General features: G+C 40.9%; 1 protein-coding gene across 1 annotated transcript; it reads right to left on the bottom strand.

The window, feature by feature from the left end:
- Window positions 1-15961: 15961 nt before the first annotated feature.
- tll (nuclear receptor subfamily 2 group E member tailless) lies at window positions 15962-54652 on the bottom strand. The gene is made up of 8 exons (XM_068225924.1): window positions 54587-54652; window positions 54302-54374; window positions 49481-49562; window positions 48206-48360; window positions 31174-31385; window positions 27739-27870; window positions 25108-25327; window positions 15962-16260 (listed from the first exon to the last, which is right to left on the bottom strand). Exons 1-8 carry the CDS (start codon window positions 54650-54652, stop codon window positions 15962-15964), a joined length of 1239 nt encoding a protein of 412 aa, XP_068082025.1.
- Between the last annotated feature and the right edge of the window lie 17437 nt (window positions 54653-72089).

The raw sequence follows: 72089 nt of genomic DNA on the forward strand, positions 1-72089 counted from the left end.
TGAAAATGGGAAACCACGGAAAACCATCTTCAGTGCTGCCGACAGTGGGGCTCGAACCCACTATCTTCCGAATACTGGATACTGCCCGCACTTAAGCGACTGCAGCTATCGAGCTCGGTAACGCAGTAGAGCAGCCCACCTCGATAATATCTTCAAAAATGTTATATTTAGCCTGATTCAACCGATCATACAAGGCAAATTGGAAAGGAAACGTGAACTTGGGCGGATTTGGTTGTCCTGGACGTGGAACTTCGATACTGGCTGAGCATGCACGATACGGCAATCTCGTAGGGAAACACGAAATAGCCCATGTTGGTCTTCACCATTTTGTAGGAGACTGTACTGGAATAATAATAATAATAATAATAATAATAATAATAATAATAATAATAATAATAATAATAATAATAATAATAATAATAATAATAATAATAATAATAATAATAATAATAATAATAATAAACACAGTACATGGAATCCAAGAACTCAAACTTGGCGCCACTCGTGACCCAATATGGCAGCATCACACAAGTAAAACAGTTTCAGTACTTAGGTGAAGTTATCGGGAGCGCTGGCAACGAAAGTGAAACCAACAAAAACCACGCTGAATAATTACGCAAAGCCTATATAATCGCTTGGAACGTTCACAACAAGAAATCACTTTCCAAAACCAAACCAAACCAAACCCCATGGCCCAACAGCCCTGGAAGGGTCTTGGCCTACCAAGCGACCGCTGCTCAGCCCGAAGGCCTGCAGATTACGAGGTGTCGTGTAGGCAACACGACGAATCCTCTCGTCCGTTATTCTTGGCTCTCGAGACCGAGGCCGCTGTCTCACCGTCAGATAGCTCCTCAATTGTAATCACGTAGGCTGAGTAGACCTCGAATCAGCCCTCAGATCCAGGTAAAAATCCCTGGCCTAGCCGGGAATCGAACCCGGGACCTCCGGGTAAGAGGGCAGGCACGCTACCGCTACACCACGGGGCCGGCTAGAAATCACTTTCCACCAAGGCCAAACTCCGACACTACGACACTGTTGTTCTCCCAGAGACACTCTACGCAATTGAAACATCATCATTAAACATCAACATTAGAGACATTGAGAAAATGGAACGGCAGATATTGAGGAAAATATTCAGACCCAACTTTGAACATGCCATTTGGATGCGATAAAACTCGGAGGAACTCTATTCATTGACTGACGCATTCACTTTGCTTGCACGGAAAAGACGTATAAAATTCTACGGGCATTTAGCACGAATGGATGACTCACGATTGACCAAGAAAATCTTTTTCATTACGAATGGAACACGACGAACCAAAGTGCGCTGGCTGGTAGACACCCAAAAAGGTCTCGCAGAAGTCGAATTTGACCCAGTGAAAACCACAAGGACTTCATATAGACAAAAGATCAACACCAACAAGTTTGCGCCCAAGAAACCGACGGCAAGAAATTTGAAAATCAAAAACGCGTGGACACAAGAAAGGAGACAGACCCACAATGAAAGAATGCTAGTTGCTTTACGTCGCACCGACACAGATAGGTCTTATGGCGACGATGGGACAGGGAAGGGCTAGGAGTGGGAAGGAAGCGGCCGTGGCCTTAATTAAGGTACAGCCCCAGCATTTGCCTGGTGTGAAAATGGGAAACCACGGAAAACCATATTCAGGGCTGCCGACCTACTATCTCCCGAATACTGGATACTGGCCGCACTTAAGCGACTGCACCAGGCAAATGCTGGGGCTGTACCTTAATTAAGGCCACGAACGCTTCCTTCCCACTCCTAGCCCTTTCCTATCCCATCGTATCCATAAGATCTATCCGTGTCGGTGCGATGTAAAACAACTTGTAATATAATAATAATAATAATAATAATAATAATAATAATAATAATAATAATAATAACTTAAATTCTTTACGTTCGGCAACAAGACATAAGTCAAATGATTTTAAATTGCGGGATTCTGAGAAAGTTATTTTCGGAAATGAAGGTGTTACCGCGGCTACGATATGCCTACACATCGCTCTTTTACCTGAGGACGGCGCACAAAGGAGAGATGGCGACTATACCTGGCTTTACCAATATTTTTGGCGCACCTTTCTCATTAGTGTACCGACTCGGAAAATCTCTCCTTTTAGTAGTTCCAAAAGCTAACCAGAAAGTTAGACGTTTCTTCTACTGACAATAACAACAAGGGATAATAAAGAACCCACTGTAGGGGCGAGCAGTTCATTTTGCCGACAAATGAAGTCTTGCCCTCAGAAGGGATGGTCATTAGCTTGACAACACAAGTCGAAACTTCCCTTCCTTGGTCCGGTTTATTGTGGTAGCACGAATTACATACCTGTCAAAGTCAGCCAGGCGGAAAATTGAGCTACTACGTGTACAAATAGATGAATGCATACTTGAGGTTTCGTACAACTTTTTGCATGTTTCCACTTGCGGGTACAAACATTGTTTTGTGCCTTTTATCGAAAGTGGAAAGAATATCAACTCACGAATTACTTCTTTTAATAAATTTGGGTGGCGTTTACATTGAAACAGTGTTTGTTATACTTGGGTCGCGACCCCTAGGATATGAACGGGAATGCCATCTGGGGCGGTGGGGAAAGGAGAGGAAGCGAATATTTGAAGTTATTTATAAATTATTATTATTATTATTATTAGATTTTCTTTTTACTATTTGTTTTGCGTCTCACCGACACAGATAGGTCTTATGGTGACGATGAGGTAGGAAGAGCCTAGGAATAGGAAGGAAGCGGCCGTGGCCTTACTTAAGGTACAGCCCCAGCATTTGCCTGGTGTGAAAGTGGGAAACCACGGGAAAGTAATTTCCGTACAGGCCCTGAAGGCACCTCATGCATTGTCAGCTGCTTTGAACTTTGGCTGTGCTAAAAGGATCTTAGCAACTAACGTGGGGAGAGAGAGGCAGTCCCCCTGCAAACATCAGCGTGAGTACGCTCAGTTCGGAAAGCATCCGGCCTACCGTGGTTTGCTTGCGAACACTCGGACTATGTTTTTAGTTTGGGCGATAACAATATACAGAATGGTCAGTAACAACGTGAACCCGGTATATGAGGATTAAAGGGTTGGCCATCCTGAAAAATGTCCGGCTCCATGGCTAAATGTTTAGCGTGCTGGCCTTTGATCCAGAGGGTCCCGGGTTTGATTCCCGGCTGGGTTGGTGATTTTAACCTTAAATGGTTAATTCCCTTGGCTCGGGGAGTGGGTATTTGTGCTGTCTTCAACATCCCTGCAACTCACACAGCCCACATAACTCTATCCTTCACCACAATAACACGCAATTACCTACACATGGCAGATGCCGCCCACCCTCATCGGAGGGTCTGCCTTATAAGGGCTGCATCCGGCTAGAAATAGCCACACGAAATTATTATATCCTGATAAATGAATTGAAAAAATACTTCGATATCACGCCCCGTTGTCATTTTATCAGCCAATCAGAGCACTTCGCGGGGGATTCCACATAGGCTTTAAGAGGCAGTGTTGCGAAATTTACACACGGCTTAAGACCGGCTTGAATGAAACAGGGGAGGGATCTGAACACGGAGCTCCGAGTTGATAGGATCGCGCAAAGCAAGTACGCTACGGTGACACTGGCTGAAACCCACCGTGTGTTTGTGTTTGATGCTGACATATTGGGATGGCTCTCAAGCCATGGGCAGTTTTCGCAGAACTGCCTGCCTCGCAAAGCCTATGTGAATTCCCGCGCGAAGTGATCTGATTGGCTAAATTTAGCAGCTGAAAAAATGACAACAGCTCAAGATATCGAATTATTATTTTCACAGCAATTAATTTCCTTTTCATATGAAGCACTGAAGAAAACTGAGCAAAGATTTTGAACGATATGGCTGCGAGTATTCAACAGCTCTCCTTGTTCACGTAAGCGCCTGAGCGTTTTCCAGTGCACTAGTGTTGGCTACTGAATGCATGATTCGAAGCAGTGTATCGATTCATTCAAGTGTCCGAGTGAATCGATTCACAGGAACGGCGAGCTCACGGCACACGATTCAGCTTAATCCCAGCGGACAGTGCTGAGTGGCGCACTCACTGGACGTTGACGGGGAGCCGAGCTTCCGCTGCAGCGAGACAGTGAATCATGGCACATCGAAAGAATCGGGAAAGAGCGCGGCTCAGTGAGACACAAAATACACACGGCTCCTTATCGGCTCACTAGACACTGGCGGAGAGCCGAGCTTCCGCTGCAGCGAGACATACATTCAGCCATAGCACACCGAAAGGATCGTGAACAAGCACGGCTCAGAGAGACACAAGATACACACAGCTCCTTATCGCGGCTCCTTATCGACTCACTGGACACTGGCGGAGAGCCGAGTTTCCGCTGCAGCGAGACATACAGTGAGCCATAGTACACTGAAAGAATCGTATGCTATAATGGACTCTCGAGCTCAGCTTATTTGAAAATAATACCCATTTGCATTCACTGTCCTCTTCTTACAGGGAGGTTTAAATAATAGATGTATTTATTTGCAGTGTTAAAAATGTAGTCAAAACATAATTCTGAAGTAGCTAGTAAGTAGGTAGGCTATTAGGTTATACTATTTATTAGTTTAATGAATCTTAGTATTATAACTTAGTTGACATTTGACAATTAAACTCCACTCTAGCCTGCCCTATGACTATGAGTGATGCTCATGACCACTCAATTATTATTATTATTATTACAACTTCCCCCATGCGGAGGCTGCCACAAGGACAAAGTATACCTGTTTTATATTGAGAAGAACGGCTCAGTATTCTCTCAGTTCATATGTCACATCGTTGCACAAGACTTCAATCATCTGTGGACAGACGCAATAACTTAACCAACAGTATGGTGAATCAGAAAACCAGCGGGCTACTGTACATCTCGGGTAGCCTATACAAAATATGACAATTTGAAAACATCCTCAGCTGATTGAAAAATAACTTACATATTTTCAAAAATGACTGAGTGAGTTGTCGTGCGGTTAGTATCCCGTAGCTATGCGCTTGCATTCGGGTGATAGTGGGTTCGAATCCCACCGTCGGCAGCCGTTAAGATGGTTTTCCGTAGTTTCCACATTTTCACACCAGGAAATGCTGGGACTGTACCTTAATTCAGGCCATGGTTGCTACCTTCCTAATCCAAACCTTTCCCACCCTGCGTCACCGGAAACCTTCGATGTATTGGAGTGACTAGCATTTTTTTCTAAGAAAGGAGTTCATAATATGAAGACCAGATGGCAGCTGTGAGCACTGAATGCTGTTGCTGCTGTCTTACCAGCACATACTACACAGATGCAGTAGGCGCGGTGACTAATGTGCCGTGAATCGGATCACTGTATCGATTCAGTAACGTGAACGGAATCAAATGAATCGATTCAGTAAAAGGAAGCGAATGTTCCATCACTACAGTGCACCGGCGCCGATACTCTACACACCACTATGTCTACTTCACTGAACACTGCCGCACTCACATAGGATTTGGTCACGAACTTTACTACTGCCCTTGAGAAACAGGTTGCCATAGTTCAGTCTGTCTCAGTATGTCAGTTTTATGTCAATTGGCAATTCGTACAGTATTTTGCAAATCCGAATTCTTTAGTGTCGTCATATTTATCTTTTCTCTTCGACATATTGACACCATTGTTCCCGATTTCAGTCAGCGTTGTTTTCCTTCAAATTAAAGATAGCCTTTTACTCTACAAATTTATTGAATTTAAATATACGAATTATTGCACAGAGGAAATAATACTTTTTTTAAGGGATAGTACGAATAGATGCATAAGAATATGAACATAGAACATATTATTGAACAGGCATACAATTATGTAATTTTTAATTTTTTTTTTGCTAGTTGCTTTACGTCGCGCCGACACAGATAGGTCTTATGGTGACGATGGGACAGGAAAGGGCTAGAACTGGGAAGGAAGCGGTCGTGGCCTTAATTAAGGTACAGCCCCAGCATTTGCCTGGTGTGAAAATGGGAAACCACGGAAAACCATTTTCAGGGCTGCCGACAGTGGGGTTCGAACCTACTATCTCCCGAATACTGGATACTGGCCGCACTTAAGCGACTGCAGCTATCGAGCTCGGTATTATGTAAATTGCCCTGATAATTATGTAAATTTTAATCTTCGGGAATTTAATGATTTGCAATGAGTTAATCTTTGTGTTTGATTCGGAAAACTTTATGAGATTACCGTATTATTCTCCAATACATATATTTGATGTGAGTCCGCCTCTGTGGTGTAGTGGTTAGCGTGATTAGCTGCCACCCCCGAAGGTCCGGGTTCGATTCCCGGCTCTGCCACGAAATTTGAAAAGTGGCACGAGGGCTGAAACGGGGTCCACTCAGCCTCGGGAGGTCAACTGAGTAGAGGTTGGTTCGATTCCCACCTCAGCCATCCTGGAAGTGGTTTTCCATGGTTTCCCACTTCTCCTCCAGGCAAATGCCTGGATGGTACCTAACTTAAGGCCACGGCCGCTTCCTTCCCTCTTCCTTGTCTATCCCATACAATCTTCCCATTCCTCCACAAGGCCCCTGTTTAGCATAGCAGGTGAGCCCGCCTGGGCGAGGTACTGGTCATCCTCCCCAGTTGTATATCCTGACCCAAGAGTCTGAAGCTCCAGGACACTGTCCTTGAGGTAGTAGAGGTGGGATCCCTCGCTGAGTCTGAGGGAAAAACCGACCCTGGAGGGAAAACAGATTACGAACGAATTGACTCGACTTTACACAATCATGAATGAAAAAAAGCGTTTATTAGTTTAATGTTATATTTTTTATTGTTTCCCTCTTATATTAATTAATTCTCATTTATATTTTTATGATGGGTAAATACTTCAAGAATATTTCCAGACAATATGAGTTTCCATTTAAGTCGTTACATCAAGCACTTTACAAGTACATACTCGTAATTTACATTTAATAACTTATCGATATCATTTAAAATAATGAATAGTTCAGACGGGCATTTGTTGATCGTCGAACCTACATAAATTGTAACCACAATCCGTTTCAAATTTCCACGACCTTAGTGAGAGGTTTCGTGCCGATTCCGCAAAGAGTTAGTCAGACACACAAACAGATACAACTTTTATTTCAAAAACGCAACTTTTCATTCACATAAAACATTCCAGGGCATGTTAGATGTGACCTGACTGCTTATGAAATTTATGGAAGCTCGACCTTGATTCACTTGAATAAAATGAAGAAAAACTGGAATACTACTGTAGCCTTATCCCAACAAGAAAAACGTATCGAAATAACCCTTCTTAGTAGATTTCTCCCTCAGACGCGGAGGTTAGTGTGTGAGACACAAGTTCCAGGAAGTTGAAGTAATAATAAGAATACTAATTGTACCGCGAGGTACACCTCTACGCCGCACATTTAAATCTTGCGCCAATTAAATCTCCTCTACAGGAGAAACACTGCATTTGAAACCAGACCTATTTAAACGTTTCCTCTGACGATGTCACTACCGTAATTTTGTGATTATGAAGTTGCCAGTACTGTGTGAATGTCAACTTGTTTTTGTTTTCCGTTCATCAAGAAATTTGGACATTCTCTCAGAGAGGTCACTACAAAAACTATGATCATGCACCCTGGTGCGAAGTGAAGGAACTTTATTTGAAGAAATGTTGTATTCATAAGTTTTCTCTTTACTAAATTTTGTTCATTCATCTTTGGGTTGGCAATATTTATCTTTTCTTTCAGCCAGTTTTGAATTTAGCCAATCCCTAATTTCTGTAATTAATTTTCAGCCTATCACTGGTTTCTTCTCCGATTTAGTGTGTAACTTTAAGGTAACCAATAAAATTGTGAGGGTGTGGCTTAATTATTCACGAAAGGTCTCGAACTTTCCCCGAAGGTCTACAAACTGCGGATTTTCACGTCTCTTGGCCACTTGATCAACATCTAACTAAGTGTATGTGTGTGAAGCAAGAGAGGTGGGAGGTGCCTCTTTCATCAGGCAGCAGGTCTTCAGAAAGGTAATGGCCGTTTAACATCTTTATTTCTTGCTAACTCCGCAGTTTAACGCGAGGGATAGGTTCGAATCTTTAACGATGCAACCTACTTTTCTGTAATGTAATTTTCTGCCGGTTTATGTAAATATCTTTAACTGTAAATCGGAGTAGAGAGTGCTGTACCCTCTCGAGCTCCCCTTCACATTGGTTTGAGGTGACTACGTTTGTAACTGGTCTTTTCCTTTTCCGTAATGTCTTAAATTATTCTTATACGAGTCACCTCCATAGTTTGGGAATAGCCCCTGTGTCATCGGCCTACTGCCTTTTAGGTTTTAGAATGAGTATTTAGGTGTGCAAGTACACGCCTCCATTCATTTTGGTATTTCGGGCCATTTACTTAACCTGTTCTTTTTCTGCTAAGGCCCAGTAGGTTGGGTAAAAGATACCCCCGTATCATTTTTGTAAGTTGTGCTTTGATGGCAATTAATTGTAAAGTCTGGTATTGCCTTAAAAGGCTTGAAAAACTGAGAGCGTGTCAGTTCTTTTCAAGTGTTGTAAAGGTGCCTCTGGGCGGCTTGACATTGACATTTTGGGAGCATGTGCTCCAGGCATTAAGGGATTTCTGCCCTTAGGTAAGGTTATTAGATTGAACGTGTAGCTCAGGAAGTGTAAAGTGAGGGCTTGAAGCCCAAGTTTTGTATATACCACCAATATTGTATTTCCTAGACTCGTTTTTTTACCTTGTAACTTGTTTTTTTTAAGAGAGAGAAAAATATAACCTTGTTACAGTTTTAAATTAACATTGATTTGGTAGTTAGACCCATTCACCCCGGCACCTTCTTTCACCTCTGCTGATCCACCAACCACGGTAACACTAATAATAATAACGTCCGACTCATTGGCTGAATGGTCAGCCTTGAGACCTTCGGTTCAGAGGGTCACAGGTTCGATTCCCGGTCGCGTCGAGGATTTTAATCGCGTTTGATTAATTCTTCTGACGTGGGGAATGGGTGTTTGTATTTGTCCGAACATTTTCATTTTCATATTCAGACAACATACTACGCTACCAACCACCACAGAAACACGCAATAGTTAGCCTATTACATTCCTCCATATAGGGTTGGCGTCAGGAAGGGCAACCGGCCGTAAAACAGAAGTAAATCCACATGTGCGACGCAGTTCGCACACGCAGATGTGGGAAAAAGTTATATAATAATAATAATAATAATAATAATAATAATAATAATATATTAGCTCAATTTTCTTTGAAATTCTTTCGATACCTTTCTTACAAGTGAAGTGCAGTATTTAGTCACGTGAATCAAGCCACTAATTCTATTCTACACAGTTGTAAATCTGAAATCATGATTCATTCAAAGCTTCTTTCTTCGACAAACAACCTTTTACACAGGGTTTTTAAGAATATATTCTTGGCATCATCCCTCACTTGTTTGGCAAAAACATTATTATGTCATCAATGTTCCAATTTTTCAATGTTGATATCCCCTAGGAGAAGTCTCCAATATAGAATAAAGAAGTAATTTTAATAAGTATGGCCTTTTCAATGAAGAGATCAAGATCGCCGACGGTCTAGATTCTCATTACCGAATGAAAATATTCAGATTTTTGCAAAGAACATGAATAAATTAGTATTTATACTTTTGGTTGACTGTATGGGCTCAGTTTGATCAAAATCATACCATCTTGAGGGAATATTTCATATTTTTATTTGCCAAGAGAAGAAATTGTATGAAAGAATATTGTCATATTTTTAATATTAACATTTTCATGACCGAGCTCGATAGCTGTAGTCGCTTAAGTGCGTCCAGTATCCAGTATTCGGGAGATAGTGGGTTCGAACCCCACTGTCGGCAGCCCTGAAGAATGTTTTCTGTGGTTTCCCATTTTCACACCAAGCAAATGCTACAGCTGTACCATAATTAGGGCCACGGACGCTTCCCTCCTTACTTCTAGTCCTTTCCTGTCCCACCGTCGTCATAAGACCTATCTGTGTCAGTGCGACGTAAAGCAACTTGGAAAAAAAATCCATGAGATTTTGAAGTTAGTCTAAGTCTAGGGAATGAAGGACACTGTTGATTTACGAGGGAATTAAAAGTTATATTTAAAATATATTGTTACGCAGGCGCCAATTAACCACTTGCATTTCATCAGCTGAACGAGAAAGTTGTCTTACAGAATTCGGAACCGATACCTGGATTACGGTCACGCCAAAGTATGCCATGCTTTAAACAATTGCGTCGGTTCGGGATACTTCAAGAAGCAATATATATTTTAGTTACGCACGTATAAAAATATATTGTGAAATTGTTCAACGGTTTTGTTAATCAATGATGTCAAAGTGTCAGGTGTGCTGCCTTGAAGCCAGGGAATTAAACATGTGCATTAACAGGATGGATAAAAGGATGGTGGCTTAAACCGGCTATGTTGGAGGCCGAAGTGAACAATGCCGTGAATACCAGCCATATCGGGAAGCCAGATGCAGTAATGAGTTACGTAGGCATTTCTTTACTTTCCTTATTTGATTTTCTTGCCATGTAGGTGCGTGAAGAAAGCTTAATCTATGTTATTAACAGAATATGAGGCATAATATGAACTTAAATAAATATATTAGGATAATCTAATTATTGTGCATTAATGAGTTCTGAATCTTTACTAGGGTCATCAGAGTTCATTTGTACGTCGTTGTATTCAGTATTTCGGTGAATACCTGTGAAATTCCAAATCTTAAAAAGTGAAGCCAATAATATTAATAATAATAATTCTCGAATTAAGAGAATAAATTAAATATGTAACTCGTTTCACCGTGAATTAAGCATGTTTTAATGTTGTGAGAGATCTTCAATAGAGTAATTCAAGACAGTGTACATAGACGTTCATCTCGGGAACTATCCCACAGTAAAACTATGGTAGATTGAATATCAACTGTATAATATTGATTTAACTCTATGCTGGGAAGTGATATCTTCATATACATATTTAGAGGTGGTTATCTTGAAACGGATATACTGCGACATGTAAAAAATGAATCTTCGATAATATTGAATGTTAAGATGTCTTCGTATCATAAAACATGAGTATGAGTCTTCGATGATATGCGGAGGGATCTTCGAATGAGTATGAGAGAAGTAAACATTGTTATTAATGGTTGAAATAATGTTCTTCGAGAAGATAACCACAGGTGATTTTCATGTGATTTTCCTGATGATAATGATGATGATTATTATGAGTGTAATGTGAGCGTATAGTGTTTTCAAGATTTTATGTGTTAATCTACCCCAATTGAGTCTGGCATTTTTATATGATCTGAGGAGGAATCGTCTTCAAGAGGGAACTAAATTTTATCATGATTAAAGCCTGTTTTGAGTGTGAATATTTGTTTATACAAGGTCATCCATCGCGTACGAAGCTAGTGTTAGGATCGTGTTTGTATGCTATTTAGGATCTTTTCTATATTTGGTGCGTGAAATAGAATAATAATGAGAATGATATAGAATAATAATAATAATAATAATAATCAATGAAGTAGCGTAATGAACTAATAGGCTACATCCTGTGGACTTCATATTGTGTGTTTCCTTTTGTATATCATTTCACGTAACGTCTCCTTGTGAATTATGTTTCCTACATCTGGATGTGTATTATTTTTATGTGGGGTTTCATCATTTCACTAGTGTATTTATCCTTTATTATTATTTGGACAGGAACTGGCGTTGACTGTTAATTTCTTCTGCGGTATTGTTGTTTTTTTCTCTTACACGACTTTAGCAGCATTGTTGTTTGATGTGGGCAGCTTCCTCTCAAGTGTAGATAGATATTTATTTTTCAGCATTTAATGTTTATAAACAAATAAATAGCCTTGTGTACCCCTAAGGGATGCAGGGACAGTGCTCAGTTTAACTGATCAGGTGAGCAGGTCCTGAAGATTGGTTATTTCCTAGTTTGTTTCGTTAAAACGTATTACTGCATGTTGTAGACTTGTTTATTTACTTATAATAATTGTTACGGGAAAGGAATCTTTCTGCCCGCAGGAAAGTAAATAAATCTCAAAATTAATTCTCATTCAGATTTCTATTCATTTGTAAGATTTGTTTTTTCTACAGACTACTGTGTATTTGTGTTTTAAAATCCATGTTAGTGGCCGCGAAGTATGGAATTCATTGAGAAGAAGACTCCCAAACCGTACAGTGTTAATAATAATGTTATTGTTTTTACATCCCACTAACTACTTCTGATAGTTTTCGGAGTCGTACGTTGTTAAAGATAAAAATTCTCTATCGATCTGTTCATATAACAATATTCTTGTTGACATTTGAATGTACTCTACTCACATCTTGTTATCCATGTAATTTTATTGAGATTTCACTTCTATTTTTAATAAATGGGATTTTTTATAACTTTCCAAGCAAGCCAATGGTGTTACTTCATTGTAATTTTAGAATACCTTACCCTAATTCAGCTGTGAACAGATGTTGTTTATCGCGTTCAGCTTCTCGTATATACAGTAGTAGAACCCCTGCCGACTTCGAGAAGAGTTCATGTCTTTCGTCGATGTACTGTACACTTATGACCCCCTGAGCTAAGCTAACCCATGAATATTCGATATCATTTGGAACTTTAATGCCAGAGTTTTTCTCTATGGTAATAAAAATGAACCCGTGAATATGAACGTTTTATAGCCGATATCCACATGTTTGTATGTTAAACAACTAGACGGGTACATAAGGTTCCATTTTCCTCCCTTAACCAGGAGTCCCTCAAAGAAACATCTGATATCAAATTATGGAACATGTATTTTCATCAAGATCTCTCATATGAGAGAGGTTGGTTGGCTAGTTGTACTTCCTCTTAAAAAATATTCACCACCACCGGCACCTCATATGAGAACCGCAGACGTTTTGCAATGCCACTGATTAATTGTTGGACAGGAAAGGTCGGTAGACGCAGAGTGGGTTTCGGCCCATAAGTGGCCACGGCTGGTCCGTGGTCCAACAGCTCTGCACTGTGACCGGCCAACCGAGCAGAGGAGGGGTGGCCACGGCTCTACCGTGGCTCTACGCCTCTGCATTCGGGAGACGGGGCAGGGCTGGACCTCACGGCTGGCCCCAACCGTCGGCTGTCCTGAGAATGGTTTTCCGTCGTTTTCCCTTCTCCTGCACTAAGGAGGATGCCGGAATAGTTCCTAGTATAGGCCACGGCCGCCAACCACCTCACCTTCTCCTTCACCGTAACAAATCTCCCGGCCTGAGAGACGGCGTTACCGTCTAAGAGGCCCGCCTCCCCCTTCAGGGGAGGAATGAAAACACTTTAGTAGTAGTAGGACAGGAAACTAGCAAACATGGAACAAGGTAGAGAACGATATTTTTCTTGAAATTTATTAAAATAAAGTATTTTATTTACAAACGATGTAAGAAAATTATACTAATAATACTATTAACAGCAGCTGACTCTGAATGTACAAGGTGTCTGAAAAGCAAATTCACTCTCATCAAATCTATTTACAGTGACTGTCTAAAGAACCGACAATTACAAAGAAGTTTCACGTGTTTTTCACATTATTGAAGAATAAATAATTTTACTTTGTGATTATTTACTTTTCAGACAGACTTTGTACACAAAGGCACATTAGTTCCATAATATAAAATGCTTTCTTATATACAATATTTTAACACTCAGTATTATGTTTAATATACCTTAACTTTGGTGCAGATGATACAAATATAATATATATATATATTTTTAAATTAAACTCTTATAGAATAATGTGCTAATAATCACAGATGTGCTTTAAAGCTAAGTCTACAATTCCTTGCGACATTCAGCGCATTTCGACTATCTATAGGTCGATCTCAAGTTTCATCACAGACCAAGGACCCTAGACAAGTGCCATAAGACAAAGTGTATATTATATTATATTTAACGTTCATCCCCCAAACTATGACGCCCAAACATTTTATACACAGTTTATCATAATGCTGTATCTCAGTCATAAAAAGTAGGTTCTTGTGAGGTAGAATTTGTACAAATGATATTTCTAAAAATTTGCTTGTTAATGGATGGCTTGGTAGTGATTCATTATGGACGTAGGTTTACCCAGGTTCTGGAAATCAATTGACGTTCCTATGTTTCATATTTAATCAAAACGTACTGATCGACATGTCGTAGTATTGTATCTAGTAACCAAGGCTGCAATTACGCCAAAACAGGCCCGATATACACACCAGCAAAAATATTAACGGATTGGAAGCGTGTTGTTAAAATTGACAAATTTTTCCGAAAGATTAGGGTTGAAGTTACGCGTTCTTTTCTGTAATCTAAATATTGAACACTATGGAAGCATTTCACACATATAGTAAATGTGCCCAGTGAATAATATATTCCTTTCCTAACCATAATATATATGTTTCAAAGTGTTTTCAGATCAACGTTCTCTGTTTTAGTTCGAAAACGTGGAAAGTGGAAATTTGCAATCGCTGTAATATTAGCCTGTGAATGATTCAGAAGTCATTGGACACACGTGAATATTCTGTCGTGTAGTCCTGAATGTCTGTCTTGTCATCGTTTCCGTTACTGAAAGTCTCGATAATAATTTAAAATATCAATGCTTCAAATATAAATTCCAATTTAATTCATCTCATGGTATTTTTTTAGCCTGCACAGTCCCGGTTGCACTCTCAAAGGATATGTGTGGAAGAAACTCAAAAAACATGCTAGAGTCCAATGAACCAGCCTGCACTCCTGCTCCCTTAGGCAGCACGGCACACGGCACTTAACACCATTCTGTGCCGATCTTAGAGACTCGGACTCATAAAATAACTCCTGCAGGACACAAAATTTTTGGCAACTCACAGTCTCCAAAAATAGTAAAAGTAGTAAAAACAGTTAATTGTTCGGCTGCACGGTAGGCGCTCGTATAGGTTCAATTCCAGCACAGACAGTTAACATTTAAGAGTGCTTAAATGTGAGAGATCGGTGCCAGAAGTAAAACTGGCACGTTAAGCAGCATATTTTCACTGCAAAATTCAGACCATTTGACGTCTCCTAACATTTAACACACACTATTATTGCAGTTGAAGATAAGTTGCCCAGCAGTCTGATATTCTTTCATCAAAGAGTTATCATTAATAAATGTCGAGTACCTTTAATCAAATTGGCCCACAACGGTTGACTTACGCGCACTCAACAGTTGTGCTGTGTTGTAGTGTCCAACATACAGATCCTTTTTAACATAACAAATATGACTTAGGCCATCATAGCTCAATTTTAAGAAAATTTGATGTGAAATCGGAATGTTGTGGGTTCAGATCCCACTGGTGTCTGGTTAGCCATTTCTGTTCTGTACTTAACATCTCTTCAATATGTATTGTGTACGTGCGACCTTATAAATTATTTCAAGTGTAATGCAGCCGTGAAAATTAAATAATCATGATTAATAAATGTTCACAAAAGAGAATATTCTGTGATACAATAATAAGGCATGGTGACCGGTACGCTTTGACTAGCTTCTAAACAAGATCGAACGAAGAAATTTGCAGCTGCTGTTTAGAGGAAATCGTAAGATTGTTTAATTTTCTATTCATGCTGCAAATCCCACCCGTTCACCTATGAGTTGCGTGTAAATCTCCTGTGTGCTGGCAGTTGTGACAAACAGCTATCTAGGAACTATGGGGTTTGCGTTCACAATCAGAGGACATCGAACATTTAAAATCCACTTTTAGCAAGAAATGCATTCTAAGGCCATTCCATGTTAATTCAGTGCTACAAGATGAGGTTCCTGAATGGTGGAAACGCTCTTTGATGTTAAGAAGTAATAATAAATCTTTCAATGCGTCCAGTACCAACCCGCATAACAGTGAAACTTGCGATCTCTCAGATAGAATGAGAAATGCCTTTGCTTTCGACTCTCTTGTTCACGGTCACATGGACACCTGATCGTCCGGCATGCAGAAGACCATTGTATATGTCCTCCAGTCAAAGGTCGTTGGACTTGTACATGTCGCAGATAATCCTCGCGATGGGAATGTGTCCAATGGTGCGGCGGAAAAAGAGTTCTTCGATGGTCACAGCCGAAACAGAGCGTAGTGCAGGGAGCAGGAGAAGAAGCTTGCCAAAGCGGAAGGGCTGTGTGGGGTACGCGGTGCCGATATACTTGTTGAGGGTGAGTTGAGTGTGGTCCTGTAAAGCCGCTACTGCCGCCATGTCCCGCAACGTTCTCACCTCGCTGGCCTCCGTCACTCCACTCGACGAAGGGCCGCCACTGCCTTCGAATGCTGCACACACAACAAAAAATAGATGTTACACACAGATTTAAAATAATATAGTGTACATAAAAGTTGGAAAGTACTGAGTATCTCCGACCAAAAAATAGTCGACTGGAAAAATCCAAAGTCAAAACACTGTTGATAGCCGAAGTGGCAACCATCTAAGATCGCGTGAGCTGTTGTGTGATCGATTCCTAAAGAGGCATTTGCTAACATTTTCCAGAAGCTATATGAGTATTGCCAACCGTGTTTTGTAGCTGATGGCGATTATTCTGAGGGGCAATAAAGGAATTTGTACATTCTGTTTTGCTCAGCATTAATAGCACTAATCGAACTTTTTAGACACACCACCAGTAATATTACCTTAGTAAAAGCATCGGTACGGGGATGAGACCTGGTGCTACAGTTCGATCCGGAATTCAAGCGGCAATTGATAGAATAATGTTCGCTGACTTCCCCACGACCAAAAGCGGGGCGCCTGCGAAATTGCAAGGTCAAAACACTGTTGATCGTCTACGTGGCAACCATCCAAGATCGTGTGATAGCCGTTCTGCAATCGATTACTAAAGAGGCATTTGCTTAAGGTTTCTAGAAGCTATATGAACATTTCCAAACGTGCGTTGTCACGGATGGCAAATAGTTTTTCGTTGCACCAACGATGGGAAAGGAAAGGAAAGTGGCCATGGCCTTAATTAAGGTACATCCCCACCATCCACCTAGTGTGAAAATGGGAAACCAGGGCTGCAGACAGTGGGGTTCGAACCCATTATTTTCCGAATACAAGCTGACGGCTACGTGACCCAAACCACTCAGCCACTCCGTCGGTGTTGTTTGTTTTATGATAGCATTCACCGAATCTTTTATACACACATATTCTTAAATCCACGGAGGATTACGACCTACGCTACCTTAAATTTAATAAAGGGTAGCCGTTAGCGAGGTTCGAACCTATGTCTGTGATTAATCCACTTTTGCGAGTACACAACCAAATTCTTAAAACAGGCTTAGTAAACTGAGCCCTAGATAGCATTAGCCAGACTGCTCCATCATGGTTGTTTTGCTAGGCTACTCTCCTGTAACCCACCCAGTGCAGTGAAAGGCGGAACAAGAATGCCGCATCTTGTGGAGACTGCATTTAAATCAATATAAAGTCACATATTCAAAGAAACGTGGATAGTCTGGCTCCTTGGATCAACGGTCAACGTAGTAGCCTTCGGTTCAAAGGGCCCCGGGTTCGATTCTCCTTCGGGTCGATGATTTTAACTGCATATAGTTAATTCCTGTATCTTGAAGACTATTTGTGTTCTTCTGAATACACATCTTCAGTTACATGAAACAGATCACACTACACACCATCACAGAAACACGCTCACATCCCTCCACACGGGGTTGTCTCCTGGAAAGGAGTCCTATCGTTAAACTGGGCTGAATACACACTAAGTACCGATCGCAAATAATTTGGGAAAGTCCAAAAAGAGGAAAAACAATCGAAGCAACATGAGTAAAATCTTAAGACGTACAGGGAAAATATGGTTTCGTGCACTTTTTATTAATTTTAACACGGTCTGTTTATTAATATGCATTTATCTACTGTACGTTCTCTATTACCTGAGTGAATACAAGTAATATCTTGTAACTGATGTCTACTTAGGCCTATTACTATTAATTTGTTGTTAAGAGAAAAATAATGACATTTCAAATATTTTCTTGTGAATATACGTTAAATGTATGGTATCTATCTACGATCAGTTTACTTTCAGTTATGGAATATGCCATCATCATTAGTTTCACTCCTTAGATTGGTTGGAAACAATTCTTCGTTCTTCTCTATTCTGGGCTTTTCTTTTCATTTCCAGTTAGGGTTTGCATTCGGCATCGTTTAAAATAGCTGTGTCGTGACCTTGCTCTGTAGTCCCCCCCTTCCCCCCCCCCCAAACGATCATGTCCTAATAGATGCCCTATCAGTTTCATCCTGCTTTTCAAAAGGCTTCTCCGGAGATTTTACTTTTTTTTTTTTCAATCCTTTCGTAGTCTTGTTTACCCAGCTGTCCTTCAGCATACGTCTGTAGCACAACATTTCTAGCGCCTGTAATAGTTTCCTGTCTGTTGCTTCTACTGTCCACGATACTCAACCATACAGTGCGATGCTCTACAAAAATATGTAGCTTATCTTCATTCACAAGTCCCTCCCATCCCCTGTTCTACAAGAGTGTGAAAAAACGTTCACACGTGTTTTGACCGTGGCATACTTCCCAACAACAGGGAATGAAAGAAGAAAGAGTAAAGGAGGAGTCTCGTAAGTCGCGTCATACTCTCATCCTATGGTAGGGCGGGTTTAGACAGGCGGTGAATTTTAGGGACAGGCGTCATGAAGTGAGAACAAATATTGCCACTGGGGAATACACACGACGAGAGGGACTTAGTATAAACTATGTGACTTCCATAAGGGAAAAGAATTCCGTCAGTCAGCGAGGAGAGAATGACCAGGTGGTGAAGTAGACAGGTATTCTGATCATTTTGGACGCATCCCAAGTGTAATGTCTGCCGGCACTAAAGCAGGTGGATTGGATACTGCCCTACAAGGAAAGTGCGACTACACATTCTACCACTGCCCAGACCGACAAACCATGTTTTCTGCTATCTTGTCGAGCCGTGCTCAGAAATCGTAACGCACGCGTTTTGTTTTTACAAAACAATTAACAGAAGACTAGTGACCTCTCCAAGGCTGCGAGGTTTATGAACCACTTCTCTGTTACCTTGAATCCACACACAGGAATAAAACAGCACCAGTGCGGAGCAGCTATGGGCAATTTTCAGAAGTCCTCCATATGTAGGTAATTTACCGCAGTAAATACTACTCTTGAGCTGATTATAAAGTTTTAATCATGTTAACTATACATTTTAGTAATTCTTGCTATTCTACGGTTTAATAAATATGAAGCTAGTTCATATGTGGGCCTACTTCAGTGTAGTATATCATGAGAATAAATCATGTCAGCTGTATTACCTGCACGTTATGGTCATATCCGTCATATTTATAATTTACTCATCATTTCTATAATAATAATGAAAATGATAATAATAAGAAGAATCATCGCATGGCGCCATCTACCGTGCGCAGGCATTTTGATTTGATGTCATCTAGGTTATCTGCGTACCAATTTCAACGTTCCGTTTTACTGTATCACTTGGTAGAAACGGCTCTCTGTTGAGCGATCTCTTTCACAGACCGAAATCGTACTACATGGAGTATCGAATTAACTTTCTTCTGCCCATCGAAAAACCGACTTCCTCTGCCGGTTTGAACCCATGACCTAGGGATCCGGAGAGAACACTACTGCTGATCCTCAGAGGGAGCTGTCACTTCTCTAACTCCTTGTTCTCAGAGATATACCACCCGACGAAGTTTCCTTAGAATAGCACAAAGTATAATTAAGTGTATTCTGCCCATGAAAGAACATAATTTACTTCAATATGCTTAACTATCGTCAGGTTTAAGAGTTAGGTATGTACACGCCATCAAATTAGACAGTAATGTATAAGAATGCTGATGATTTTAACCGTCAAACACCGAGCTCTGGAGCCAAGCCCTGCATTCAGGAGGCGAGGGGTTTGAATCCCACTGTCGGCTGTCCTGAGAATGGTTTTCTGTGGATTCCAATTCTCACCTTCAGGCAAATGTCCACAAGTTCCTATTCAGAGGCCACAGTCGACCCCTTCTCACACTTCACTTCACTTCACTTCACTTCACTTCACTTCACTTCACTTCACTTCATACCACCACCACCACCACCACCACCACCACCACCACCACCACCACCACAACAACAACAACAACAACAACAACCACACATCTCCTGACCAGAGAGAGGGCGTCTAAGTGCACCGCCTAACCCCTTTAAGATAAGAAATAAAATCTTTACAAATTAAAAGGCATAGGCCTACAGTAGATCATGAAGAATTCCATGAAATGTTAGTGTCTCATATGGGAACTCGTGGCAAGCAAAGGATTCGTTGTTCAGTGCTCAAAAAAGTCTTACATATTCTGACTTAGAGCACTTTTATATTTTGCTTTGTGTATTGTACCTACTGTACTTTATACATTACAAAGGATATATACATAGAAAAGCAACATGCATTCAGCTATGGGAAAGAAACAGAAACGCAAGAAGACCACAAAGTTGGCAATATGGGATTTTGAACACAATATTATTGTTCATTGTGTGTACAGTCACCTCGGGTCCTGATGAATGCATGTAAACGACGACACATACCCAGCAGAGGCAGACTGGACAGCGGCTTCAGTCAGTTGCTGAATGTTGGCAGGAGAATTAAGACTGTGGGCAATTGCTCTCTTCATTTCACGCCGTGGATATTCAACACAGCTAATTGTTAGCGGCGTAGCATAATGATTCTAGTACCTCACGATGTAACTAGTTACTTCGGTCCTTCCTCTTTACAACACTGTAGCTGCACGTAGTGTCTAGAAATTATTCCGATTTTCAAACTCTCATGGTTTTGTAACGCTGACCGAGCCTAGTACGGCTTGGGCATTTCTACATCCAGCACTTGCTGCGGGGTAGAAGGATATAGGCAATAACTCATGCATGTCCTTTAATTTTGTAAGAAGTATGCCCATTGGATCATCGTGCATCTTTTGCAGATTTTTTTTTCTGCATGCCAGACTTTTTCAAGGATGTAAGTGGTTGAACTAAGCTCATGTTGGCTTGAGCGGTCGGTGCACTCGAAAACACACAAATGCCTACGTGAGCAGGGAGTAGAGCAGTTGAGTCCATCCATCCTTCGTACTTGCAGCCACATCGCTCAAAATACTTGCTCGGTTTCCTTCAATTATTATTATTATTATTATTATTATTATTATTATTATTATTATTATTATTATTATTATTATTAGTGGTAGTAGTAGTAGTAGTTTTTTTTTTTTTTTTTTTTTTTTTTTTTTTTTTTTTTTTTTTTTTTTTGCAATTTGCTTTACGACTCACTGACACAGGTAAGTCTTATGGCGACGATGGGAAAGGAAAGGGGTAGGAGTGGGAAGGAAGCGACCGTGGCCTTAATTAATGTACAGCCCCAGCATTTTCGTGGTATGAAAGTGGGAAATCACGGAAAAACATCTTCAGGGCTGCCAACAGTGGGATTCGAACCCTCTATCTCCTGAATGCAAGTTGAAATGAAATGAAATGTCGTATGGCTTTAGTGCCGGGATATCCCAGGACGGGTTCGGCTCGCCAGGTACAGGTCTTTCCATTTGACGCCCGTAGGCAACCTGGGCGTCGTGATGAGGATGAAATGATGATGAAGACAATACATGCACCCAGCCCCCGTGCCGCTGGAATTAACCAATTAAGGTTAAAATCCCCGGCCCGGCCTGGAATCGAACCTGGGACCCTCTGAACCGAAGGCCAGTACCCTGACCGTTCAGCCAACGAGTCGGACTGAATACAAGTTGATAGCTACGTGATCCGAACCGCGCCGCCACTTGCTCGTTAGTAGGCTACAAGTAGTGGTAGTAGTAAATGTATAATAATGTATAACAATTCCTCTTCCTCTGAATACTTCTTCTGAACGTATAGGAATTCTGTGAAATGTAAGTGTCGAGTAAAGGTCACTGTAACATTTAAGTTCACATAGCCTACAGTATACGAACTTCATGATATTTAAGCATTATGTCAACGCCCTGACAGTAGCGGCGATTGGGATTTAGAAGTGCAGGGGCAAATGTTTTAATGGACAGCAAAAAGTTTCGGCGTCTGGGAGCTATAGCAGGGTAGTAGCGGGAGGGGGGAACATCAAAATTGAAAAAAAATCTACAAAATAGTAAGTTTTTTATGTTCTCTGTGCGAATTGCAATAGAGACATAAAGGTTGAGTCTACCAACTTCTATGCAGTCATAATTCAATACTATACAATAAAACTTTTATCGAAGGAAGAATAATTACACACGTATTACAATTAAATAGAAGTTCAGCGTGATTATACAATTAAAATGTCATTTAGTACTTGACTACGTCCGTCTCTGTGGTGTAGTAGTTAGTGTGATTAGCCGTCACCCCCCGGAGATCCGGGTTCGATTCCCGGCTCTGCCACGAAATTTAAAAAGTGGTACGAGGACTTGAACGGGGTCCACTCAGTCTTGGGATGTCAAATGAGTAGAGGTGGGTTCGATTCCCTCCTCAGCCATCCTGGAAGTGGTTTTCCATGGTTTCCTACTTCTCCTCCAGGCAAATGCCGGGATGGTACCTAATTTAAGGCCACGGCCGCTTCCTTCCTTCTTCCTTGTCTATCCCTTCCAATCTTCCCAACCCCCCCACAAGGCCCCTGTTCAGCATAGCAGGTGAGGCCGCCTGGCAGAGGTACTGGTCATCCTCCTCAGTTGTATCCCCGACCCAGAGTCTGAAACTCCGGGACACTGTCCTTGAGGCGGTAGAGGTGGGATCCCTCGCTGAGTCCGAGGGAAAAACCGACCCTGGAGGGTAAACAGATAAAGAAGGTGAGTGCCAGACTGACGAATGCGTGGAGAAGGCGGGTGAACCATTTCAGTGTCTATGACCTTGGCAAAAATAAGCGGTGCCCCTGCTACCCTTTCACACACACTACACGCTACACGCTGCTGTGCGAGTCTCCACTACTTGCTGTGACGCTGTACGAATCGATTAGCCGCAACGAACGACATTTTGTGCTTATTTTTCTTAATAATTAAAGAGGTTCAAGGAAGAAATTATCTGAAAAAACAATAGGGATTTTTATAATTCCTAGTTTCATGCGAGTTTTTAAATAACTTAGCTTCTTCAATCTGCCGAATTTTTATTAAAAAAGTGGTTAAAATGGAATATCTCTTCTCGACTGCACTGCACCTTCCCTCGCCCCCCTTAATCACCGCTACTGCGGCCCTGACACAAAAAGTTCCCGATAAAATCACGACCGAAAGAAATGGAAGGTTTCTTGACTAGCTGATACGCGAAGCTTATCTGCACTTTACCAGTGGGAGGGTACAGTCACATCATTTGCAGCGTTAATCTCTGACGTGAAAGACAAGCCGACATCACCACAATAACACGCAGTTACCTACAAATGGCAGATGCCGCCCACCCTCATCGGAGGGTCTGCCTTACAAGGGCTGCACTCGGTTAGAAATAGCCACACGAAATTATTATTATTATTATTATCAATAAGAACGACCTTGTGTGTCCGTAAACAGGTATTTGACAAGTCAGATGTCTTTTTCACGCTGAACATGTCTTCCTTTGACATGCGTCTTCTACACATGCCTGCGGTACAAAACGTTGATGTGACATTTAATTGTGCGGATATGTTGGTGAACCAAAATGTGCAGGCCTTGCGAACGAGCTATAAGTGAAGTGCAGAACCACATTCTTGAAGACAACACCAGGAACCAGCGGAAATATTGGAAAGGACCAAACATATGGCTACACAAGTAACCGTGGAAGCTAGTATGTAGTGCGTATGATTATATAGATAAGAATAAACTGGAAAATAACTTCTTCTTCTTCTTCTTCCTGGTATTTTTCCCATTTTATTGGAGCCAGAACTAGGTGTGGACTTGCCTCACTTTTGCAGCCGGGTGCTTTTCCTAACGCCAAATTTATATGGAGGGATGTACTCACCATCGCATGGGTGCGTGATTAGCTCAGTAGCTTAGCTGCTGGCTTCCCACCGGGAAGGCTGAGGTTCGAATCCCGGTCGGTTATGAGTCGAGATGTACATCTCGAGAATCACTTGACGTCAGGGGCCATCCGGTCTTAAATCTCCGGCCAGAACCAAAATGAGCCTTACTGGCTCCAGCGAACCCAGAAATGACTGGGATAAGCTGCAGAAAACTCAAACTGTACTCACTATCGCGTGTTCCTGTGGTGGTTTGTGTTGTGATGTGTTGTACGAAGATGAAGATGTGAATTAAGAAGATCAGAAACACCCAGCCCTCAAACTGGAGTAATTAACCACACGCAGTTGAATACCCAACCCAGCCGGGAATCGAACCCGGTATCCTCTCGGACATATGGCCAGTGCACTGATTATTCAGTCAAGGAGCCAGACAAATTCGGAAAAGAACCAATTAAAGAAACAGGGAAAGCGTTGGATCTCACAGGATGGACTCGGTAAAATAATTAAACGAGGTCCAGCAATTTTCAATAAACGAGCAAATAATAAAAGTAGATTGCTTTATGTGCGATGCAATTCTTCGCAAAATAGGCCTATATAAATTATATAGTAGAGAAGCACCTTCAACTTCACAATAACATTACACAATAACGAATGCTACTTATAAAGTGAAGATGTTGACGATTGGAAGAGAATAAACGTGACAACGTCGCTGCTGGTGTGGAGAAGCGGCTGGATGCGAACTGGCATTCATAACACAAAGCGAGGCGGTCGTTAATGCTTCGTGCTTCTGTGCTTCAAGAACAAGTTTAAATGATAATATTCGCTAAAAATTGCTCTAAACGCTGCCTATAAATCTCCAAAAATAATTGAACTACGTCAGTGCGTTGACGATGCGTGTCTTAGACAAAATAAGGTGTAAGACAATAAATAGTTATGGAAAATGATAGCATGAATAAAGGTGTGCAAAGTCTGCCACGGATTCTTCTGTAGAAAGGTTCGTTCAGTCATGCATTGTGCAGGTGGTCTTAAGTTGTGGAATCTTAAGCCTTATATTTTTCGCCAGATGTCGCGATCCTAATTAGACCCCCTCCGCTTCGTTTTCCAAGTTTATTTAAGGTCTATGGATTTGCATCACTACATCGATCTTAATATTATACAATTTTGCAAAATATTACGTCTTTTTAGCATCGATATAACATGAGATAGACTCACCTGTCTTAAAAAGTACAATTGCGCGCAGACAAGCGTACTCGTGCTGATCAACTTGAAGCTGCTTAAACTTGTTGAGGGTCTCCTGAAACACCTTCACCTCGTGGAGCAGGGCATCTCGGTGTCCTAGAGCTACCACCATGTCGCTAAGCTCGATCGGGAGCATGAACTGCGCAGCGCCGAGGACAAACAGTTCCCTCCAGCTTTCCTCTAGAAGTAGAAGCTGAAACAGATGGCAGAAACTCGAATGACGCGACCAAACATCTCAAAATACGGTTCATATCTCTGGAAGGTTTCGGGAAACGATCTGCGCTGATCCTAATTTAAAATGAGCGTACATGGATCCAGATTGTACACGGAAATTGCTTTAATAGAAATTAAATGAAATATTAATTTTGATTAATTTTAATTTTCATATGAGTTAACACTCCAGTGACGAAAGCCATGGAACAGGTAGCAAATGTTGTACAGAATCCCTTTTAATCCTGTGCAAAACAGTAACTCATCAGGCATGACTTCACTAAGAAGGGATGATATCTGGGCAGATGCTCAGTGTTCTGTCTAACCTGTTACCTACAGTTTCCTGACAGTGCAATTTATTTATTTATTTTTATTTTTCTTATAATTGGCTTTACATCGCACTGACGCAGATAATGGATCTTATGACGACGATCGGATAGGAATGGGAAGGAAGCGGCCGTGGCCTTAATTGAGGTACATCTCCAGCATTTGTCCGGTGTTCAAATGGGAAAGCACGGAAAACCCTCTTCAGGGCTGCAGACAGCGGGGTTCGAACCCACTATCTCCCGAATACAAGCTCATAGTTACCCGCTCCTAACCGCATGGCCAACCCGCTCGGTGAGAGTTGCAAATGCACCTCTCAACCACATCTCATAAATATTCAAATATATTCATGCCGACCACTGCAACAATCGGAACTGCTCAAACTTGTCTTTGAACAAATTGCACTCGTATAAAACTATAATTGTGCACTATTCAGCTGGTTGATGATAGTCTTCAAATGAACTCCAAGCAGTGTCGCTCTTAGGTAGGCTAAAAGACGTGGTCAGAAGAACTAGCCGATTTCTTTTATGCCATGTGAACATAACCCAAATAAATACGGAACCACCACTAGTTTTGAGGAGCCTCTTTGTCAACCGAGTTTATGACGTTTGTACCATATCCGAATAATAATAATAATAATAATAATAATAATAATAATAATAATAATAATAATAATAATAATAATAATAATAATAATAATAATAATAATTCGCCTCTGTGGTGTAGTGGTTAGTGTGATTAGCTGCCACCACCGGAGGCCCCGGGTTCAATTCCCGGCTCTGCCACGAAATTTGAGAAGTGGTACGAGGGTTGGAAAGGGGTCCACTCAGCGTCATGAAGTCAGCTGAGTAGAGGGGGTTCGATTACCTCCAAAGCTATCATCGAAGTGGTTTTCCGTGGTTTTCCCCATTTCTCCTCCAGGCAAATGCCGGGATGGTACCTAAGTTAAGGCCACGACCGCTTCCTTCCCTCTTCCCTGGCTATCTCTTCCAATCTTTCCATCCCTCAACAAGGCTCCTGTTCAGCATAGCAGGTGAGGCAACCTGGGTGAGGTACTGGTCATCCTCCCCAGCTCTATCCCCGACTCCAAGTCTCACACTCCAGGACACTGCCCTTGAGGGGGTAGAGGTGGGATCCCTCGCTGGGTCCGAGGAAAAAACCAACCACGGAGGATAAACGGATTAAGAAAGAAAAAAAGAAAGAAGAGAGAAAGATAATAATAATAATAATAATAATAATAATAATAATAATAATACTGAAGATGGTACATACTGTACCTCCTTTGAATACTATAATTTGAGTACGTCCAGCATCTATAGTAATGCAACTGTAAAACATCTGAAGACCACAAGCGGGAAAGGGGAAATGCCACTTTTTGTTAAAATTTAGATAAATTTAATTTTATTGGTGAAAAAGGGTCTCTGCTGTCTCACTAGATTGACCACTTTTCAAAACGCACGGTGGTATTTTTTATTTGCCATAAAGTACTTGAATAAATTAGTTTTGAACTTTGAATTAGCTTTCCTGAAATACTGACATTTCCCCTTTCCTTCTCGTTGTCTTTATGCCAAATTTTATAAGTAAGATCTGCTGATTTCATGTAATACCCTACTGCCGAGCGAGTTGGCCGTGCGGTTAGGGCAGCGTAGCTGTGAGTTTGCATTTGGGAGATTGTGGGTTCGAATCCCACCGTCGACAGTCCTGAGGATGGTTTTCTATAGTTTCCCATTTTTACACGAGGCAAATGCTGGGGTCATACCTTTATTAAGACCAGGGCCGCTACCTTTATAGTCCTAGTCCTTTCCTATTCTTGCGTCGTCAAAAACCTTCGATGTGTTAGTGCGACATTAAACCACGAACAAAGGATCATATGATACTCAATCGTACATGCATACAAAACTGGATTTGAACGGGGGGTATCTATCCAACATTTATAGTCAAACTAAATTATTATTTTCATGAAGTTCAGAGAGAATATATATTTTATTTGTGGAGATAGTGTACATTGGCGAAAATTATTTATACAGTGTAGCTTTACTAGAAGAATATCTGGTAGAAAGTCATTGGTACCTGATCTCGGAAGTTGAGGCTAGTGAACGCGGGGACGCTCTTGGCCCACTTGACGTTCATGAAGAGCAGGCGAGCAGCGGATTCGCAGACCGCCTCCAGGGGCACTGGAAGACATAATGGCAGCTGCTGCATCTGGAATAACACAGACCATAGATCATATTTTCACAGTTGTGCTGGAGTACGTGTGGTTCCTAACACAGTGTAAAATTAACTGTCAAGTGTGATATATTCCCAGCAGGCTACTTGCCAATAATAATAATAATAATAATAATAATAATAATAATAATAATAATAATAATAATAATAATAATAATAATAATAATAATAATATGAAAAGGGCCTCTCAGACTTATGAAATACGATTAACTATAATGTTAATATGTTCTGAAGCCTACCTATAGATATCACCTTCCAGTTGAGGCTGCCACCTAGTAACCTATGTTGGAACTTCCATTTATGTTCAATTAGTAGGAAATGTAATAGTTTGGGGTTGGTAACCCTTTCTTTTTGGTTACTTCTATGGCTTGCTCCTACTGAACTTTATTCAACCAATCATAGCCCAGTCTGTCACTATAAAAGGAAGGGCCAGCTGCCTGTTAAAGATGATCTTAACTATGTGATCAGATCTCATTTCGCTTAAGGCAGCTGACGTGCTGGGGCAACGAGGTAGGCTTCTTCTTCCTAGAAAATGCGACTCTACAAAACATCAATTAGCTGACAGAGATACGTTTCCGCAACATTCTATGATGTAAAATTTATGGTTGTGCCGTACCTACTTCAGTTTTAATGTAAGGATTTTATTAATTTAGCTTAATTTTCTATCCTGTAGAGTTTTCCTAAGATTTACAAGCAGGGAATGTAATTGCTCTACGGAGTATAACGTCTTAAAATTAAGCACGAGTGTCGACCCTCGTTTCCCTCTTAGTTTCGTTTCTTGCGACTGGAATTTTCTAAATTTAATTGCATCTTTTATTTTTGGCCTTTCATTTTCCTTCCTTGTAGTCACGAGAACTTGGGGTTGTTATTATATATTTATCTGGGCATCATGACCCCATTAGGTTTTCTTCTTAAGCTTTGTTATGGGATCGCTTGGTGTTTTTCAGCATCGCCTCTCTCTTTAATCTGTTGATCTATATTTCAAACTTTTCTGATCTTTTAGAATTTAATTTCTTTGGACTATATTTGTATCATGAGGAATTTTTTTATGTTCAGGTGTGCTTTATTGTTACTTCCATTGGAAATAAAAGGACAACGAGTGTTCAGTAGAGTTTATTAGGGTATGTGAAGGCTCGTGGGCCTTGGAATTTGGGAGCTCAATTCTCCCCTGTTACTAGCCCGCCTGGTATCCATGATCATTAAGGTATTGAAGTTTAAACGGTCCGACACCATGGTTAGCCGTTTCAAGTCCCATTGGTCGAAACAAAATCACCATCAGCATGTTGACCGGCAGGGTAGGGGAGGTGGTATATGGTAGGGGAGGAGGTGGTATACAATTTTTAACCACTAGATTGTGTGCCAAAAGCCTGGATTAAATTCTAAACCTCTCCTCAGTGCTCACATGGAGTGAAGGCGTATGAGGCTGTTGATGGTGATTCGTCCGTCGGATGGGGACGTTAGGCCTTGAGCAGACCCCTTGGTGCTATTCGACAGGGGTAGGCTATATGCCGGCACCGAGTTTTGCCCTATCTCTTCCTACTATCATATATCACGTCATTCATTTCATCTCATTCACTCATCCGATGAGGTTGTCGTCAGGAAGGGCATCCGGTCATGAAAACCCGCCACGACAGATTCATCTCACCTCATACCCGACCCCGTAGAGAAACGGGACAAGGGTTGGACAAACAATGCTACTTTTCTTTCTACTTGCTTTATGTCGCACCGACACAGAGAGGTCTTATGGCGACGATGGGATAGGGAAGGCCTAGGAGTGAGAAGGAAACGGCCGTGGCCTTAATTAAGGTACAGCCCCAGCATTTGCCTGCTGTGAAAGTGGGAAACCACGGAAAACCATCTTCAGGGAAGCCGATAGTGGGGTTCGAACGCACTGTCTCCCGGATGCAAGCTCACAGCCGCGCACCCCTAACTGCATGGCCAACTCGACAAACTGAAAGAAAAAGTGCAACCTGATGGTGTCCTTAATAATTGTTTGGATAGTTGGAGGTGTAAGGACCGAGCAAGTTGCTATGTGGTTTGGATCACGTAGCTGTCAGCTTGCATTCGGGAGGTAGTGGGTTCGAACCCTACTGTCGACAGCCCTGAAGATGGTTTTCCGTCGTTTCCCATTTTCTCGCTAGGCAAATGCTGAGACTTTACCGTCATTAAGGCCACGGCCACTTCCTTCTCACTCCTAGGCCTTTCCTCTCCCATCATCGCCATAAGACCTGTCTGTGTCGGTGCGACGTAAAGCAGATTGAAAAAATAAGAAAAAAGAAAGAGGTACAAGGAAAATACAAGGGGAACTGAACCTACGTCCTTCCGGGTGGATCAGTGGTGGAGTGTGGGCCTCCAGATCGCAAGATCATGGTTTATAAATATTTCCGTGATACGTAATAGGTTAATAATAATAATGAGAATGAATAGCTCAGATAGTAGCTTCCCAATGGTTAGAAGGTCCAGAATGGGGTGTACTCAGGCTGAGAAACACAAATGTAAAACAAACTAGGTTAAAATTCTACTTTCGGCCATCTTAGAACAGTTTTTTTTTTCTCTTCAGAATTTCTCCTTCATGCGAATAATGGAATCTCATATAAAAACCTTTTCCAAATAATTTAAATACACACATCGCTCACTGGCCATCAGAGACTTTATATGTATCTAGTAGGACTAGACGGGCCTGTTGGCAACAGTGTTCCAAGAAACAAAGCAACAACAGCTACAACACAGGATTTGAAAGAAAGATTGAGCAAATTTAGACAGGATTTTAAAAATATAGAAGGCATTGTCTATTGTTGAATAAAACTGGATGGTGGTGGTGATTATAGCTTTAAGGGAAGGTACAACATACTAGGCAATAATACTCTCGTAACACATCAGAGGAAAAATGGAAGAGGTCCGACCATTCGAAAAATGAGGATATCAGGAGAAGAAAGCGAAGGGCCACGAAAGGCCACGAAGGGCGTGGAAATGAGACTCCTTAGGCCTTTTGAACCGTCGGGGTCGGATGAAAGAGTGTTCACCAAGGGAGGTTAGGAGGGTAAGGTGAAAGCGTCGTTTCAGCTAGGAATCCGTGGTCGCCAACATACGCTCCCAAATTGAGAGGCTACTTAGCGGTAGCTTCAAGTGAGTGGAGAGCACTGCATACTCACACTCCTACTACACGAGACATTTAGACAGAACATAACGCCTCCTCGTGGATAATAAACCGTGACAAACAGTTTTCTGAGAAAAGACTTGTTTTGTCCTTGTCTCTATAATTGAAACTATGAAAATTACCTTGGGTGGAGGGACGCAGAAGAAGGCGGTGGAGGGCGGTAGATCTGAAGGCTCCGTGCCGCTGCCCTTGGGGAGCGCTAGGTCGAGTACCGGCGGGTGCATAGAGGATAGAGGTGACACAGAGGGTGGCGTGGGTGAACCAGGTTCCTTGAAGAACAATGCCATCTGGCGCCGCAGCGTCGAGTTCCTCGGCCCACGCTCGTGCTGGACGGCTGTAAAAAGATTCGCATTATATTGCATTATAACGACAAGCAGCTTCTGAAATAGAACAAGTGGCTCTAAAATATTGAAGAAACTGGTCATATTCATATATGTAAATGTAATGAAACGATTTGATTAAACAAACACAAAGTGAGAGAAACACACTGATTTTGAAAGTACGCCATCTTTACTTTCAACACAATTATAATATTAGTGGTTTTACGCCTCATTAACTACTTTTACAGTTTCCGGAGACGCCGAGCTGCAGGAATTTCGTTCCACAGAAGTTATTTTACGGGCTGTTAAATCTACTGACGCGAGGCTGGCGTATTTAAGCACCTTCAAATACCACCAGTCTGAGCCAGGTTCGAACCTGCCCATTTGGAGTCAGAAGGGCAGTGCCCTACCGTCTGATTTGCTCAGTCCGACTATTTTCAACACAATGATAGCACATGTCCTTTCAGTGATATTTATAAATAGGATGTAAATATAGCCAATAATTTCGAATGTTAAATCTTGTAAAACTGTTAAGATACTGGACTAATCTGTCATTGAAAACACACTCCATTGTGGAGGTAGAAAAATTAAAAAAAATCTCTTTCCTTCTATATATATTATATTTTGAATTAGTTGAAAGATTATTCTTTAACATCAAAATCGCAGACTCAACCCTGATAAGCACATTAAACCAATTTCTATAAACGGGCATACAGTATGATTGACATCTCTTGATAAACGCAGTGTATTTGAAGGCCAGAGGGTAGAAGCATTATACATCTATTTTTGTCAATTTCAAGATTATGATGCCATCTGGTGGTTGAATGTAATTGAACTGAGGATATAGCGATTAAATCCGATGATACAGGGCTGTGAAATACATTTTCTGATCAAAAGTATTCTGACTCTCCTGTACAACAATAAATAACAAATGATATACAAGGAGGCAGGGAGGTTTATTTCGCTTAGTGCGGCAAGGGAACAGCAACATATGTAGGTCAGGTAAGCTTAGTGATATTCAACATGGGGGTGATCACTGGTTGCCACATAGGTAAGAAATCTGTAAGGGACAATGCTAAACTTACGAATGTACCCAAATGGACTGTCAGTGACGTAATTGTAAAAGGGAAACGTGAAGGTACAACCACAGTACAACCACGATGTGGTCTTGACACCTAGGGGTCAACAAACGTTAAAGAGAGTAGGGGGAAAAATCGTCGGTTGTCAATAGAAAGAATCACCAGGAAATTTTAAAGTACTACGCAAAGTACAACCAGTCCCAAGACTGTGTGTCGAGAATTGAAAAGAAAAGGGTTTCAAGGTTGAGCAGATGCCAATAAACCAAATATTTCCTCTCTTAATAAAAAGCGCTGACTGGAGGGGTGTAAAATGATATGCTACTGGAACAATGGACACAGATAATTTAGAGTAATGAATCACGTTATGAATTGTGATAGTCTGATGAGAGAACTGGGTATGGAGAATGCCCGGAGAACGTTATCTACCTGAATCTACCAGAAGCACAGCAGTAAAGTTTGGAAGAGGTGACATAATGATGTGGAGATGTTTCTCATGGCATGGACGACCTAGCACTGTAATCGCACATTTTAACACATTTTGAATGCTTTCGTACCGCCTACCGTCCAACATCAACACGTTATCTGGCTACAACTCTTTGGGAAGAATGGGATGCCATTCCCCTGGAAACGTTCCGACACCTGTGGGAAGTCAGGGCTGTAATAAAGACAAAAGGTGGACCAGCATCATATTAATACTACTAACCGTGAAAGATCACCGTTACGCTACAGAAGTGGACACAAGTCTACGAAAAGTGCCCGATTTTCATGTAGGCTGGCTTTATGTGTATGGAAGTAAGGATATTTTGTACAAGGTGATGTTTTAGCTTTAAAACAGTGTTTAAATCAACAAGGTAACATTAAACTGATACAGTAAAAACTTTCTATACCGGAATGTGATGGTTCCTTTCAAAACATTTCCATCTTAACACTTTATTTTGGAGGAGGATTGACCTTTTCTTTCTCTTGTTCCTGTATCACTTTCATTTTATCCTTCAGTGAAAAACTTTTATTGGTACGTTTCAAAAAATTCTACAAAATGATCAGACGAAAACAGAATGAAATCACACCATAGCTGCAACTCCTAGCTCAAATAGTGTAAAACTGAGAGACGCTGCAGTTTCTAATTTAAATCATTTGTGGGATAAACAAAAGTTCCCGCTTGTTGCTAACACAAATTTAAATTTAGCCTATTTGTTATCATAGGAAATAAACAATAAGCCGTGCAGGGCTTGACGGCATTTCCTTATTGACATTTTCATCGTTCAGAAGGTGGCAGTAGACAATAAAATGTTAACTGCATTATCACAAAATACAGAATTAAATAATTGTAATAACATTACAGAGGCCTAATCTTGGACTGAACTGAGAATGAATTGCTTACATTAATAATAAATACCCGAATACAGAATGTGTGCTTCACAGTTCTTCGTTTCCGCGTTTTTAGTTAACTATAAGCTGTAATAAAATGTATAGCCTACTAAATCTTCGCCTTAGGGCCGGTACAACCATCTGCTGGTAAGCTAGATGGCAGCTACCCGGGAGTGTAAATCAGCTGGTACTCTGGCTTGCGTGCCATCACCTCCGCACGGGGTTGGCTAGACTGGTGTTCAGGAGTTCAGCAACTTTTCGCTTTCGACTGAGGTGCTATCTATCGTTAAATGTATGAATTTCATTTCGATTGTCTTATTTTCCTGTGCTTGCATCTGCTGATTATCACGAACAAGCCTAACAAGGGGAATGTGTAGAGTTATGGACAACGATTTATGTCAAGCTTTCGTGAGATTAATCTATGAGGTTCAAAATCAATACCTAATTGGGTTAAAAAAACTCGAGATTTTAAGGTTTACATGTTCTTATGCCAATTATAAGCAAGGCCATTTAGATAACGTTTCGGAAAGTATTCCCGTAGTAGGCGCTCGCTCCAAAATAGAAGGCACGCAGTTTCTCTTTGTCTTTTTAATTGAAATTAAATTTATTTTCCTGCCCTGTCGCTGTCTTTCACTCTCTTTTACGTACTTCCATATACGTATATACCCACATCTTCGTTATGGACCTATTTTCTTTGAGCATTCTATCTGCAGGCTTTGTGAATTGATTATCTACACGATCCTCTATTTGCAACTAGATTTGTGACCTCGTTTAGTTACACATGCTTCCATTTATTGATAATGTTTTACATCTTATTCTTATTAATCTGTTTACCCTCCGTGGTTGATTTTTCGCTCGGACTCAGCTAGGGATCCGACCTCTACCACCTCAAGGGCAGTGTCCTGGAGCGTGAGACATTGGGTCGGGGATACAACTGGGGAGGATGACCAGTATCTCGCCCAGGTGACCTTACCTGCTGTGCTGATCAAGGGCCTTGCGAGGGGATGGGAAGATTGCAAGGAATAGACAAGGAAGAGGGAAGGAAGCGGCCGTGGCCTTAAGTTAGGTACCATCCCGGCATTTGCCTGGAGGGTAAGTGGGAAACCACGGAAAACCACTTCCAGGATGGCTGAGGTGGGAATCGAACCCAACTGTACTCAGTTGACCTCCCGAGGCTGAGTGGACCCCATTCCAGCCCTCATACCACCTTTCAAATTTCGTGGCAGAGCCGGGAATCGAACCCGGGCCTCCGGGCGAGGCAGCTAATCACACTAACCACTACACCACAGAGGCGGACAATGTTTTTCATTCTATTGTTTCACTTTTTGAAGATAAAGTTGGAAGATTAAGAACAAATTGGAGTAAATATTCATTCACAGGAAGAGAAATTCGGGAACGGAATAGGGCCTACATAGTTTATAAAGGAAAATGTTCGATAGATTTCCAAATTCTTTGAAATTATTAACGAGAAGACTAGACTTGTAAACAACTGATAGGGAATCTGCCACCTGGGCGATAGTCCTAAATGCAGATCATTGATGATTTGAATTAATCATAACATCTTTCTATAAGTAGCACACATATAAAGCATTTTCCTGGTAGACATAATATTGTGATTTCAATGAAATATATTATCAAAAAAAAAGAACGTATGAAAAGAGGCATGCAGTTGAATACAACAGCCAATTATGAAAATAAATATATCTGCCACAACGACGACTCGAACCTTCATACCTCATAACACGAAGCGAGCTCCTTAGCCACTCTACGAGAACGCTTAGAGCTGCATGAATACATATAATAACTTATATCTGGTGGCTGAAAACTGAACATTTAAAATTGGAAAATTGACGCTCATTTGAGATGACTTCCAAATAGGTTTTGATTTTATGTCCTTTTAGAGTTTCTCCGCGAAAGCTTGACGCCTTATAACATATCCCCGACGCCGTAGATCCGAGAGGTTGGTGTGACCGTTGCAACTAAAGGGAAGCATTCATGTTCAAATTCCTGCGGGCTGTAATACAGTATCGATCACTGGTACGGTATCATCTCTATAATTATAAAAGGAAGTGTTTGTCTGTCTGTCTGTGTGTCTGTGCGCGACGTCCAGCAAAATTTACAGCACGCAGAGATCTGAAATTTTGAACATAGGTAGATGGAAGGGGGTCCGAATGCACCTCGAAGACGTAATTTTCATTTTTGCTTTCGTTGGTGAGTTATGAGCGAAAAACCATCGGAAAACGTGCATTGGGATATGACAATCCAACGTGCTGTCACCAAGATTAAATGCATAGAGTCGCTGTCGCTAGGCAACGTACATAAGATAGGTAGAGAACACAATATTCAAGGAGCCATTTTACGTCCAGGACGTAGGAAACTGTTTTTGGTCTTATATGGTGTGAGGGCATATGGCGGTGTTGATGATGATTCGTCCGTCGGATCGGGACGTTAAGCCTTGAGCTATTCGAGAGGAGTGGTCTATGTGCCGGCGGCGGGTTTCATCCTCTTCATTCTTGCTATCATATATCATGTCATTCATTTCTTTCAAGAAGCAATTTTTACAAGAATTACCCGATGTTCTACACAGTTACAAGTCTATCGACTACACGGCATAGCTTCGAAAGACTTGGAGTCACCTGGAGTACCCTCGAACATTTTAGAACGGACGATTGTGGCACCATTATCCTTCTTAAGAATAAGAATCCTGCCCTCTGCAATGAACACGACTCTAAAACTGATGACTAATATTATTGAAGCCATTCTCATGATTGGGCATGCAGCGAGCGAAGTAATATTCTTTCCTCGGATTCGAATAATTTCTTCGGATAAACAGTGAAGTTTAGATGTCTGCAGTGTTCAAAATAAAATTTCTCCATGTAATAATAAAGCAAGCATAATCTTCTTCTTACTATATATAAAAACTAGCAAGATACCCGTGCTTCGCTACGGTATTATACCGAAATTTATAATTGAATGCTTATTGTTTTATATATATAATCCGCCGAAATTCGCGATCTGACTCGTTTTCTGCGAGAATCCACCACAATTCCCGATCTGACTGGTTTTCTATTATTTTACGGCACGTTTCCTCACATTTTTCAATCTTCCTTTCCAGCAATCGATTTCGTACATCCCGGGCTAGGCTCAGGTATTCCTCCCGGTCAGTTGGGTCCGTAAATCTTTGCCATCCTTTCCTATAATCATTTTTAATATGGATAAAATCCTTCAGGAGATCCGGCGTGGTGTCATATTGGGTGCCTTGGCGGCACTGAACCCGCGGCCGGACTGCATTCTTAGTCATTACCCGTCCAGGAGCCGTTGCCAGCGCGGTCCGCACATTTGACGACGGTCCGGAACATTATTATTATTATTATTATTATTATTATGTGTTGCTGGAATGGCTGATGACAGGGAAAACCGGAGTATCCGGAGAAAAACCTGTCCCGCCTCCGTTTTGTCCAGCACGAATGTCACATGGAGTGACCGGGATTTGAACCACGGAACCCAGCTTTGAGAGGCCGGCGCGGTGCCGCCTGAGCAACGGAGGATCCTTATAAGTACATTAATAACAGTAAAATCAATTGGTCTCACCTCCTTCTACACCCCACCGCCGTTAAGTTTATTTACCGCCACCCCCACCAACCCGCAAAAAAATTAAAAGAAGGCTTGTTTCTTTATGTTTAAGGGAGATTCCAAACACCAATGTTCACATCTATTACCTTCAGTTTTGAGATATAACTATCCCCATAAAAGTAATTTACTTTTTTCACTTCATTTCACACTACTCCCCCCCCCCCCCAAGTGAACTTTCCCGAAAAAAATACTTGTTTCTTTAATAGTAAAGTATCTTCTAAATACCAATTATCACGACTCTAACTTCTTCAGTTTTTGATTTATGTGTCCTCATGAAAGGAATTCAACTCCTTAACACTCCCGCCCTCCAAGATGGTTTCCCGCCCAAAACGCGTTTTTCTTTGTTTTTAAAGGAGATCCAAATACGAATTTTCACATCTGTAATAACTTTAGTTTTTATTAGATGTATGTATTCTCATACAATTAAGCCAATTAATTTTTCAATTCTCCCCCCCCCCCTCCCCCGCTTCATTGGATTTTAAGAGAATACGTGTACTTTTACTTTTAAAGCAGATTGAAAATATCAAATTTCACGTCTGTAAAATATTCATTTTTGATATATCAGTAGCCTAATTGAAAGAATTCAACACCATTTTCAGTCACTTTTACCCCTCCACCCAGGTGATATTTCCGAAAACTAAGAATACATGTTTCTTTATGTTTAATAGAGATAAAAGATACCATTTTTCACTTCTGTAACATGTTATGTTTTCTGGATATACTGTAAAAATTCTCATTTCAAAATTTCACCCCTTTTGAGTTCCCCTTAAGTGGAGTTTCCAAAAACAAATCACCTATGTTTCTTTACATTTACAGGAGATTCCAAACAGCCACTTTTTACGTCTGTAACATTTTACGTTTCCAAGATATTCTGTAGATATAGTCTTTCAAAAATTCACCCCAATTTGTCACTCCTGTTTAACCGCCATTAATTGGATTTTCCGAAAACAAAATATACGTGTTTCTTTATTTTTAAAGGAGATTCTAAATACCAATTTTCACATCTACAACCTTTAAAAGTTTTGAGATATAGATACACTCATTTTAAAATATTACCCCCCTTTCACCCCCTCCCTTAATTGGATTTTCCAGGGAAAAAAATACTTGTTTCTTTATTTTTAAAGGAGATCCCAAACACCGATTTTCAGGTCTGTAATATCTTCAGTTTTTGAGATATAAGTAGCCTCATTAAAGGCATTCAACCCTTTTTCCACCCCTTTTCATTTCTCCTATTGCGATTTTCCGAAAACAAAATAATACGTGTTTCTTTATTTTTAATGAAGATTCTAAATACCAGTTTTTACATCTGCAAACTTTAAAAGTTTGGAGATAGAGATTCACTCATTTTAAAAATTCACCCCCTTTTCACCCTCCCATTAATTGGATTTTCCGAAAACAAAAAAATACGTGTTTCTTTATTTTTAAAAGAGATCAAAAGTACCAATTTTCAGGTCTGTAATATCTTCAGTTTCTGAGATATAAGTACCGGTATCCTGATTGAAGGCATTCAACCCATTTTTCCCCATTTTCACCCTTTTTCACCCCTCCTATTGGGATTTTCAGAAAACAAAAAAATACGTGTATCCTTATTTTAAAAGAAGATTTTAAATACCAATTTTTACATCTGTAAACTTTTAAAGTTTAGAGATATAGATACACTCTTTTTAAAATTTCACCCCCCTTTTCACCCCCTTAGCGACGGAATATCAAAAAATCCTCTCTTAGCGAGCACCTACATCTTCATATGAATATATCCCCAAAATTTCATTTCTTTATGTCCAGTAGTTTTGGCTCGGCGATGATGAATCAGTCAGTCAGTCAGTCAGTCAGTCAGGACAAGTTACTTTATATATATAGATAGATGTATGCATGTATGTGTGTGTGTAAATGACACATCTCCTAAACCACTGGAGCAATTTCATCCAAACTTGGTACACTTATGACTTACTATCTGGAGACAAGCACTGTGGGGGTAAGCCATCCGTAGCTCCCTTAGGGGTGGGGGGCCAGGGGTGCAAGGTATAAAAATAATCGAAAAATGTGCCGAATCCACAGTTTTCGGGGTCACTGAGATGAACAGTGACATTCCCGATTTTTCAAAAGTCAAAGTTCAACTCCCTTTCGTATGGGGAACGAGGGGGGGGGGGTGATATATCAAATTAAAGGAAAATAATGTCGGATACATAGTTTTCGGGGGTCGCCGAGGTGAATTGTATACTCTGGATTTTTAGTATCAGGAGACAAACCACGTGGGGGTAAGACAGCCCAGGAACCCTTATGGGCGGGGGGCGAGGGGGGTCAGATAAACAAATTAACGAAAATAGTGTCGAATCCATACTTTTTGGGGTCGCTGAGATGAATAGTGACACTCCGGATTTTTTTAAAGTTCAAGTTCAACCCCCTTTGGGGTGGGGGCGAGGGGGAGTGATATATAAAATTAAACGAAAATAGTGTCGAATACATAGTTTTCGGGGTCGTCGAGGTGAATTGTACACTCCGGATTTTTAGTATCAGGAGACAAACCACGTGGGGGTAAGACAGCCCAGGAAGCTTTAGGTGCAGGGGGGCGAGGGGGCTGAGATATAAAAATCATCGAAAATAGCGTCGAATCCATACTTTTCGGGGTCGCTGAGATGAACAGTGACACTCCGGAATTTTTAAAAGTCCAAGTTCAGCCCCCTTCGTGGTGGGGAGCGATGGGAGAGTGATATATAGAAATAATAGAAAATAGTGTCGAATACATAGTTTTCGAGGTCGCTGAGATGAATAGTGACACTCCGAATTTTTATTATCAGGAGACAACTACATGGGGGTAAAACACCTCAGGAACCCTTAGGGGCAGGGGGGGGGGCAAGGGGACTGAGATATACTAATCACCGAAAGTAGTGTTGAATCCGTACTTTTCGGGGTCGCTGAGATTAATAGTAACATTCCGATATTTTAAAACTCAAAGTTTAGCCCCCTTTAGGGTGGGGGAGGGAGGAGTGAGATATAATAATAATCGAATATACTGCCGATTCCATAGTTTTCCGGGTCGCTGGGATGAATAGTAACATTCCGGATTTTTAAAGTATATCTTCAGCCCCCTTTGGCATAGGGGGTGAGAAAGGGTGAAAAAATAAATTGTCAGAAATGACCGAGGTAATGGATGTGTGTGTTCCAGTATGACTTTCAAGTATAACTTACTACCTGGAAAATGTACTGTGGAAGTAAGACGCCCCTAGAACCACTAGGGAAGCGGGTGAAATATAATCTACACTAATAAATGGAAGTCTGTTTGGCGCGATCTATATATACTGTACTATATATATACTGTATATATAAATTAAGGCATAAAAATGAAAACAGACGTGAATTAGTGAGACCATTCTAGGCATCTTAGAAATGTAAAACTTGGTACCAGACAAGCTGATGACTTCAAGGATCCATAGAAAAATCTCAAATTCTGATAATTCTCTGAGGGGTACATGCTGGGAGTTTCAAACCCGCATAAGAACACAGTTGGTGATATTTATGCAGAACCTACAGGTTTCATGGGCTTAAAAGTTTCCTGAAGTCCTGATTTTTAACCCACTCTCCCATATCAAGATCACAGCACAATCTCTCAGACGAGTTAGAAAATTGAAGTTTTGCAAAATTATAGCTTTTAGCATGTAACCGACGGAAAATTTACGAGATGTTTAAAATTTATATTTTTTACCCCCGAAAAATATCGAAATATGGAGGCAATTTTAATGACGGTGCAGTCCTTCCTTTCGATGTATTTCGTGGCTAAACAGTAAGTCGTATCACTAAACGGATGACACAATCTGCGTTCAATTTGGAGTGATCTACAACTTCGGTCCTATGACATTTTGTCGGATCTCTATCCATTATACATTAAATTTTTCTCTATTTCTGGATTTACCTAAATTTTTCACTTTGTACACATATAATTGATGGTTTGATTCACTTATAAGAAAGATGGGATCATCAAATTCTACACGAATATTGGCCCACCCAGTAACCATATGTGAGCCAAATTCTATGTTTGAAGCTGTCGCATAAGTATCTGAAAAGTAATTCACTGTGTGAAAATCTTACACAAATTTCATCCTATTCAACGTTTCTAAAACATAATGAATTGTGGTAGACAAGTGCACCTGTCGTTATCATCACAACTCCACAACTCGCACTTTACATTGGAAACATCGTCTGCGGACCTCTCTATGCTTTTTCTCGGATAACGCCAATTTACACACAATTTAAACATTATTATTCACTTCATGTACAGTAATTTACTTCGATATCGGTATACAATCTGAAATTCCGTAGCGAAGCACGGGTACAATTGCTAGTGCTTTTATAAACATACTAAGCTATTTTAAGCTGTATGCCTCCAAAAATACAGCTAATAATGTTCAGCTCTCAAAACTTGCGTGGCAGATAAAGTCTTATCGGACCCTCGAAGTAGCTGATAAATTACGCGTCGGGTAACTACGATTTATGCTGCCAATAGCGCTACGCGGAAGTGGTCGAACGAAAATATCCTTTTACGCGGAGGGCAAGTTACGCACTACTTTACCCGTAGGTGGTAGAACCTGCCCTTGGTGAAAAATCAAACATCTCGTGATTCTTAAAAACGCTTTCCATTTCCTCGTTGTGGAAGTTTCTGGCTTACACAAGGTAGGCTTATTTATAGCATAACTCCATTGTGATAAAATAAATTATGTATTAAAAAATTTCCGTCTTATGCAGGGTCCGTAATGTACAAGTTTTAATGTATATCATTCTTCAGGAGGACTAAAACGCAAATATCAGAAGAGACAACTTATGCTTTTCTTCTCTCCGTCAATCTCAACAGTGCCGCTTATGATTTCAGGGGAGAAGTTTAAGATTGTACACGCTCTCAATGTGTATTATACCTTAGAGCAAATGTCCTTTAGAGGAACATCGACGTTAAATATCTTTCATGTAAATTATAATCTTGTATGAAATCTATTCTTTTGTTTATTGTGTATACTCTAGATCACCCCCCGGAGGCCCGAGTTCAATTCCCGGCTCTGCCACAAAATTTGGAAACAGGCTGGAGCGGGGTCTACTCAGCCTCGGGAGGTCAACTGAGTAGAGGTGGGTTCAATTCCCACCTCACCTATCCCGGAAGTGGTTTTCCGTGGTTTCCCACTTCTTCTCCAGGCAAATGCCTGGATAGTACCTAATAGTAATAATAATAATAATAATATTTATTTTTCGAATTATACCTGAACACCAATTTTCTCCGCTATTTCTTTTAGGAATTTGATCTGTTTAGGCATACATTTTCATCTGCAGTATTATTATTATTATTATTATTATTATTATTATTATTATTATTATTATTATTATTATTATTATTATTATTATTATTATTATTATTTGCCGATCTTGCCTTGAAGTGCCTGTTGAAAATGAGAACACGTTCTGCGAATATTTTCCAATCCTTATTTTTTAAAATCAAATATGTCCTTCCAATCAAGAGCAGAGTAGTAATGTGGAGAGCGTCCCATTCGTCTCTGGCTAGAAAGTCTGCTCACGTCTTGAGGTGGGGCTTTATGATGCTCAATTACAGACCTCAACTAGGAAGAACATCTCCCTCAGCGGAGATTAACATTTCTCAAGCAGCTGGCAGTCCTCTTGGAACATGGCACACAGGACTGCTCAACGGGCATGAGTGGAATTCTAGTGGCAAAATGGAGTTGTTGCGGGCAGGCAGGTGTGTCAACGGTTCTTGGAGTAGGGAGCGCTGTCGACTTTGTATCGAGTTCTCCAGACGCTGTTCCAGCACTGCACTCGAGCCGAGAACAATCAGAACACTTTTCTTTAGGACGGAATTCTTATGCTGCTAGCATTTATTTTTACACATGTATTGCTATAGTGTAGGACGTCTTCATACAGTTGATGCTTGAGGGGTGATTTATCAAATAACTACGTCGCTACGGTTTACCTAGGACGAGAGACGATTGATGGTGTTTCTAATTTGGAAATGTTTTGAATCTTGCAGCATTTATAGATTTGTCATTCAGTTTTTGTAATATTTTGACGAAAAAATGTATTAAATAGACAGTAGGAAACACACCAAATTGAATATAGCTTTATCGGCTTAAATATCCGAATAATAATAATAATAATAATAATAATAATAATAATAATAATAATAATACTGCAGATGAAAATGTATGCCTAAACAGATCAAATTCCTAAAAGAAATAGCGGAGAAAATTGGTGTTCAGGTATAATTCGAAAAATAAATGCATACAGTAGGCCCCTAACCTGCAACAAACAAACAAACAAACAAACAAACAAACAAACAAACAAACAAACAAACACCAGAATGCATGGAAATGCAATATAAAAATTAAAGGGGCCCACAATAAAATACTTCGGTGAAAGAAGTCAGGAAGCAAATGTCAACAAAATCAAATGCCTACGGTAAATAAAAACTGGGATCATCACATTGACTCACCCAAAATATCTAAAGCAAAATGTGATTTTGTCCGCTCTTTGGTGTAGTGGTTAATGTGATTAGCTGTCACTCCCCCCCCCACGAAGACCCGGGTTCGATTCCTGGTTCGGCCACGAAATTTAAAAACTGGCGCGAGGGCTGGAACGGAGTCCGCTCAGCTTCTGAAGGTCAACTGAGTAGAAGAGAAGTTCGATTCACACTTCAGCCGTCCTTGAAGTGGTTTTCAGTAGTTTCCCACTTCTCCTCCAGGCAAATGCCGGGGTGACACCTAACTTAAGGCCACGGCCGCTTCCTTCTCTTTTCCTTGTCTATCCCTTCCAATCTCCCCATCCCCCCCCCCCACCTCCGCACAAAGCCCCTGTTCAGCACAGCAAGTGGGACCAGTTGGGTGGGGCACTGGTCCTACTCAACAGTTGTATCCACCGACGCAAAGTCTCACGCTCCAGGACATTGCCCTTGAGGTGGTAGAGGTGGGATCCCTCGCTGAGTATGAGGGAAATACCAACCCCGGATTAAGAAAGAAAGAAAGAAAAAAAGAAAGAAAGAAAGAAAGAAAAGGAGAAGAAGAAGAAAGAAAAAGTAATTTTCTAATCACACAAAACCAAGTCTTTACAACATGATCATTGAAGCAGAATGTCTCTTTGTATCGGGAACATTAAGCGTGAACTCGAAAACATACCTTGAAATCATTGAGAGAAACGAACTAAAAATCATGAAGGAACTCTAGGGCCAGGCACAGCCGAACAATATTGACCCGGAAATAAAGAGATAATGAATACACAGACATTCACGAAGTAATATTAGAAAATGCAGATTAAAATTTTGCGGACACATCAAAGGAATGAACCCTGATGGACTTACATAACAAGTGGTGAATTCGAAATCTATGAAAACAGCCACTATACGATATCAAAAGCGACTTTAAATTGGTAGGAATCACACAAAAAGACGCCCAAAATAGAGAGAGAGCTTTAGATCCTAAATTCACATAGAGCAAGTTGATCAAGAGGATAAACTGAAGATAAGGACCGAAACTACTTGGACTAAAAACAAGAAATCCTCAACAAACAAATGAAAGAAATAGGGCTCAGGGTAAGGCTGAGAAACATTTCTAAGTACACTGTATGATCCTAAACATACTTAATTGCTACTACTAATAATAATACTGTCTCGCCTATCGTGTGCAGATATTTTGATGTGACGCTATTGAGACTGCTTGTGTGTCAATATTGAGGGTCCGTTTTACTCTATCAGACTGGAGAGCAGAGATGCTCATGCTGGGAATATCGTCCCGCGGCTTAATTATTATTATTATTATTATTATTATTATTATTATTATTATTATTATTATTTCGTGTGGCTATTTCTATCCGGGTGCAGTCTTTGTAAGGCAGACCCTCCGATGATGGTGGGCGGGATCTGCCATGTGTAGGTAACTGCGTGCTATTGTGGTGGAGGATAGTGTTATGTGTGATGTGTTAGGTGCAGGGATGTTGGGGACAGCACAAACACCTAGCCCCGGGCCATGGGAATTAACCAATGAAGGTTAAAATCCCCCACTCGGCCGGGACTCGAACCCGGGACCCTCTGAACCGAAGGCCAGTACGCTGACGAGTCGGACGTCCCGCGGGTGCCCAGCACTGTAAGCGGACGGGCAGGCAGCCGATGAGCGTACGCTATTCAGCCACAGTGTTGTGGTTACGTCACAAGCCGAGGAGTTTGGGCCAAATTCTCCCAGTCAGTGTCGATTACTGAGGCGATAACTGACTTTAAAATGGAGGCAAAAAATAATGAAAGAAAGACGGCAGAAATCTACGTCATTTTCAATTTACATTGTACGGAATAAGTTACTTGTGTTCATTGGAGTTTATGTATTTTAACCGGATATAGTAAAGACAACCTCAAATATGTTTGTACCGTACGTAATGAATTGTCCGCCTCTGTGGTGTAGGGGTTAGTGTGATTAGCTGCCACCCCCGGAGGGGCGGGTTCAATTCCTGGCTCTGCCACGAAATTTGAAAAAGTGGTACAAGGGCTGGAACGGGATTCACTCAGCCTCGGGAGGTCAACTGATTAGAGGTGGGTTCGATTCCCACCTCAGCCATACTGTAAGCGGTCTTCCGCGGTTTCCCACTTCCCCTCCAAGCAAATGCCGGGATGGTACCTAACTTAAGGCCACGGCCGCTTCCTTCCCACTTCCTTGTCTATCTCTTCCAATATTCCCATCCCCCCACAAGGCCCCTGTTCAGCATAGCAGGTGAGGCCGCCTGGGTGAGGTAGTCGTCATCCTCCCCAGTTGTATCCCCCGACCCAGAGCTTGAAGCTCCAGGACACTGCCCCTGAGGTTGTAGAGGTGGGATCCCTCACTGAGTACGAGGGAAAATCGACAGATTAAGAAGAAGACGTAATGAATTACAATTTTCACCATTATATTTTAAGACGTGCTTTAAGGAACATCTCGACTATAATATGGAGTTAAAGTGGATATGCTGTGGCTTGTGATTGCTTGGGTTTAAATTATCTGATAAAGTCACCAACAATCCAATTCAACAAATATTAAGACAATTCACGCTCTACTATATAAGTTCGCCAATCATTTGCCAATCCAATTTTTGTGAATTTTAACACAAAAATGTTAACGTGTCTGTTTGCATTGAATGTATTAGATGATAAAACTGCTTGTTTATATTAAACGCAGTATATATTAAACGGGAATATGTTGAAAAGGTCTGTTTTCTGGCCATTATAATATTATCTTTTAAAATACTGTGCTGTACCGCAATCAGAGTATCGGAGGGGAGCTTCACCTCTCCACTTCTCTCTCAAGTGTGTTTGCTATCTCGTTTCACTGCCATGTATGCTTGCTACGTAACCTGCCCGCATTTACGTCAGGACCGCCCGACCGCACTGGGCTAGCCTCAGCGGGCACCCAGCTGAGCACCTCTGTGATAGAGAAACCCGAAATTTATTTGGCAACCCATTGCTGAGTTTTCCTTCCCAGTTCTAGGCCCGTGCTATCCCATCATCGCCAATGACCTCTCTGAGTCGGTATGACGTAAACAAATATTAAGACAATTCACGTTCGCCAATCATTTGCCAATCATAGCACATATATTTAAAACTTGCTTGTTTGCGTGGGAGCCTGTCTCTCCATCTTTGTCGAGTGTCAATTGTGAATGTGATGGATTGTTGGAAATGTTCTTATCGGGATGTCTAGCTATCTTGGAAAACCTACATGGACAAGATTTACAAGAGAAATAGATGCACGTCTCCCACTGAAGGCTCGTGCTCTCCGATTTTCATACCTGGCAAATGCTGGGACTATACCTTATTTAAGGCCTCGACTAATTCCTTTCCACTTCTAGCCCTTTCCTATTCCATCGATGTCATAAGACCTATATGTGTCGGTGCGACATAAAGCAACTTGTTAAAAAAAAAAAAAAAAAAAAAAGCGGTGCTGAAAGAGAGCCCTCTCCGTACGGAGATCCAAAACTTCAGTTAACTGTTGATTAGATTCATGTTAAGAAGATAAACTAGGATGTTAATTACAGCTCACATCATTATTCATCACATGTCTTCAGTTTCACAGAACAAGGATACATACAGGTGTTCAACCTATTTTCTTTGCCTTCTTAGAGGAAGATAAGATCCAGAGGATAGGTGTACAGTGCTACTAGAGTGGCTTAAATTCGTGCAAATCAATAATTAAACCTGGGAAGATGTTAAATATCGTAAATATTGGATGAATGAACGGAAAACATTTACTCGGAAAGTAAAATGATTTTTGCTCCTTGTGTAGATGGAAAAGGTCTTCAGGATAAAGTTTGTATTTCCTTTAGAAAAGCTCGACCAGCTTTGGAAAATGAAATTAACATCAATTTAGATGTGACGTTCCACGGTTTGTTGAATTATTTATTCCCTAAGAAGAACTAAATAACATTTTAATTTTCTAACGCAAATGTCATCCCATCTTTTATGGGTGAAACTGCGTTGTAATGTTTTGACACAACAAATTGTTGGCTTTCCTTTCAACGTCAAATTATCACATTTTAAAACGTTAATTGATCAGTGTTTTAGTGTTTTTTGGAAAATGTTTTTATCTACAATAAACTGATATTACTGGGGTAACTGATTATTGATTCTGGCAAGTTAATTTCACCTTGCATAGACTCATATTATTGGATTATATGATAGACGAAATACTAAGTAAATAAGCAGTATTCGTACAGTATAATTCAAATATCACATTTTTGGTTTTCATATGTCAACTCACCATCTTTGTTCATCCCAGCCTCTAGACATTTCCGCAGACGACACGCACGGCATTGGTTGCGATGCGCCTTGTCCACCACACAGCTGCCCTCAGCCTTCGCCTTGCACACGTACTGCCTCTGTCGGCGAATGGACCGCTTGAAGAATCCCGCGCATCTGCAGGTTCACGTAGAAACATGTAGAATTCTTGAGACAAAGTGTCTGTTTATATACATAACATTAAGAAATGAAGGAAGCAGTTTTGAACATAACGGCAGTGTTACACTTTAATAATATTGAAAACAGTAAATCGAAAATTATTATTTTTTTGCTAGGGGCTTTACGTCGCACCGACACAGATAGGTCTTATGGCGACGATGGGATAGGAAAGGCCTAGGAGTTGGAAGGAAGCGTCCGTGGCCTTAATTAAGGTACATCCCCAGCATTTGCCTGGTGTGAAAATGGAAAACCACGGAAAAACGTTTTCAGGGCTTCCGACAGTGAGATTCGAACCCACTATCTCCCGGATGTAAGCTCACAGCCGCGCGCTCTTAACCGCACGGCCAACTCATCCGGTGAAGAAAGAAAGAAAGAAAGAAAGAAAGAAAGAAAAATAATAATAGAGAGCATACATTTTAACCCATAAAAATGTACCTGTCCTTAAAACAACAACTATCACCATCATAATCATAAAAATATTCGTTGATATTTCAGAGTAAAATATGTGTTTGTCTTCGGGGAGATTGGTTATTATATTTACTGTGTATACACATTACTCTCCAGTTGCCCGGATCCTTGGCTGAATGGTCAGCGTAGTGGACTACGGTTCAGAGGGCTCTGGGTTCCATTCCCAGCCGGGTCGGGGATTACTTTCTCTAGATCGGAGGCTGGGTGTTCGTGTTTGAGTGATCACACATCTTTTTTTACACACAAAACCTCTCACTACAGACCTCCACAGATACCTCCATGTAGAGTTGCCGTCAGGAAATGCATCTCACTGTAAAACTGTTAATGAAGATTTTCTTAACGTTTTACGGTGTGATAAACCGAGCACGTTGGCTGCGTAGTTCGGGAGATGGTTTCAAATTCCACCGTCGGTAACCCTAAAGATGGTTTTCCGCTTTTTCTATTTTCACTGAGGACAAACACCGCGGATATACCTTAATTAAGGCCACGGCACTACCTTCCCAAACCTAGCCCTTTTCTATCCTTGCGTCGCCCGAAAGCTTTGGTGTGTTAATGTGAAAGCATTAGCAAAAGAAAGGAAAAATGCAGTGATAGGGAGGGCATAACTTACCCGTCGCAGGCGAAGATACCGTAGTGTTTCCCTGAAGAGTGATCTTGACACACCCTACACGGGATGTCGTACAGTATGCGACCTGCAACACATTACAGTCAATGATCACATGGTCAACAAAGTCTATCAATGACGGTATAAAAAAAAACACAAAATTCAGGCTGTTGAAAAAGAGCGTCATGCTGATGGTTGACAATGTGGATAAATGAAAATTTCTTCAGAGGAAAGGTGAAGTCGGTTGTGAAGATCCTTAGGAAGATTGAGTTGTAGGAAGAAAATACAAAATTGGATCAGTTAGACGAGCCAATAATGAACAGACAAAAAATATAATTTTTAAAACTTTGTAAAGAATGAAGATTCATAATTAATTAAATGAAATTTAAAGTGAAATGCATGAACTGCTGAAGAATACGAGCTACTCACATAAAGCTAATTCTCACTCACCAAACAAGAAATAGGCAGTTGGACACGTGCACTGTGTTGATAAGTAGTGCCCGGAAGTTAGGCAAAATGCCCTTTTATCTGGGTGGATATATTGAAGTTTCACATGTTTCCGTACGTTTGGTAACGTTAGGACCAGTTATTATTTTGCCTTTTTTTCCTATTTTATCTTTCGTAGCCTATCTGATAGTTTAGTGCTTGTTTTGGCCTTTTTAAGTTGTTGTAGATATTTTCTGCTGTTATTTATGTATTAAAATTTATCAATGGAAAGAAAAAAATATAAAAATCCAATGTACTGTATTAATAATAAAGAAAAGTTCCATTTTAACTTAATAGATACAAAAATAGCATTTACATACACGGTATGTTCATGTTACACAAATCTCTACTGAAATCTCTACCAGAAAAATGGTCGAGAAGATTGCCAGGGGTTGGAAAAGAATAAGAGCTGACCAAGGGAGGTCAGACAGGAAAGGTAAGAGCCATTAACCTGACACAAGTAAGTGGAAGCAACGCCAGACTTGGCTGGTCACGAACCCACGTTCTGAAGTTGACAAGCCCTGGTCCCCCTTTTAGTCACCTCCTCTTACAACAGACAAGGGATACCGTTGACGTTAGTCTATAATCCCCACCCACAGGTGGGTGTAGTGTGATGCAGATATGTGTTGCGTAGCTTACGTTAAAGCATCTTTATTATTTGAGTGCCCATTTAAAAAATATAAATGCCTGTTTTAATTACCAGTATATTACTGCCTACTTTCTAAATGTTAAGTGATCATTTACCTGCCTATTTTAGAAAAAATAAATGCCTGATCTTCTGGGCTCTACTGATAAGACATCAGCTGCTTTCGTTAAGGGCGAGGGTGGCGGTGTTATTCTGAACAAGTTGTTACTTCTTACTAAAAAGTACACTTAATAATTGATTTTAAAATAAATATCATAGAAAAATTATATTTTACGAAATTTTTCGTACAAAGAAGTAGTGTATTAAAAATAATAATAACGCATCACTAGAGACTAACTGTTTTTTTAGGGAGTAGTCAATAATTGTGATCACAAACTGCTGCAAATTATTGTAATGCTGAATGCTTAAGTTACGATGAAACACTAAATAATACATTTCAACAGAAAATTGCATAATATTCGCTATGGCATATTAATATTTTCGTAATGTAAGAACGTAGTTGTGAAAATTATTTTTCTCTATGCCATTAAGACAATAACAAAAAAAACGGCACTTAACGCCCTTGAAAGGGTTTTGGTCTGCCTAGCGACCGCTGCTCAGCCCGAAGGCCTGCAGATTACGAAGGGTCGTGTAGTCAGCACGACGCATCCTCTCGACCGTTATTCTGGGCTTTCGAGACCGGAGCCACCGTCTCACCGTCAGATAGCTCGTCAATACTAATCACGTAAGCTGAGTGGTCCTCGAACCAGCCCTCAGGTCGAGAGAAAAATCCCAGACCTGGCCGGGAATCGAACCCGCGGCATCCGGGCCAGCCATTAAGGTAATAGTTGAGTATAAAGAATCTGCAAAATGCTTGTGTGATTATAAAACGCTCTCTTAAAAAAATGCGTTCTATTACTCTCTATATACGAATAATCATCTACAGTGACAGGGACAAGTCAAACGATCGGCATAGTTGTAGCACACGAGTTACGGAAGGGCCTCTCTGTTAAACAACACCACTCTAGCTTCAATTAACGTCAGACGCACGTGCTAACTTCTCTGGAGAGGTCCATCATTGTGGATGACAAATTACAATGCTCAGAAAGTTGAATACGACTTGCGGTTTTAAAAGACGGCTAGGAATGTAACCTTGAGTGTAATAAGCAAGGTAGGTCTCCCCTATCTGAACCTGTCACTTCCTGGGCTGCAACCATCACCTCCAGATGGGTCCACAATTCACCGGAAGTAGGAAGTACTCATACGTTTATTGTGCATGGGAACAAACAAGCATCAAATGCGCAGCACAACAGACCATCTACTGTTTATAGGGGGGGAGGACAGAAGACTTTAAAAGACTCCCGGACCTCGAGAGATCTACGTTTCCTGTACCGTAGCTTTAACAAATCTAACATAAAATTCGCGTGGAAATTAAGCTACAAATTTTCAGAGATAGAGTATAGAAGAAGTATGCTTGAATTGTCTATCACTGGCCTAAATTCAGATGTTTCTTTTTTTTTTGCTAGGGGCTTTACGTCGCACCGACACAGATAGGTCTTATGGCGACGATGGGATAGGAAAAGTCTAGGAGTTGGAAGGAAGCGGCCGTGGCCTTAATTAAGGTACAGCCCCAGCATTTGCCTGGTGTGAAAATGGGAAACCACGGAAAAACCATCGTCAGGGCTGCCGATAGTGGGATTCGAACCTACTATCTCCCGGATGCAAGCTCACAGCCGCGCGCCTCTACGCGCACGGCCAACTCGCCCGGTAAATTCAGATGTTTCCTGCAGGAGATCGTATGTATTCTCACTCAAATCAGTATGGATTTCCTGGTTGATAATGACGTCACAATAATGATTTAATTTCATACAATATCATTCAACAAAATAAATCGAAGCCGAAATTCGGGTGCATCAATGAACATACTATCGCAATTAAACTACTGTTACTTAAAGGAATTCTGATATTTAAGACTACGCATTGCACTAGAACATCTATGAATGGGAGTTAATTCGCCAGGACGATGGTTTAACGTCACAATTACCCCAATTCCTCAGATACACGTGGAACCGGGTTTTACTATGGAGATGAGGACAGAAGACATGAAGTGTCCATCATGTCAGGGATATCTTAATATTCAATACTTCTTTTCATGTCAGTTTATTAGAAGCATTTTAAATAAACGCTGTCTATGTCGGAGTCATTCGTATTACTGAATATTAATGATACCAAGGCGTAAGAAACACACAGCTTTGTTATTACAATATCTTTGTGCGCTGTATCGCGTGGAACAGATAGTGTAAAATGTATAAACCTATCTGGTTTGTAAAGGTAAAGTAGAACTGATTACAGCTTACATAGTACCAACATTTTTCTACCTTGAACAAATTCGCCTTTTGGAGTTTAATCTCTTAATACGGTGATTTGAAAGGCAACATTTTGCTGGCTGTACGTGGTTTAAATCCCGCCTACGCTATAAAATTGCTCTCCTCATTACATTCAAATATCGGAATGAACTTTTACATAATCTCCGTATTTTGTCCTTATTTCCACAGGAAATAAGTACATCCACATTTCCATAAAACATATACCAAATATCCTTGGGGAAATTTGTTTGTAAAAATGGATTTGCTAAATATTGAGATCTGCATTGTGAAAGCTGAAACATTAGGTACTAAATCTTGACGGTGTGTACGTAGGCCCACCTCAAATACAGTACAAGTGAATCGCTTTGTTTTTCATCTTGAGATATGCAAATATTATTAGTTTCTAATTTTATTACCCGTTAACTATTTTACGATTTTCAGAGACATTGAGGTGCCGAAATATATTCCCGCTGGGGTTCTTCTATGTGTCGCTAAATCTACCGACATATGGTTGACGTATTTGTGCACCTTCAAATATGTCCGAACTGAGGCGGGATCGAACCCATCAACTTGAGCTCAAAAGACCAGCGCTCCGCCGTCTCAAGTACTCAGGCCGGTTTTGAGTCTACATAGTCTACAATTACTTCAGATGATCCTTGAAAATAAAGTAATCTTGACATAAACTGGGCTATAGGCCTACATTTAATAAAGACTTGATAACATCAAACATTTTAACCATGCTGAAGAAGTATGGTATCATCGCAGCCAAGTCACGAAAACCTTTCACCTGAAGCAGTTGTTGAACGACAGTCCTCGTAGACATCGTGAATTAAGAGCAAATCAAATATTAATGGGAGAAAGAGAAACATACTTCTTTCATTCCTAATATTTGAATATGAAATGTGTAAATTCCTTGACGTGCTAGGGAACCGTTCGGTTCATACTTTGATTATATTTTCTTTCGAGCATGAGAAATAAGACTGGAAATGTATTGCATTAAACAAGATTATCATGATAGCTTTGCGGATAACCTTTCAAATAAAGAATTTTCACAATTTAACAATAATTAGAAAATTAAACATTATACTCTTTCCTCATTAGACAGTAAGTCGAGTAACCGCATTTCGGCTCATCAGCCATACCTAAATCAGGAGCAGTTCTGCTCTAATTAGCACTGAGGCAATTTCAGTGTGAACGTATGGAATACACCGTAGATAAAGGCAGAGGCTGTGACTCAATTAAGGCATACTTTCAGCATGCGCCCGATGTAAAAATGGGAAACCAATGAAAACATTCTTCAGGGTTGCCGACGGCAGGGTTCGACCCATCATCTCCTGAATGCAAGCTCACAGGAACGTGAACTGAACCGCACTATCATCTCGCTTGGAAACTGACGAATACTGACGGCTGCAGTAACCTTACTCTGAAACATATAACGTAATATACACTCATGTCCATTAGGTATGTTCTGCAGAACCAATTAGCATTTCAGTCACCTAGGTTCAGCATGTCTCCTGTTGCCTAGTAGGCACTGGGTCCTCCATCGGCACTGATAACTTGTTCCATACGTGATGGAATCGACGCGTATAATGTGCGAATGGCGTCCTGGGGTAGAGCCATCCATGCTGCATTCACCTGGTTCCACAATTCATCGTTGGTGGTTGACAATGGGTCACAGCGCCGCACACGTCGTTTCACCATATCCCACACATTTTCGATCGGCGACAAGTCCGGTGATCGGGCGGGCCAGGGCGACAGTCTGACATCCTGTGACAACAAGAAGGCACGTGTTCGTGCAGCAACATGTGGTTGCGCATTGTCCTGCTGAAATATGGCGTCTGGGGGTCGTGCAGAAAGGGTATGGCTACGTGTCGCAGGATACCATTCATGTAGGTCAAACTGGTCACAGTGCCATGGACACGCACCAACTGTGATTTGTGGTTGTACCCAATAGCACCCCACACCATAAAGCCTTGAGTTGGCGCTGTATGTCTTGTGCGAATGCAGTCAACGTGATGCATCTCCCTTTGTCTGCGGCGAACCAAAATGCGGCCATCGTTTTCAAACAAACAGAACCTGGATTCGTCCGAAAACACTATCTGCTGCCTTTCCTGTCCCCAGTGACGTCGTTCCATACACCATTGCAGTCTAGCATGTTTATGCACATTAGTCAAAGGTAGGCGGAGAAGTGGACGACGCGCCGGTAACACAGGCCGTAATAAACGACTCCTGATAGTGTACGATGTGTTGCTCTGTTCCACTGTTGCGCCAGAGCCGAGGAGGATGCAGATCTGTCCTGCAATGCCATTCGGATGAGATGTCCATCTTCTCGGGGTGTGGTATGGGCGGTGCGACCAGACCCAACTCGACGTGTTCTACGGCCTTCTGTGAACCATTCTGTACACACCCGTTGCAATGCCTAAACACTTCATCCCACACGAGTAGCGATTTCTCGGATGGATGCAACATGTTCTCTCATGCCAATAACGTGCCCTCTTTCAAACTGACTCAATTGACGGGACGGTTCTCGCATACGTCTGCGAGGCATCTTGCACGCCTTTTCAAGTAACAATGATCCATTACTTTCGGCTTATAGTGAAAACGAGAGCCGCAGGCACAGTTTACCAATCGGTGGTGGTGCGCAGAAGTATCGATGTGGACCTTGAACCTGAGGGCCGACATGGTTCAAATGCCAACCATTTCTTCAGAACACACTAATGCACATGTTCTGTGAATATGAACTTCCTATCTCTTAGTCATTTGATTTTTATGAACATGAGTGTATTTCTCGCTTATGATGACCACTCACACAGGTTGCTGATCAATATTTCGACCAAGGAAATTAAGTTTGAAGTTCTTTGGATCAAGCCTACAGTAATAAATAGGGAATGGTGGCAGAGTGGATGATATACAGAAGGTTCTTATGGAATACTTTTTAGCTCTTAAAATACGGAATAGTTTTGGAACCCACAGGTAGCAACAGACAGGCCTTAATTACTCTCTCAGAACTACAATCCTCACACTTTATGTGAACTCCTTTCTTTTTTTCATTGCCACTTTTCCTTTAGAGACACTGATGTAGAGGTAAGCGTGCAAACTGCTTTCTTTTTTCAATTTGCTTTACGTCACAGATAGGTCTTTTGGCGACGATGGGATAGGGAAGGGCTAGGAGTGGGAAGGAAGTGCCGTGTCCTTAGTTAAGGTACAGCCCCAGCATTTGCCTGGCATGAACATGGGAAACCGCGGAAAACCATCTTCAGGGCTACCGACAGTGGGGTTCGAACCACTATCTCCCGGACGCAAGCTTACAGCTGCGCTTGCCTTATTTTAGTTTGACAGTCGGGAAGTGGGGTCGTTCTGTAGGAAAGTGACAATGAAGTTCGGGTTCCACGTGTTGACCACATGACATCAAGAAGGCTGTGGACGATTTTTTTTAATGACATAGGGCTGAAGTTCGGTTACGTTGACATGATCATTACTTTATGCTTCTTGTAACTTGGGGAAGTAGTACGTTCGTATTAAAACGGTTATTCTTTGATCGTTTCATCCACATTTTGAAAATATAAGGAAAGAAGTATAGTTTTCTTTTACTAGTAGTTTAACGTCGCACTAACACATCGAAGCTTATAGGCGACGCAAGGATGGCAAAGGCTAGGATTGGGAATGTAGCGGCCATGGCCTTAATTAAGGTACAGCCACAGCATTTCCCTGGTATGAAAATGGGAAGAACAGAAAACCATCTTTCGGGCTGCCGACGGTGGGATTCGAACCCACCAACTCTTGACGGTAAGCTCACAGCTACGCGACCATAACCGCAGGGCCAACTTGCTTAATAATATAGATTTTACCAACATAAAAAGCCAAATAAACAGTAGGCAGACACACTTGTTCTCAACTCCCAGCCTCTGATACTGTCCCTGCCAAGACAGTTGCTGGGCAACTACTACCACTACCCCTGCAACTCGGAGCTGGGAGAATTGTGTTTGACATAGTTGTGTAGTCATGAGGAATGTGACCTTTCACATGGAAACCGAGACTCAGAAACGTGATTTCGTATTTCGCAACTGTTATATTTATGTAGGAAGAAGACCATCGCGCCAGGATCGGTCGAGAAAACCTTTTGTGAAGTGAACGTACGTAAATTACAACTATTCATAACCAATGAACATTGCTCATCCGCAATAATAATAATAATAATAATAATAATAATAATAATAATAATAATAATCTGGCTCGTCTGAATGATTGGCGCAGCGGCCTTCGGTTCTGAGGGTATCGGATTTTATTCCCGTTCGGACTGAGGATGTTAGTTTCGTCTGGTTAATTCCTATGGCTTGGAGACTGGATGTGGGTTTTCGTCTCTTCATACTTCATATAAACATAACACATCATACTACCAAATATCACAGAAACACGAAGTAGTGAATATTATCGGAACATTTTATCTTGGTGCATTTACACCCTAGTGCTGAATCGGTCGACCTCGGCGATTTCGAGATTCGTACTGGCAACCTTTGAAACACAAACTATGAATCGTTTAAGCATCGTTGTGCGACATCTGGCGTACACTTTAATTACTAGTACTGTTGTTGTTTACACAGCAAAGCCAAACTATAGAACTCATGCTAGGAACAAGATTCGCATCGAGGAATGTTATATAATGTGTATGTGACATAGTTGTTGGCTTAAGATAATAACGGTTTAGAAACTTCATATCGATCGATCATATTCTAGATTCAATTCAGATTTTATTTTCATTCAGTTGGCAGCACTATCAGAACCGGGACAGCTTCCTCCTTACTCCTCACCCCCGTACACAAATGCCCCAAGATAAAGTATGCCGATAATACATCACCCCACGCGGGGTTGACGTCAGGAGAGACAACCGGTCGTAGAACTGGACGAAATGCACATTAATACACATCCTAAGTAATTAAGAAAAGGTTATTAATAATAATAATAACAATAATAATAATAATCCAGAAAAGAGCCTGCTATTCCGCGGAACATCTCGGCGGAAGAATGGCCGTAAAGGAGCGTAAGGTTGAAAAACCTTTCGTTAGTAGTCCGGCTCCATAGCTAAATGGTTACCGTGCTCGCCTTTGATCACATGGGTCCCGGGTTCGATTCCCGGCAGGGTCGGGAATTTTAACCATTATTGGTTAATTTGTCTGGCACGGGGGCTGGGTGTATGTGTCGTCTTCATCATCATTTCATCCTCATCACAACGCGAAGGTCGCCTACGGGCGTCAAATCGAAAGACCTGCACCGGGCGAGTCGAACATGTCCTCAGACACTCCCGGCACTAAAAGCCATACGCCATTTCACTATGTATTATTATTTCACTACGCATGTAAGCAGAAAGGTGTAAACATAAGAGAGGCAGGTAGTTCGGGTAATCGTAGTCCACAGTTGGCTGTATCAATGTAAATAATTAATTAAAATGACCAACGCTTGAACGGTACTACGGCCATCCACGGGCCACTCCCTAAGAATAGCCATAGTTTTATCCCACGCCTGAGACAGAAAGTGTTTTGAATACGTCAAGATGGCACAGATTGCAGACCATTGTGACATCAGCTACACCCACACTGCATGCGCTAGCTAACGGTACCAACAACTTGATGTATGGAGCTATCTACAAGACACCTCATGCGTCTTACATGAGTCTCTGCGGATCATGCAATATGCAACGTAAATATCACAAGTTCATCGTAAATCCTCCTTCAGTTTAAACGACGCTACCACTGCTCTTGTCTGAGCTCGTTTATTATAGTAAAGTGTAGAAATGTTACTTCTTTGCATCTAATTATTAAAACTTTCAAGTTGTATTAGAACTATTCCATATTTTTCTTGAACGGTAGTCATTTAATAGTCTACATGTTAGACCTAGCTCCTGTATGTTAACGATGAACGGCCAATTTCATGATAATTATAAATTAGAAATAACAGACATGAAATCAGTGGGAATGGTATCTAGTACGAATATGTGGAAACAATGATTGCAAGATGAGCAGTACGAAGAAATAAAGTTTATGTTAAGAATATACTCGAAGATGAAGCACTGGCGAAGTGATATCCAAACTGATATGGGGATAGACTATCTAAAGTACTGAAACCTTGTCGTAATAGGATTCTAACTATGTAAAATCCTAGTTTCACGAACGTTGAATGTTGCAAATCATCTATAACGAAGATGTATGTATGCATGTGATTTGGCCTATAATGTAATTATGCATGTTCTTGTAACTTTTAATAATAATTAACCTATCGTTTTACCGGGATCATGCAATCAGATTGTAAAAGGCTGGATTTTTGAGCCCAAGTTAGAGGGTTCGATTCTGAATCAGTCCGGTGATATTTAAAGGTGCATTCTCCAGCTTCATGTAGACAGATACGTCCTGTAGGACTGAATTTCCGGCACATTGGCGTCTTCGAAAACCGAAGGAGTAGTTGTGGGATATATTGATATTATTATTATTATTATTATTATTATTATTATTATTATTATTATTATTATTATTATTATTATTATTATTATTAAACATCTTTTCAATTGAAATAGATTTTTGAAACCTCAGCATCTCAGAACTTTGTCCCACAGGTAGCACTTCTTTAATGTGCTGGAAGGCAGAGACACGGCAGTGTCGCTCCAAAATTCCACCGACCTCAGTCGGGATGAACCTGCTATCATGAGAGTAGAAGGATATGGACTAACCAATTCCTCTACTGAGGTCGGCGCGTGTATCTTTAATTTGAGATTATATTTTCATATACGCTATATCTATGAAGGGGCTGCCTGGCCGAGGCGGTAAAGGCGTGCTCGGTTCGCCCGGAAGGATGTGGGTTCGAATCCCCGTCAGGAAGTCGTAACATTTAAGAAACGAGATTTCCACTTCCGGAGGTGCATATGGCCCTGAGGTTCACTCAGCCTGCACCAACAATGAGCACCAGGTTAATGCCTGGGGGCAAAGGCGGCAAGGGCTAACCACTCAATCCCATTACGTGCCGAGGTTAACAATGAATGGTGGAATCCTTTACCTTCCACTCCTCCAGAGGCCTTCATGGCCTGTACGGAGGTGACAAACAAACAAACTAACTATATCTATGAGCTGTTGAATGTTTACTTCAAGAATGGTTTTTATCTGTAGTATCACCGCATTATCACTAATATTTAATTGGCCGAGCTCGATAGCTGCAGTAGCTTAATTGCGGCCAGTATCCAATAATCGGGAGATAGTGGGTTTGAACCCCACTGTCGGCAGCCGTGTTTCCCATTTTCACACCAGGCAAATGCTGGGGCAGTACCTTAACCAAGGCCACGGCCGCTTCCAATTCCTAGGCCTTTCCTATCCCATCGTCGCCATAAGACCTATCTGTGTCGGTGCGACGTAAAGCAAATAGCAAGAAAAAAGATATTTAAATGATAACAGGCATACTGCACTGCTGGAATATCCAATGTTATTACTTAACACTTTTTAACATTATTTTTAGCCGGGCAGTGTGACTCAGACGGTTGAGGCGCTGGCTTTATGACCCCATTGGCAAGTGCGATCCTGGCTTAGTCCGGTGGTGTTTGAAGGTGCTCAAATACGTCAGCCTCGTGTCGGTAGATTTAGTCGAATGTAAAATAACTCCTTCGGGACTCAATTCCGGCACCTCAGCATCTCCGAAAACCGTAAAAGTAGTTAGTGGGACGTGAAGCCAGTAACATTCTTATTAATACTGTTTTTTTAGATCGATAATGTCATATTTGACAAGAAAACGTTTAGCTTCGTAGAAAGCGTACGAACAAAATTATGATCTTAATTTATACTTAGTCGAAATAAAGCATAACATTAATTTGCTGTGAGAACTTGAATTTTACCGAAATAAGAAAAGAAAAGTCATTTACAAGAACATGAAGAGGGAATCAATGAAAGAGTGGTCTTTTACTCCTTACATGTCGCATATGTATGTATTAATAACATATTTTTTAACTTTTCATGTTATATTCTTGTCCACCTCAATGAGATTAACTCTGAGATATAACTGTGATATTTGAATGAAATAACAGAAGCGTTTCTGAAACAAATAAAAAAGCTAGTTCTTGTAATTGAAGATCATTATGTTCAAAGGCGGAATATATATCTATAGGCCTACATTTCTTGTGTAGTACAAGTAGAACTCGTGTACTTCCCATATCGGTGTGTGATAAAGTGCTATTGAGATCCTTGGTTCAGAGAATGTGATAGCAGAAAAGGAGATAGTGAAACCGCGTGATAGCACATAACCTACTCCTGTCAAATAGCACCAAGGGTTCTGCTCCAGGCTTAACGTCTCCATCAGACGGACAAATCACTATCAACCGTATAATATGCCCTCCATCCATATAAACACTACGGAGACCACATAGACTTGATGCCTTAACGATCATAGCCACCAGGTGGACTACTGTCGGAATAAATTAAAATTACCATGAAATGGTTCTGGCACCACTCAAATGGTGCGATGGATCGTTTCTTAAAGCTATGATGACGTTCTTTTAAACCCTAGCCCAAATATGTTTAGTATCGGTGCTACTGCTGATACTACAATAACACATATTTTAGGATGGAAAAGGTACACGTGATATATATACGAAGCTGTGGATCATTATGATCGAGTCTCGTGAATGAGATTTCAACGACGGGAAAAATAGACAAATTTTCTTTCAAAATCTGTTTACCCTCCAGGGTTGGTTTTTCCCTCGGACTCAGCGAGGGATCCCACCTCGACCACCTCAAGGCCAGTGTCCTGGAGCGTGAGACATTGGGTCGGGGGATACAACTGGGGAGGATGACCAGTACCTCGCCCAGGCGGCCTCACCTGTTATGCTGAACAGGGGCGTTGGTGTGGGATGGGAAGATTGGAAGGAATAGACAAGGAAGAGGGAAGGAAGCGGTCGTGGTCTTAAGTTAAGTACAATCCCGGCATTTACCTGGAGGGGAAGTGGGAACCACAGAAAACCACTTCGAGAATGGCTGAGGTGGGAATCGAACCCACCTCTCCTCAGTTGATCTCGCTGAGCTGAGTGAACCTCATTCCAGCCCTCGTACCACTTTTCAAATTTCGTGGCAGAGCCGGGAATCGAAGCCAGGCCTCCGGGAGTGCCAGGTAATGACACTAACCACTACACCACGGAGGCGCACAATAAAGACAAATGCACAATAAACATATATTTATTTATTTATTTATTTATTTATTTATTTATTTATGCCTTATTCGTCAATTTAAACAACGAGATAAGTACCCTCCCTGTTTCAAAAATACGAACTTAATTGGTACAATATTTCCCAATACCAACCAGGTGTTCAGATTTCAAACACTAATAAGGATACAATTTTACTGATGTGTGGTTTCTTTGTGTAGGATTGGCAGGCTTTTGGATAATGACAAATATACGCATAAGCCGGGGGAAACGACTGTGGTCACCAGTGTGGAAAACGAGGGTTGTGTTGTAAGATCCGGTGGCGTGTTTGGCGTACGGCCACAATGACATGCTCAGTGGAAGGTGGAAGGGTTGACCAACAGTGCAGAGCAGGACGCCGCGCCGCGCGTGGCTCTGTGGAGGGTGAGCTGCTTCCCTTAGTCGGTGGGAACGATAAGCAAATAATTAGGTCTATATGTCAGAGATCAGCAACCATTCCTTAGTTAGAAATTAAGAAGATGGCACTATCCAAAAAATGATTTTGACCGGCAATAAAGTAGGATATTCAAGGCCGTGGGGTGGAATTCTGATACCATCAGTTGGCTCTTCTTCTTCTTTCTACTTGGGGCCGGTATTACGTTTGGGTTCAGCCAGTTTTACGGTCGCATGCCAACCGTATTCACTTAAGATTAGGTATCATCGAGCTCATTCTTCCGTTTGCTACTCTTTAAATCCAGCCATAACACCTACATGGAAAAAAAAAAAAAATTGTACATCCCACCAACTACGTTTACGGATTTCGGAATTTTGTCCCATAGGCTTTCCTTTACGTGCCGGTACATCTTCCGACACGGGGTTGACGTATTTGAGCACCTTGAAACACCAGTGGACTGAGCCGGGATCGAACCCATTAACTTGAGTTCAGAAGACCAGCGCTATACTGCCTGAGCTTTCAAGTCCGGCTTCTGAAGAGCTAATTACAACACATTGCCACCCATCTATGAAACACATCTTTATTAGATTTGGATACCCATTTATTTAATTTAAAAAAAAGGAACTTTATTCTATTTTATTGCCTTGTGTAAAAATGGGAAACCAAGGAAAATCATCTTCAGGACTGTAAAAAGTGGGGTTCGAACCCACTATCTCCTGAGTACAAGCTACGTGACCAAAAGCAAGGACCCAACTCGCTCAGTCTCTGCAATTTATGTTGTTGATAATAATAATAATAATAATAATAATAATAATAATAATAATAATAATAATAATAATAATTGTAGCGGTCTTCGGCTTAGGGGGTCGCGAGTTCGATTCCCGGTCGGGCCGAGAATTTTGGCCGCGACTGATTAATTCCTCTGGATCGAGGATTTGGAGTTTGTCTTCGTCTTAATACACGCTATTTCATATAGTCTACACACAGTAAATCACAGTACCAACAAACCCATGGTGCATAGGAACCTACCTAACGTTGTGTTACATAACACGAACGTTGCATTGAGCAAAACAGTAAAATATCTTGGTGTTAGGCCTACATTTGATGAAGTCCTCTCATAGGCATAACATTAAAACATACCTATTCGAGAGTGCATGAGTCCCTCCATCCAGTGCAAAGAGCCAGAAAATTCCTATTTGTATTAACAAAAATTAACTTATGCAACACTCTAATAAAGTCTCCATTGACTACTGTGATACTGTGTGTAACTTAGTTACCTAGTAGGCTACTGAAAGGTCGTTCGTTTCATCTTCAGTATGAAACTGCGTCACCATATTTCTTCGTATCTAAAAAAAATGTCTATGTAAACCTATAAATGAGAGGACTACTTCATGTCCTGTGTCTGTTTGACAACACCCGTTCAAAAACCAATATAAGAAATATTTACTATTTGTTCAGTTGGTGCTGTTATTACTGGTGAAATTATTATTATTAGAATAATAATAATAATAAATAATAATATCAAATTCCTAATACAATTGTAATATTATTTTCTAGGATATTTTTTCTAATTCCGCACTAACTGTAAATTGTATTAGTTTCATGTATTTTTTAATCTCGGTTTAGTGGAAGAGAGGGCTCCATTGCCTTAAATAGGCCAAACAAAACAAGAAAAATAAATTAATAAAAAAATAAATGTTAAGGACCTTAGCGTTGCTGCCCTGACAGATAGCCTGCTGATATGGGGGTGTCACTCAATCAGCTTGACGATATCTTAGCTCATTGCTTGGTTTCCTAGACCGGGCCTGGCGGGTGCTGTCGACGGTTCTAACGCGAGGCGCAAACCCAGACTGGAGTACATCGATCAGATCATGAAGGGACTAGGCCGTTCCTCATCATACGTGGAGTTGCAGAGGCTGGTCGACAACGGGCGAGAGTGGAGGAGGAGAGTGACAACCGCTGCAAAGCGATCTTAGAATCGATTGGAAGAAGTATTCCTTCAGCACTATCAGTATAAAATAGACAGCGCAGTTTTGGAATTCCATCCTGAAGAGTGGTACTTTAACGCGCCTGTTAAAGCAATCACACGAATCTCTACATTCAATCACTGCTACGTGCCAGTCGACTACAGTATGCCAGGATCGACCCGTTCCTCTGAAGGCAGAAAGCTGCGTCACGTTATCGATCTAAGGAGTCGATGACAAACATACGGGTATAATACTATGGAAGTAATGCACACAGGAGAAGTTTTCTTTCTTCTTGGCCTTTCTCATAGTTATCCGGAATCATCACTAATGAGCATCCAGCTCAGTTTTACGGTCGCGCGCTCATCCTGGCACCAACTCTAACACTCTGAACAATAATAATGGATTTCAGTCCTAAATTCTGAGACCTAAAGATTTCTGTAATGAGCGCTGTACGAAGACAATGAGATTGGGCCAAAATAATCAATGCCTACTTAATATCAGAAAATGACACACCGGTACTTAGTATTTAGTATAACACTGTAGCATTTTATGGCATAAAAGAAGTTGTAAGAGAGGAAAAAGACACTGTTTTTCTAATTGCTGTTTACGATATACATTCCATTAACATTCACAAACCAGGCTAAATAAATAAATAAGCAAACGGAAAGCTTCTTGTTGGTTGACTCCTGAGTGGAAGTGTTCACGTGTCAGTCAGTAGGGTGTAGCTCAGGTAGTCTCTTTGATCCCGCGCCCGACCGTACCTCCCAGTCTTAAGCTCACACTGAAATACACCTTCCGTGCTATTCGTCCGGCCAACATTTTTTACCTTCCTTCCTTCCTTCCTTCCTTCCTTCCTTCCTTCCTTCCTTCCACGTATGGCTTTATTGTTCTAAATAACTTTCTGCTTCTTATACTTGAAGTAACTTACTGGTATGCGAATAAACAAGAAATATGTATTTTTTTTTAAATTAAATTTTGTGTGACTATTGCTAACCTGACGTAGCCCTTGTGAGGGAGACCCTCCAACAAGGTTGGGCGGCATCTGCTGTGTACTGGAAAATGCGTATTACGGTAGTGTTGTGTGAGCCTTGTGAGTTTACAGTATAGACAGTACAAATACCCAGTCCCTGAGCTAGGGGAATTAACCATTCAAGTTAAAAATTTCCAACCCGGCCGGGAATCTAAGCTGGAACCCTTTGAACCGAAGGTGACTACTCCGACCAGACGAGGAGCCGGACATTGTATGCCTCAGATGAAAAACATGCTCGCTTAGATGAACGATGAAACACTTTGTAGGAGAAGTGGGAATCTATAATAATAATAATAATAATAATAATAATAATAATAATAATAATAATAATAATGTTATTGTTTTTACGTTCCACCAACTACTTTTGACGGTTTTCGGAAACACCGAGGTGCCGGAATTTCTTCCCGCAGGAGTTCTTTTAAGTGCCAGTAAATCTACCGACACGGGGCTGATGTATTTGAGCACCTTCAAATACCACCAGACTGAGACAGGATCGAACCTGCCAAGTTGGGTTCAGAAGCGGATCTATAACACGGTACGACTCCGAGTTACGATAGCTTCTTGTAATTAAGCTTTTCCAATGTATCGCTTTACTCCTCAGTTTTTAACTGATTTCACCAGTCAAATGCTTTCAATCTCATGCCACCTGAATCAAGATGATTTCAAAATGAAACCACGATAATCGAATGTGAGATATAGAAAGAATTAAAGAGTACTTATTTTCCTGTATCGCCATAAGACCTATCTGTGTCGGTGCGACATAAAGCCATTAGCAAAAAAAATAAAATATATATATATATATATGTATATTCTGTATTTGCATAGAAGATCTATAACACATCCGCCTGTGTGGTGTAGTGGTTAGTGTGATTAGCTGCCACCCGCGAAGGTCCGGGTTCAATTCGCGGCTCCGCCACGAAATTTGAAACGTGGTACGAGGGCTGGAACCGGGTCCACTCAGCCTCGGGAGGTCAATTTAGTAGGAGTGTTCGATTCCCACCTCAGCCATCCGCTAAGTGGTTTTCCGTGGTTTCCCACTTCTCCTCCAGGCTAATGCCGGGATGGTACGTTACTTAACTAAAGGCCATGGCAAGTTCCTTTCCTCTCCCTTCCAATATTCCTATCCCCTCAAGGCCCCTGTTCAGCACAGCAGGCGAGGCCGCCTGGGTGAGGTACTTACTTTCCAGGACACTGCCCGTGAGGCGGTAGACGTGGGATCCCTTGCTTAGTCCGAGAATAAATGGTTTAAGAAAGAAAGAAAGGAAGAAAGAAAGAAGGAAAGAAAGAAACATCTATGGCACACATAAAGTACGGGTTCTTACTGAATTATTATGCAATCCTACCAGTCAATATAATAAGATTCTACGAGTTATTTAAAATCGAGAACACTATTTTAACTCTTTCTATCCTGCACTGCATTGCCTTCCAAATCTACGTTGTTGATGATTCAACATGGACCGAATTAACATACCGTATTCTGTTGAGAATAAATCTTGTGTTCATAGAAAAACACTAAGACGGTAATTTATCCAAACTCCTGAGGGTTCTAGCACAGCCACGCCACCAAGGTACTATTATAGTTACAATAACGAAAGTTGCTAAAATTACAGTAATACAGATTCTACATTCGTAGACTTACGTGGCCAGTGTCATTATCTAATGTTTCTTCCCGGTGTGGACCTCCTTGCTTTCGTTGAAAATGCCACACCATAGCATGGGTGAAACATCTAAGTGTTAATAAATTGTCGCACTCTAGACCGGAAAAAGAATTAGACAACACAGATTGTCATTCTTGTTTTACCCGGACAGGTTCTGAAGGCGAGGACCTAGATGTTCATAACTTCTTAGAAGTGAAGCAACAGAGAAAGGTAGACGTCAATTGTTTCAGCCCTTGTCGTACTTAAAGAGTCCTTGAAGAAGAGTTTAGAGGGCCTGTGTTTGAGGTGTTTTACTCACCTGGTATAAAACTTGGACAGATAATTAGAGCCCTAAAGAGTACCGTGACCAATTCGCAGATAATGGGCTCAGGTGGTGTAAGGAGATAATGCTACAGCTCCCTCGTTCACAGCCTCATCGTCACCCCCTGATGCATGGGAACGGATTACAGAATACATGAAAACTTCAATCCATTTTATTTAGACACGCAGATTTGTGAGGCGGAAGCAGCTGTTGGCCGGATGTACTGTAGTGATAGCACAACTACAGATCAACATGTGATGTCCTAGGGAGCTACCCTTTGTTTTTACATTGTGCCATATGCTGCGAGCAAAGGGGATATATGGGCAGATGACACTCAGATTCCCATAGAAGCGAGATGATATCACGGATCACGCTAATATATAGCAGTAATAAAGTACATCCGACCAACAAAGCTCGGTGTATGAAAGTGCTCATGATGATGTTAACTATTAGTGTTGAATCCAGCCAGTTTCCTCTGGGGTGGGTGGATAGCAAGCTTAAATGGAAGGGGGATTCAAATGTCATAGTGCACAAACTGAAATACGGTACTAATAAAACATGATACGATTTTAGTATTCCTTTCTTTACAATTGACACATGCTAAATCAGAATTGCCACACTGGCTGTTTTCCAACTAAATGTTGTGAAAAATTTAAAATCGAGATATTAATGGATTTTGGTAGTAATAAAATAAAATAATGACTTAATGATCAACTGCGGGGGCCGGGGGATAATTACCTCCCTGTTATCTTCATCACTGGTCACTATCCATTTATACGGCTTCCCTTTTCCTGTCGATTTCCTTTTCTTCTCCAGATGAACGAAAGTAATGGTGGAGTGGTGCCTCTCTCCTGAGACCACAGCAGTTTCTTTCCTTATTCGTTCACGAAATTACTCGTGCAGACATCATTACAGACACTGTACAAGAAAAGGGGGCTACTGAAGACGATGTTCCTCTTATATATGAAGGGTCCCTGTGAAACCAGGATACAGAATAACATGGGTTTAGAATCAAACCCATTCCAATAACTGAAAGAGTATTTCAGGTTTTCCACGAAATTAAAGGAATTCAGTACCTGCCAATATCAAGTACGCGTTGTTGAGAGGGAACTTCACAGACTTTCTCGATCTGTGAGCCTCCATCAAATAAATTAATAAATGGCGAACCGTCTTCCCGTAGCTTTCCTATCCGAACGAGAAGGTGCTGTTACGAATCCTTCTTGAAGCCCAGTGACACATACATCAACTAGAGGTGTACAAACTCCGCATTTAACTTGCCCATGCTTGCCTGCTTTCCAGGCAAGCAAGCTAGCCGCACGTAAACAACAGTACAGGCAGGCTGCTGCACTCCTGGCCAGGTCAAGCTCAGCCCAACCTGGGCAGGCTACAGGTTAGCTTGCTTGCTTGCTTTCTTCTTCCTGCTGCATTAATCGATGTTTGCTCGTTTATTGTGCTGATATGAGACTCGCGTGAATGCAGGCAGGAAATGGGTTGTTACATGCCAGAATTTATATAGGATTCGTCAACACAAATAGTATTTTGTATGGTTATTTACTATTTAATCATTACAAAGTTATGTTTAAATTTATTTCGTAATTCAGACGTCTTATGTAACTAATTAACAAATAATATTTCTCTCTGTCAAACATAGTTACTTAATAAAAAGTAGTTTCTCTGAACAAAATATTTGAATATTTAAAATGACAGCTGATGGAAGTATGACCATAAGTATAATGCATTATTTATTATTCGAGAAAATTAGAAACAAAGATATACGTAATGTAGCTACAGGTCATAAATATCTTTAAAAGAATAATTTTATAGGTAGATTTCTTGAAATACATTTAATAATTTAGGAACCCCTTCCCCACAAAACCAAAAGAAATAACTGTAAAACTAATCAGTTTAGAAGTGTAATTTTACCATTTTCTCTCTTAGTTTGTGGTCGCCTCATACTATGCATACTGCATACCAATATTTAATGCATGGACACATTATCGCGTATGTGTATTACTATGATGCCATTAAGTCTTTATAAAGACGGGAACGTTTTCGCTGATAAAATTTCCCGAACAGCTGAAGACCCTCTCGCTGGAGAGACTCGTAGCGGGTATATTAAGCACCTTTTTCGCTACGGTACAAGGCAAGTCGGAGCAGCCTGTGCGAATTATTTTTCCACCACCGCAGTATATTTTCGTTACTAATAAACCCTTCTTGCAAGTACCTACTGACCTCACCATGTATCATTGGCGAATTTTCTGCCCAATCATCAAATTTCGTTTTCCTACGTTGCACTGAATTTTCTTCATATGAAGATGGGACTTCTTGTCTATTTTGATTGGGTGGCTGCTCTGAAAATATATCTGCCCAAGTTATTGATATTTTATGCTAATAACAGAATGTTAAAAATATCTCATTTGCATAGGTATAATAATAATAATAATAATAATAATAATAATAATAATAATAATAATAATAATAATAACCAGAGAACCTTACCTTTAGCACACATTTGTCGAGCTGCCTCGAAAACAGACATTCGTTCTCCTGCATTTAGTTTCTTTAATGTGCGATATTTAGGCACCAAAAGTGTTGCAATTTTGTGTAACATAGTGACTTCTATTTTCTGCTCTAGGAAGACACCACCGGTTTGTTTCCAAAGCGTCAAGTAATGAAAATTCATTTAGTATGAAAACATTAAACTTTAAAAGAAATGAAATATTAGCTGTTCATCGTCATCCTGTGGAGTACAATGGGCTTTTAAGGCATAAAACCACGGAAAGACCAGATGTAAAGTCGGGTCCTCATCATCCTCAAGATCAATTGTGGCTTCCTTAAATAGCTTAAGAAATGTTATAAGCAGGCCAGTAATGTCCTGATCATAACCGAACATTTTATCAGAGGCACCCTCCTTCTCTAAAATAGTTCTCACAGCATCTATCTGGGAGTGAACTAATTGCAGCATGTCAAAATAACTGTTCCACCGAGTGGAAACATAGGGTTTCAGAGATAATTGTAACCTCACACATATGCCTCTTCTTTTAAAGTACGAAACCAGAGATTTCACTGAATGCATAACAGCTAACACATTAGGAACTGTTTCTTTCAAAAAGGGTTCACTCAGAACATGCTTCAAGACCGTATTAACACTTTCAGCCCCATGTGTATCAATTTGATACATGGTAAGTTATGAGCTCAGCCCCATGTGTATCAAATTGATACACCGTTAAACCCAGCCAGAAAGTTGATAAATTCACCCACAGCCCAAGGCTTACTATTGCATGAACTCGTTATTCTGGTGGCCTACAGGTGTTTTAAAACAAATAAAAACATTTTCTCATCTTGAACTCTCCTAAATAAGGTGTGAGTCAATAAGATGCACATGGGCTCTGAGTAAGTTATGTATGCACTTTTCGTGTGCGTCATTTTAATACACGCACAAAAATAGTTTAAAAATATTATTTATTAATTTATTTTTATTTCAAACACTTCCATACAGATTTGGATATTATTTTATGTTACCAGGGTTAGGTTAAGTTACGTTAGAATAGGCGAGGTTAGATTAGGTGATAAGAATTTGAAATTTAAAAAATGGACACAGGAATCAGCATTAGGCGTAAATACATACAAAACTCAGTAGATTCCTTCAACTGATTTCTTTTACATTTTACTAAGAGCAACATTTTACTTTCTGTTACTTCGCTACATATCTATGTTTCTTGAAAAAACAGTCCATACACATGTACTTGAATTCTGGGCAACCAAAGCACATTGTTCTTACTTGACCAATATACGACCCAGTCCGTCCTGTGGTCCCACAGCCCCAGGGAGAAGAAGACACTATGCTATTTCAATGTACGTGTGAATCTGAAAGCCTCACACTTTGAAGAACAAGGCCCTGTCATGTGTGTCAATATGATGCACATGGGGCTGAGCGCCTTACTTGGTGTGTATCAGAATGATTCACATGGGGCTGAGCGCGTGTTAATTAAAACATCGTGGGCTGGGAGGAAATGTGCCTTCCATACCTCTGGGGCTGAAAGTGTTAATAATATGAGCCATGCATGGAAGACGCTTGTATATGCTGAGGGCCTTAACAATATTTCTTCCCTGGCCTGTTACAAATGTAATTTTGCAATTATCTTCATGAGCAACGCCATGTCCTTTCAAACGATCTTCCAATTCACTGCGAATATTTTTACCAGTTTTTGGACAGTCAGGGAAGGCCGAACACATTAATACATACCGTACTTATTGAGAGACCAATCTCTATTTATATAGTGCATTGTGACAGACATATAGTGCACACCCTTGTACTTATCTGTCCACAGGTCAGTGGTACTCGCACAGATACCTGATTTAATAGCACGTACTATATCAGGAAGCGTTTTACTGCGCACTTTGTTCGTGAAAGTTGTACCTTCCTAGCAACTGTGACTCGCGATAACATTTTAAATATCCACCAAGCCATACTTTTTGCGCATTTCTATCGGCGTTTGCCCTAAATTTAAAAATCCTTCACCCTCAATAGTTGTTTTTTTAAAATTTCGTGTGGCTATTTCTAGCCGGGTGCAGCCCTT

The sequence above is a fragment of the Anabrus simplex genome, chromosome 1 (genome assembly GCF_040414725.1).
Source record: "Anabrus simplex isolate iqAnaSimp1 chromosome 1, ASM4041472v1, whole genome shotgun sequence".
NCBI lineage: Eukaryota > Metazoa > Arthropoda > Insecta > Orthoptera > Tettigoniidae > Anabrus > Anabrus simplex.

Bases quoted from the DNA above. Each gene is read 5' to 3' on its own strand.
- tll (XM_068225924.1), bottom strand. From the start codon at position 54,652: ATGGTGAAACGACGTGTGCGGCGCTGTGACCCATTGTCAACCACCAAC. The intron at 48,361-49,480 runs GTAAGTTATGCC...GTGAACCTGCAG, and splicing joins GGTATCTTCGCCTGCGACGG to ATGCGCGGGATTCTTCAAGC. The intron at 31,386-48,205 runs GTGAGTTGACAT...ATCTTTTTACAG, and splicing joins GGCTGGGATGAACAAAGATG to CCGTCCAGCACGAGCGTGGG.